Source organism: Dendrobates tinctorius, unplaced genomic scaffold, assembly GCF_039654945.1.
Source record: "Dendrobates tinctorius isolate UK_male_01 unplaced genomic scaffold, ASM3965494v1 ptg000071l, whole genome shotgun sequence".
NCBI lineage: Eukaryota > Metazoa > Chordata > Amphibia > Anura > Dendrobatidae > Dendrobates > Dendrobates tinctorius.
The window spans coordinates 25,939,271-26,011,359 of NW_027361739.1; the positions used below are offsets into that span (position 1 = coordinate 25,939,271).

The 72,089-nt window shown below is 43.1% G+C and overlaps 1 protein-coding gene across 1 annotated transcript; it reads right to left on the minus strand.

Moving 5' to 3' along the window:
* Nucleotides 1-11,738: 11,738 nt before the first annotated feature.
* On the minus strand, nucleotides 11,739-47,131 carry HRH3 (histamine receptor H3). Its single transcript, XM_073582510.1, has 3 exons — nucleotides 46,455-47,131; nucleotides 46,034-46,200; nucleotides 11,739-14,344 (listed from the first exon to the last, which is right to left on the minus strand). The coding sequence occupies exons 1-3, from the start codon at nucleotides 46,708-46,710 to the stop codon at nucleotides 13,445-13,447; spliced, it is 1,323 nt and encodes a 440-aa protein (XP_073438611.1). The 5' UTR covers nucleotides 46,711-47,131; the 3' UTR covers nucleotides 11,739-13,444.
* Between the last annotated feature and the right edge of the window lie 24,958 nt (nucleotides 47,132-72,089).

A 72,089-nucleotide genomic window follows, 5' to 3' on the forward strand; every position in this document is an offset into this window, starting at 1 on the left:
TTGCATGAGCAGACGCATAAGTGGGATGCTCATGCTTAGGATGGCGTCGTCTGCGCTTACCAGCCGTGTGCATTCCTCAAAACACTGAAGGACTTTACAAAGGTCTTTCAGCTTCGACCACTGCACGCCTGTCAACTCCATGTCTGCTCTCAAAGTGCCTGGCCGTGTATCCTCCCACAAATGCATTATGGCCTGCCTCTGCTCGCACAGCCGCTCCACCATGTGCAGGGTGGAGTTCCACCTTGTTGCAATGTCGATAATGAGGCGGTGGTTGGGAAGGTGGAGCAATCGCTGCAGCTTCTGCATACGAACGGAGTGTACAGGCGACCAGCGGATGTGCGCGCACAGTCTTCGCACCTTCTGGAGCAGGGCTGTTAACTCCGGATAATTTTTGAGGAAGCACTGCACCACCAGGTTCAAGGTGTGAGCCAAGCAAGGTATGTGGCTGAGTTTTGAAAGGGCTATGGCTGCCACAAAATTACGCCCGTTATCACTAACTACCTTGCCTGCCTCAAGATGTACACTGCCCAGCCATGACTCAGTTTGTCGCTTCAAGTACTCGGCCAGCACCTCGGCGGTGTGTCTGTCGCCCAAACACATCATCTGCAACACAGCCTGCTGACGCTTTCCACTAGCTGCTCGATAGGGGGACACATCGTGTGCAACAGTGGCAGCTGCAGATGGAGTGCTCGTACGACTGCGCTCTGTGGACGAGCTTTCGCTTCTGGAGGAGGAGGAGGAGGGTCGAACGCCTACAGCCAACTGTTTCCTATACCGTGGGCTAGGCAGCACTGTCCCACCACCGCTGTCCCCTGTGGACCCTGCATCCACCACATTAACCCAGTGCGCAGTGATGGACACGTAACGGCCCTGGCCATGCCGACTGGACCATGCATCAGTTGTGAGGTGCACCTTTCCGCTCACTGACTGCTTGAGTGCATGGACAATGCGGTCTTTCACATGATGGTGGAGGGCTGGGATGGCTTTGCGAGAGAAGAAGTGGCGACTGGGTAGGTCATAGCGTGGTACTGCATAGGCCATGAGTTCGCGGAAAGCTGTGCTTTCCACCAACCGAAAGGGCATCATCTCAAACGAGATTAGTTTGGCAATGTGGGCGTTCAAACCCAGTGTACGCGGATGAGAGACTGAGTACTTTCTTGACCTACTCATAGTGTCTGGGAGGGTGAGCTGGACTTGAGAGCTGCATATGGTGGAAGTAGCGGTGGACAGGGCGGACTGAGAGAGGGTTGATGATGGTGATGGAGTTGGTGTTCTTTCTGATGGCCTAGAATCAGTCTTTCGTTGATATAACAGTGGGATTCCCTGACTGCTGTGGCCTTGCAACGACACCTCAACATTTGCTGCTGTGCTAACCGGTGGGCTTACAGTGGGGGAAACAATGTAGCGTTGCTGACTACCTTCGTTGTGATTAGTTGCACATGTGGCACTTGAGGTTTGGTGTTGTGTCCACGCTTGCAAGTGCATGCTGGTTAAATGTCTAAGCATGCAACTGGTATTCAAATTTTTCAGATTTTTCCCTCGGCTAAAGGTCTTTGCGCACTTCTTACAGATAACCTTGGCCTGATCATGAGGATTTTGTTCAAAAAAGCGCCACACTGCACTCTTCCTACTTTGGCAGACATTTTGCGGCCTAGCACGCTGTGATCTTTTGACCCTCTGGACAAGCTGTCCAGCAACTTTTGATTTTTGGAACCTGTCTTTGGAGTGCTCCGGGCCTGCCAGATAACAGCTGTTGCGATGTCGATGTCTGCTGTGGATGCTCCTCATCTGAGCTATTGGAAGCAGCACCCACTTCCCCCAATGGATGCCAATCTGGGTCAACAACTGGGTCATCCATCACCTCCTCTTCTATGTCATGTGCACCTTTCTCTGTGTCACCGTGTATGGTGGTATAGTGTGCGGGAAGGGGCACCTGAGTCTCATCAGGGTCAAAATCTGGCTCTGTACACTGCGAGGACAATGTAGTGCTCTGAGTGAATGTACCAGCAGAATCATCCATCAGCGGCTGTGCATCAGTGCACTCCATGTCAGATTCATCTTGGCCTGGGTAATTCACCATTTGACTTGATAATCCAGGCATGGTATGTGAAAACAGCTCCATGGAGTAATCAGTAGTATGGCCTGCGTCATCCTTCAATCTTGGTTGGGGTGAAGGACACAAGGAAAGGTGTGGTTCATGAACATGAGCCTCCAATGACGACTCAGTGCTTTTACTTTTTACAACTCAAGAAGAGGAGGCGATAATGCTGGAGGCTGAGTCAGCAATGTAAGACAAAATTTTTTCCTGATGCTCTGTCTTTAAAAGCGGTTTGCCAACTCCTAGAAAACTAAGCGTTCGAGGCCTTATGTAGACAGACGATGACGCAGGGTCAGCACCTCCTGCATTCGGTCCTATTTTGCTCTTGCCACTACCATCAGATCCACCACCAACACCATCATTACCAGCTGCCAATTCCACGGCCTCTTCCACCAGCCTTCCTCATTTTTGGTAGAAATGTAGACAAAATCCAACAAACTATATAGTAATGTAAAACAAGGTACAAGGTGTCTATAGGACAGGGGAGATTTAGAATTTCTGCACACACTTGTGGACAGTGGACACTTTTGGATTGTGTGAGGCCCACTGATATCTGAGCGCTATGTGACACGCTCGATGGCACAGCTGCCTGTGACCAAAGTGACAAGAGGATAATGGAGATTTTGAATCTCTGCGCACACTTTTGGACACTGGACACTTGTGGATTGTGTGAGGCCCACTTATATCTGAGCGCTATGTGACACGCTCGATGGCACAGCTGCCTGTGACCAAAGTGACGAGAGGATAATGGAGATTTTGAATCTCTGCGCACACTTTTGGACACTGGACACTTGTGGATTGTGTGAGGCCCACTGATATCTGAGCGCTATGTGACACGCTCGATGGCACAGCTGCCTGTGACCAAAGTGACGAGAGGATAATGGAGATTTTGAATCTCTGCGCACACTTTTGGACACTGGACACTTGTGGATTGTGTGAGGCCCACTGATATCTGAGCGCTATGTGACACGCTCGATGGCACAGCTGTGACAAAAGTGACTAGAGGATAAGGGAGATTGGATTGCTTTTATAAAAGCAGTTTGCGGAGCAGTGGGTAAACAGCAATGCCAGCGTGTCAGGAAGCCTTAAAAGGCAGCCCAACAACCAACACCACTGATACACCACTATATAGCCTCCCCTTGCACTGCACACACAGTGACTTGTGTGTTGTGCAGGCCAAATCGCTAGCAGCAGAAGCAGTTTTTTTGTCTTCTTCCCTGCCTAACGCTCTCCCTACAGAATCAGCAGCAACCTCTCCCTATACTAAGATCGGCAGAAGTAAGATGGCGGTCGGCGTGCACGCCCTTTTATACCCCCTGTGACGCCCACCAAAGCAAGCCAATCACTTGCATGCCCTTCTGAAAGATGGTGGTGACCCGTGCCTAGGTCATCACGTTGCCCACAGTGTCCGTGGATCCTGATTGGCTGAAAAAGAGCGCAAAACAAACTTTTGAAACGCGACTTTGGCGCGTAAGTCGCCGTCATCGTGGCCGACCTCATCCTAGGGTCGGGTTTCGTTTCATGAAACCCGACTTTGCCAAAAATCGGCGACTTTTGAATTTTTTCGACCCGTTTCGCTCAACTCTATATATAACCTTTACTGTTACCGTGTAGAAAAGAGTTTATTTTGGAATCTAAGCATCTCTCATTCAACTCTGAAACACATGGTCCTGGCCTGTATGGACATAAGGCCCTCACAGTGGAAGTCCACACAGCTAGTCATGACCCACACCTTTATGTAGCGTGCCAGGGCATAAAAGGAGACGAGTTCCTTGCCCTTGGCTACCTCCCTGCATCTCGCTACAAGTACTGCGGCAGCATGTTTATCTCTACAAGGAGAGTGACTTGTCTGAATATCGATAGGTGAGAATCCTAGAAGTGGAATTTGCTTTTCACAGCCAGCAGCTGTCAGGGCATGATGTGAATTATAGTTTTGTAATGGCTGGATAGTAATAGGTTGGGTCAGGCGATTCAACCTCACACAAAAACATAGGAACTGGGGTGCAGATAAACATCAGCAGGATCTCTGTACTGAGGAATCGCAATGTGAAATATTTGGCTGTAGCAGAAGGCAGGTTGTGAACTAAGGGATTGGAGAGTGGTACAATAATGAATGTTTGCAGGCAACAGTGCAAGCTTGGTGGAGGGTCTTTACAAGTTTGGGCCAGTATTTTAGCAAATGGAGTGGAGGATTTGGTCAGGGAGGCATCTGATTGGCTCCAAATTTATTTTGCAGCAGGTCACTGATTGACAAGACATGGTGGGACAATGACGGATAGGAAATGGTGGGACAATGATTGACTGGTCATAGTGGGGCATCCTTGCAAATTTGGGGTTCTATTTTAGCAAATGGAGTTGATGATTTGGTCAGGGAGGCGTCTGATTTACTCCAAATTTATTCTGCAGTAGGTCAATGATGGACATGCACAGAACATGGGAGAGCAATGATGGCCATGATTGGACAATAATGGATATGGTGGCACAATGGCGGACCGGACATGGTTGGGCGTCTTTGCAAGTTTGAGCTCTATTATAGCAAATGGAGTTGAGGATTTGGTTAGGAATTGTTCAGAATTTGGTTAGAGAGGCGTCTGATTGGCTCCAAATTTATCCTGCAGCAGAACATTGACCCCAAACCAACAGCCAATGTCATTGAGAACTATCTTCAGCTTAAAGAAGAACAAGCAGTCCTGGAAGTGATGAAATATATCAAGCCTATCTGAAATTACATGAAGAGATGGAAGGATTTGCACAAGCGACATCCACAGAAGATCTGTGGTTAGTTCTCCAAGATGTTTGGAATAACTTCCCTACCAAAATCCCTTAAAAACTGTGATCAAGTGTACCGAGAAGAATTGGTCCTGTTTTGAAGACAAAGAGTGGTAACACCAAATATTGATGTGATTGAGATTTTCCCTTTTGGTCATTCACTTTGCATTTTGTTAATTACTAATAATCTATTAACACTTCTAATTGGAAGCATTCGTACTTTGCAGCATTACCACAAGTTTTCTGGCATTTCATGAAAAAAATATAAATGGGCATGTCCTCTTTACACCAGTTTATGGAATGCAATTTGGAAATTATGTTCCTTCATTGAACATCTATAACATTTTTTACACAGAGTATTTGCTGGTTTGCAATATAAATGATAATGAGAACATGTGGAAAGTGATTATTACATTCAGTTAAAGCTGCAAAAAAGGACATTAGTTGTCTTTAAAAAAAATTGCTTATTATTTATAGCGTAAAAGTTGAATTAAATTATGACATCTCCAGACATTTGTGAAATGGATGCTATTTAACCCTTTAGACAGGTTCAGAAGCATGAACTTACTTTAATTTCAGTGTATGATGTATATTCTGTTTCCTACAGATCAGGGGACAAATATGCAAAATGAGTTACGTCTTAAAGGTTATTTCAACTTTTTGTTCCCCTTTTAATGTTTAACCCCTTCACTACCAAGGATGGTTTGCACTTTAACTCCCGGGCCAATTTTTACAATACTGACCACTGTCCCTTTATGAGGTAATAACTCTGAAACGCTTCCATGGATCTCGGTGATTCTGACATTGTTTTCTCGTGACATATTGTACTTCATATTAGTGGTAAAATTTCATTCAAATAACTTGCGTTTATTTGTGAAAAAAATGGAAATTTGGCAAAAATTTTGAAAATTTCGCAATTTTCCAACTTTGAATTTTTATGCTCTTAAATCACAGAGATACGGCACACAAAAAACTTAATAAGTAACATTTCCCACATATTTACTTTACATCAGCACACTTTTGGAACCAAAATTTGTTTTTGTTAGGAAGTTATAAGGGTTAAAATTTGACCAGCGATTTCTCATTTTTGCAACACCATTTTATTTTTACGGACCACATCACATTTGAAGCCACTTTGAGGGGTCTATATGATAGAAAATACCCAAAAGTGACACCATTCTAAAAACTGCACCCCTTAAGGTGCTCAAAACCACATTCGAGAAGTTTATTAACCCTTCAGGTGTTTCATAGGAATTTTTTGAATATTTAAAAAAAAATGAACATTTAACTTTTTTTCACAAAAAAAATACTTCAGGTTCAATTTTTTTATTTTACCAAGGGTAACAGGAGAAATTGGACTGCAAAAGTTATTATGCAATTTGTCCTGAGTACGCTGATACCTAATATGTGGGGGGGGGGAAACCACTGTTTCGGTGCATGGCAGAGCTCAGAAGGGAAGGAGCGCCGTTTGACTTTTTCACTGCAAAATTGGCTGGAATTCAGATCGGACGCCATGTCACGTTTGGAGAGCCCCTGATGTATTTAAACAGTGGAAACCCCCCACAAGTGACCCCATTTTGGAAACTAGACCCCCCAAGGAACTTATCTAGATATGTGGTGAGAACTTTGAACCCCCAAGGGCCTCACAGAAGTTTAAAACGTACAGCTGTACAATTAAAAAATCATATTTTTTCCACAAAAATTATCTTTTCACCCTCAATTCGTATTTTTCCAAGGGTAACAGGACCCTAAAAGTTATTGTGCAATTTGTCCTGAGTACGCTGATACCCCTTATGTAGGTGTAAACGACTATTTGGATGCATGGCAGAGTTTGGAAGGGAAGCAGCGCCATTTGACGTTTTTGGCTGGAATTGAGATCGGACACCATGTCGCGTTTGGAAAGCCCCTGATGTACCAAAACAGCGGAAACCCCCCACAAATGACACCATTTTGGAAACTAGACCCCCCCAAGGAACTTATCTAGATGTGTGGTGAGCACTTTGAACCCCCCAGTGCTTCACAGAAGTTTATAATGCCTGGGCGTGAAAATAAAAAAATCGTTTTTTTTCCACAAACATGATCATTTAGTCCCCAATTTTTTTATTTTCCCAAGGGTAGCAGGAGAAATTGGACCCCAAAAGTTGTCTAATTTGTCCTGAGTACGCTGATACCTCATATGTGGGAGAAAACTACTGTATGGGCACATGTCGGGGATCGGAAAGGAAGTAGTGACGTTTTGGAATGCAGACTTTGATGGAATGGTCTGCGGGTGTCATGTTGCCTTTGGAGGGCCCCTGATGTACCTAAATAGTGGAAACCCCCCACAAATGACACCATTTTGGAAACTAGACCCCCTAAAGAGCTTATCTAGATGTGTGGTGAGCACTTTGAACCCCCAAGGGCTTCACAGAAGTTTGTAATGCCCGGGCATGAAAATAAAAAAATCGTATTTTTTCCACAAACATGATCATTTAGTCCCCAATTTTTTTATTTTTCCAAGGGTACCAGGAGAAATTGGACCCCAAAAATTGTTGTCCAATTTGTTCTGAGTACACTGATACCTCATTTGTGGGAGAAAACTACTGTATGGGCACACGTCGGGGCTCAGAAGGGAAGGAGTGACGTTTTGGAATGCAGACTTTTATGGAATGTTCTGTGGGTGTCATGTGCGTTTGGAGAGCCCCTGATGTGCCTAAACTATTCAAACTCCCCACAAGTGACCCCATTTTGGAAACTAGACCCCCCCACAGAACTTATCTAGATGTGTGGTGAGCACTTTGAACCTCCAAGTGCTTCACAGAAGTTTATAACGCCCGGGCGTGAAAATAAAAAAAATCATATTTTTTTCCCAAAAATGATATTTTTGCCCCCAATTTTTAATTTTCCTAAGGTCAACAGGAGAAATTGGACCCCAAAAGTTGTTTTGCAATTTGTCCTGAGTAGGCTGATACCCTATATGTGGGGGTAAAACACTGTTTGGGCGCATGGCAGAGCTTGGAAGGGAAGGAGCACCATTTGACTTTTTCAATGCAGAATTGGCTGGAATTGAGATCAGACGCCATGTTGCGTTTGGAGAGCACCTGATGTGCCCAAACAGTGGAAACCCCCAATTCTAACTCCAACCCTAACCCCAACACACCACTAACCCTAATCTCATCCTTAACCCTAGCCCTAACCCTAACCCTAATTGGAAAATGGAAATAAATAATTTTAAATTTTATTATTTTTCCCTAACTAAGGGGGTGATAACGGGGGTTTGATTTACTATTTATGGCGGTTTTTATGTTTGGCAGCTGTCACACGCTAAAAGACGCTTTTTATTGTAAAAATAGTTCTTGCATCACCACATATTGAGAGCTATAATTTTTCCGTATTTTGACCCACCGAGTCATGTGAGGTCTTATTTTTTGCAGGACGAGTTGACGTTTTTATTGGTATAATTTTCGGGCACGTGACATCTTTTGATCGCTTTTTATTCCGATTTTTGTGACGCAGAATGAACAAAAACCAGCGTTTCATGAATTTCTTTTGGGGGGTGCGTTTACACCGTTCTGCGTGCGGTAAAATTGATAAAGCGATTTTATTCTTTGGGTCAGTACGGTTACAGCGATACCTCATTTAGGTCTTTTTTTATGTTTTGGTGCTTTTATGCAACGAAAACAATTATATAAAAAATTATTATTTTTGCATCGCTTTATTCTGCGAGCTATAACTTTTTAATTTTTTTTGCTGATGACGCTGTATGGCAGCTCGTTTTTTGCGGGACAAGATGACGTTTTCAGCGGTACCAAGGTTATTTATATGCGTCTTTTTGATCGCGCGTTGTTGCACTTTTTGTTCGGCAGTATGATAATAAATCATTATTTTTTGCTTCGTTTTTTCTTTTTCTTTTTTAAGGGGTTTGCTAAAGGGGTTAACTAATGGGACAGTTTTTTAGGGCGGGTCGTTACGGACGCGACGATACCAAATATGTGTACTTTTATTGTTTTTTTTTTATTTCCAAAAAATGAATTTATTAGGGATTTTTTTTTTTTTTAATTTATTTAGCGATTTTTTTAAAATTATTTTTACACTTTCTTTTTTTTACTTTATTAGGTTGTCCCAGGGGGGACATCACTGTCCTGTGACAGATCGCTGATCTGTCACATCACAGATCACTGTGACAGATCAGCGATCTGTCACAGGCATAGACGCAGACTTCCTCATGCCTGCGCTTTGCAGGCACTGAGGAAGCCGGCTCCCTGCAGGCCCCCGAAGGTCCCCGTCGCCATCTTGGATCTGTGGACCTGCAGGGAAAGTGCCCCCCGCAGCAGCGCTGCACATTGCGCTTTGTGGGAGGCTCAGGGAAGCACGGAGGGAGCCCCCTCCCTGCCGATGCTTCCCCTTAACCCCCGGTACACCGCGATCGTGTTTGATCGCGGTGTGCAAGGAGTTAACATGTCGGGGGGCGGTCCGTGACCGCCCCTGACACATTGTGCCGGGTGTCAGCTGTGATAATCAGCTGACACCCGGCCTCGATCAGCGGCATTCACCATGTGAGCGCCGCTGATCGCACTAGACGTACTATTCCGTCCTTGGGACTTAGGTCCCAGGTCACATGGACGGAATAGTACGTCCATTGTAGGAAAGGGGTTAACACAGAATCTCTACATAAATAGCTGAGTAACTTTGTAAATACTTTTCTTTACTGTTTTTGAACAGATTTTACTGGTTGCCCATGGAAACTGACAGCGATTTAGGATATGGGTTCCATTGTGATGTTCTTTGCTTTGATGGGAAGAATGAGAAAGAAAACAGCACAATCCTTCCAGTCAAGTCAACAGAGTATTTAAACTGAATATCTGATGCAAAAGTGAACAGAACCCAAAGCAGATTACATGAGTTGCAGCCTGTATTATACTCCGGAGCTGCACTCACTATTCTGCTGGTGGAGTCACTGTGTACATACATTACATTACTTATTCTGTACTGATCCTGAGTTACCTCCTGTATTATACTCCAGAGCTGCACTCACTATTCTGCTGGTGGAGTCACTGTGTACATACATTACATTACTTGTCCTGTACCGATCCTGAGTTACCTCCTGTATTATACTCCAGAGCTGCACTTACTATTCTGCTGGTGGAGTCACTGTGTACATACATTACTTACCCTGTACTGATCCTGAGTTACATCCTGTATTATACTCCAGAGCTGCACTCACTATTCTGCTGGTGGAGTCACTGTGTACATACATTACATTACTGATCGTGTACTGATCCTGAGTTACATCCTGTATTATACCCCAGAGCTGCACTCACTATTCTGCTGGTGGAGTCACTGTGTACATACATTGCATTACTTATCCTGTATGATCCTGAGTTACATCCTGTATTATACTCCAGAGCTGCACTCACTATTCTGCTGGTGCAGTCACTGTGTACATAGATTGTATTACTTATCCTGTGCTGATCCTGAGTTACATCCTATATTATACCCCAGAGCTGCACTCACTATTCTGCTGGTGGAGTCACTGTGCACATACATTACATTACTTATCCTGTACTGATCCTGAGTTACATCCTGTATTATACTCCAGAGCTGCACTCACTATTCTGCTGTGTACTTCTTCCCCTAAGTTCCGCCTACTACCGCATGCGTCCTGCATCATCCTGACATGTTGCGTTCCCGTGCGGTCGGCTGGCATGTTAAAACGACGCACGTGGACTCATCCGCATTTAATGCATGTCCCTGCGTACCCAATGTTAAAGATAGGTGCTCAGGACGCATGCGGAAGTAGGCAGAGCTTAAGGGAAGAAGTACACAGCCATACGTCGACCAACCAGACCAGGATCAGTACAGGATAAGGAATGTAATTTATTTAAACATTGACTCCACCAGCAGAATAGTGAGTGCAGCTCTGGACTATAAATCGGGATCAGTACAAGATAAGCAATGCTATATATTTATTTATGTTACTCCCCTTGATATGTTGGTTATATTTATATGTAAAATGTTTTCTATTTTCCACCTTTGACATTGTGCATTTTATTGGCACTAGTTGGATACATTAATGGTTTGTAGGACTAGTGAACCATTTTTCAGAATACTAAATCCATAAAACTTTGGCATATATAACAGATATGGTAGAGGAGGGAAATATGCATCAAAGTTTTGGCCACCTGACACTGAAGGGTGTTTGTGTCTGTGGTCCAATTTCCTACAGTTTGCTTCCTAACAATGTAGCTTCTCTGGAGAGCGGGCTGCATTGTTTACCCCCCTGAAGTCTGCACAGGTTTCACAGTTAGGCTATGTGCACACGCTACGGATTTGGCCTCTGCGGATCCACAGCAGTTCTGCAGACAGTGTACAGTACCATGTAAGTCTATGGGATTTACAATCCGCAGTGCACACGCTGCGGTTTTTCAACTGCGGAAAAGCTGCGGTTTTAAAGCCGCAGAAAGAATTGACATGTCAATTCTTTCTGCGGATTCCGTTGCGGTTTGCCACCTATTCCATTGTCCAGGTGTCAAACCGCAGGGGAAAACCGCAGGCCAATCCGCAGGTCACTTTATCTGCGGTTGTACCTGCGGATCCGCGGATGAATCCGCAGCGTGTGCACATAGCCTTACAATGCCAAACAGAACACCCTCCCTCCAAGACCCCTATGGCCCAATTTTTTATACACTGCAATTTGGGACATCTGGTCTGACTAATATTCTCATTCACAATAAATGCCTAATGAAAATACTGATGTTTTACTTAATTAGCAGAATCTCGTGAATCCTTGGAATTTGCAGATGTAAAGGTCAGTGGCCTTTTTATATCCAATTTTAAAGCTCTTTGTCTGGGTGGAATATTCCTGTTCCTGGTTGGAAGCTATTAGAATCACTTTTATCATAAGAAAATATGCTTTATTGTTTCAGAGATGTTGAGCACAGAGACACGACACTTCACATCCAGATGCCATTTTTTCACCTGCTTAGGTTGTGTCTCGTCACATGCAGAGAACACGGATATGACATAAACTTCAATACGAAACACAACATTGTTAGTTTTCAAAGCCTGCGGTGAAACTGATGGATACCGGAAACAGCGGGTATTACATAGTAGAATGGGTGCAGTAAGGGGTTCTCCAATATCCTCAGCGAGGCTGACCTGTTTGTGCTCTAGTGTCATAGACATTGATCTACACAGTAGACGATTCAACCAGTTGTTAATGGGGCCCTATAAATGACTCCTAGGTGTACATATATAGGAAAAAGGGCACCCCTTTCTAGTGCTTGCATATTCTATCACCCAACTCCCTCCCCTCACCTTTCCACCTCTTTTGCAAATTCTGTGCTGTGTGCTGATTAATTTTCTAATAGATCTCTATAGTAGTCAGAGCTCAGTTTTTCTCATACAAAGTTCCGAAGTCCCTGCATAGAAATAAACTAAAAACAAAATGCATGCAACCACCACTAGAGGGAGCATAAAAGACAACTGCATACTGTTCATACATTGAACTCAATAGTACCACAGTATGCAGTAAGCTCCCTCTAGTGGCAATTCCAGACATTGAGAATTTTAGCTTTTACACAGTAACTATATGTCCGCAGGTGATCAGGTGCTCTGTACTAGAAAAGCAGCTCATTTTGCAATAACCTACATTAAAGGGGAAAACTCCCTGCTAGAAGCTGTGATAGTCATAAAAAATGAATATAACCTGCCACCTCTCCACTATTCCCTTAGTGCCTGACATCATGTTGACAGATCTGCAGCCAATAAGTGAGCTCAACGGCTTGTGCCACCTACATGGGCATAGCTGCTGAGCTCAGCGATTGACTGCAGTGCTGTCGATGGGACTTCATGGTAGAGAGCTAGTGCTGGACCCAGAGAGGATACGTAATTCTCAGAAAATTTTCTAAAAGGGCCTCCTGTTCTCATTCTGGGCCTTCTCTTCTCGTTCTGGCCTCCCTTTCTCATGGGCACGATACTTCTTTTGCATGCAGCCTGGCTTGGTGGTTTACTTATTGGTTTTATTGCCTTGGGTCAAGGTTGTATAATGAGCCAGGGGTACTATCTGCAGGGAGCTTCTCCCTGTACTCACAGGGGTTTCCTTCATGTACATTGTGTTCCTTCTGAACTGCAGAAACATAATTACTGGCCAATATCTGCATGAGGACAAGGACCAATGTGAGGGCATTTTCTGTACAGCGCTACAGTATATTTTGGCACTATATAAGGAACAAGAATAAAATAATCAATAGATGGAAACACAAGTATTATATCCATGAGGTGGGAAGATACCTCCAACTGTATGATCCTTATACCCAAAGTCAACGACACCACGTGAAGCAGCTATGAAATGAGACGTTCCTCACAAGGAACAGTGTCTGCTATGGTCTTGAATGGCTTCCTCTAGATTATCTCAATGCATTGAATGGATTCAACCACCCGATCCTTGATTGTCCCTGAAATCCTTCCATCTGATTGCTCAGCTTATACATCTAAATTCCTTTGTGAACTGTGTGCCGCTTTATTTTTTCCTCTTTCACTCATACTTACATCTTTCCCCATCATATGGAAACCAATCTACCTTAACCATGAGTTCCCTCACTGCCAGCATTGGGGGAGTTTGCTATTCTGTTTGATTTTCAATTTTTGGGGGCACAAAATCTTCCTAAATGCCCTTCTAAAGCTGTAATGGCACAAGGGATACAACATGGGGTTCACTGCTGAGTTTACCCATAGCAGCCAAAAAGAGGCTTCATACCAATACTCTGGAATACAGTGCCCCCTGCAGGCTGCCCTTATTATCATCAGTAGGGTGTAAGGAGCCCAGCACAGCCCAAATACACACACAATAACAGCTAATGACTTTGCTATCTTTTTGTCTCTCGATAACCGAAAACGTTGGGCTATTCCTTGAGAAACGATCCTCATACGTTTCTCTAGAGATGGAGTAGAACTGGACTCCGCAAAACTTCTCCTAGTGCTTCTAGTTTTTCCAAGGACAGTCAATGAAGTCCCATTTAGAGAGGTTCTTTTGACACTTTTGACCCTTTCCAAGATCTCAGCCTCAGTTGCCTTCAAATTGGCCTTGTCGGCATCTTTAGCTTTCGGCCCTTTATGGACTGGCTTCCAATATTTTAGAGAGTTGGACATGATGGGCTCAGCCATAACCCTTGGATTGTCAGTGGTGGTTTGGCTGTGAGCTTCTTGCATCAGCTCCAGCCTGGCTTTTGTCCTCTTCTGAATATTTAGGTAGATACTAACATTGAAGAAAGTCACACTTATGAAAGGTGTGAAAAACTCTATGGTGGAAGCAGTGATTAGGAAGTACCAGTTGTAGAAGAATTCAGCAAAGCATTCTCCTTCAGGAATGATAGTCTTGCCTGCAATGTATTCCCACGTGATAATGGCTGGTCCATACAGTAAGAAGGCCAGGAGCCAGACCATGGACATCTTCAACACTGCATGCTTGCTGTTACTCTGATGAGCCCTATAGCTAACCTAAGCAGAAAAGACAAAGAATTATCCAGGGTCCAAAAATAAACATTATGTAACGCAGTATCATTATATTACATGCATATTGTATCGCACGTGTCCAGAAACACCCTTAGCCCACAAAAATTACCTTCTGCTGTAAAAAAGAAATTGGGAAAGGGGATGAGGAAGAGTTATTGAGAAGTAGCATCACAAAAATGGGGAAGGGGACCAGCAGAGAGGAAATGTCTGATTGGCTCAACAACTACTGTAGCAACTCTTACAGCCATATTGGCAGATACTCCGCTTTCCTACCAGATACAGTTGATAAAACGGCTCAATAGAATTCAGCAGAGGATGACAACACAAGGACTCAATTTTGCAAAACCCTATTCATAAAATGAGCTTCCCTGCTCGGACTTTGACAACATGATGGATGAGTGACTGCTCACTTCACGTACTGACATCTATCATGTCAGCGATTATTAAGTTTAAACTTATGCAACAAAGTTTAAATATATTAATGTAAATAGGAGCCGGCAATTGTGGAACGGTGACGTCTACATAACTCAAGACTAATAACAGGAAAGCATATGAAAACCTATTCAGCACTATTTATGGGATGATGTTCATCCCCTACTGTAAAGCATAAGACTATTAGACATCAGTTTAGAAACCTCATTCTCATATACCCTATCACCATGTTAATGGCGGGGTCCTCTCTGCAGGATCCTAATCTTTTGGCTAAAGCAGAGAGCAATTATGAAAAGTGTCTTTTGCTTTGGAGGACCCATCCTGTTCCTCATTACATAGCCATCCTATTGAATTGAATCGGTGCTGTGTAATGCTTATTTTTTCTTATGGTAGAGCTGCGGGGAGATTAAACAATAACTGCCAGGTTTCCCTACAGAATAGAGTTGATATTTGGGGAGCCCAACAGGGGGAGATTTTGTAATGAACCCTTTAGATAAGTGTGGATCAAGGAGGCTGCAGACAAAGTACTTGATAAAACTGCCAGGACCTTGAATATTCTTCATCATTTATAGTAGGAACACAGCATTACTTATAAAACACTGCTGCAGCTGTCACAGAACCTATTTTTTAGTTTAAACAGGAAAAAAACATCTGTTTCAGCTAAGGGTGCTCTTATGATGCTCTAGAGCATCCAACTCAAGACCGGCTCCAGGTTTTTGTGGACCCCGGGCGAAAGAGTCTTAGTGGGCCCACTGAACACATACCACGATTCAGGATGCACAGATAAGAAATATAGGTATAGTACATGCCAAAGATTTCACTTACTTCTTACATTACATGAGTGATCTCTACTGTAAATTCTACAATAGCTCAGAAACCGGTGAATCCTCTCAACACACAGTGCAAGCCCTGGGGGGATTTAAAAGTTTTCATGAAGGACAGTATAGACCTCCATACAGTATTATGGGCACCACAGTGCTCCAAACAGAATAATGAGCCCCATATATTGTTCCATACAGTATTATGAGCACCACATAGTGCTCCAAACGGAATAATGAACCCCATATATTGCTCCATACAGAATGTTGAGCCCCATATATTGCTCTATACAGTATTATGGGCACCACATAATCCTCCATACAGTATAATAGACCCCACATATTGCTCCATTTAGTATAATGAGCCCCATTCATTGCTCCATACAGAATAATGGACCCCTTCTAATGCCCCATACAGAATGGACCCCATATATTGCCCCATACAGAATAACTGTCCCCTTATAATGCTCCTTACATAATAATGGACTCCATATATTGCTTCATAAAGAATAATGTACCCCTTCTAATGCTCCATACAAAATAATGGACTCCTTATAATGCTCCATACAGAATAATGGACTCCATATATTGCCCGATAAAGAATAATGGACCTCTTATAATGCGGCATACAGAATAATGGACACCTTATAATGCTCCTAGCAGAGTTATAGACCCCTTATATTGTTCCATAAAGAATAATGTGCCCCATATAATGCTCCATACAGAATAGGCCACATATAATGCTCTATACAGAATGAGCTCCATATAATGCTCCATACAAATGAATAATCAAATACTCACCTCTCTTTCTTCCCCGCTGACCGCAAGTCTTGGCTCTAAAACCTATTCTGACTCTCTGCAGTGTTTAGCACAGAGGGCGCGCTATAGTGACGCCATTGTGCCTTCTGCCCTGAGAGGTCACAGAGTCAGGATGTGCATAAGAGACCGGTCCTGCAGCCAGTGGGGAACGAGGAGAGGTGAGTACTTCAAACAGTTTAAAGCACGGGGAGAGGGGGGCCGGTGCCAGTGCTCCCCCGACTCACAGACCCCATAATGAGCCTGTGTACCTGATGGCGAGTGGGCCCCCTGCTTTCTCAGGAACCCGGTACTTGCCCGAGTGCGCTGGGTGGTGACGCCGGCCTCATCCAACTTGTGTATTGTGAGGTTCTGCAGCAGCTGATATGTATGTTATGATAATCTCAAGCAGCTGTGGTATGCATAATGTTCTGCAGCTGCTGAGGTTTGGTATATGAGGTTCTGTAGCTGTAGAGTGTTGTATTTTATTGTCGTACAGCATTTGAGGTGTATATTATGATGTTCTGAAGCAGATGTATAAACACAACCACATCTGCCTCCAGGTTTTTGCTACCTCATCGGAGAGCAGCATAACGTAGGAAAAGAGACCCTGATTCCAGTAATGTATCACTTAGTTTACTGGGTGTAGCAGTTGTGACACAATTTTTAGATGTAGCATCTAGCAGAGCTAAGAAAGATAACCCTGCCTACACTAGGCTCTCTGTGTACATTGTCTATTGACTTTGTGCTTCTTATGAGAGGAGGTGTGGTTGGACCAGGGCTCATGTGTCAAGCATGTAGTCCAGGCAGTGAAAATCTCCTGCTGATAAAACACTCACTGTATGAAAGCAACAGCACACAGCCTAATACAATAGTGTTCAAAATAATAGCAGTTTGTTCAAAAACATAAGTTAATCACAAAATCTTTATATCTAGTTTCTATTTCCAGCATTGGGAACATTGCACACTGTTTTCTAACTCAAAACATGAAGAGGTATGCATATAATTTTTAACTACTTTACAGAAAATAACAAAAACTGAACATTGGTCTGTTCTTAGCAGTGTCTGCATTCGTCTTTACAAACTCACAATATGTACTATTTTTTGTGGATTTAGCATTCTTGTGAATCACTAACCTAATATTTACTTGTATACCAACAGTTTTTTAGAACTGCTTCACATCTATGTTGCATAAAGACAACCAACTTCTGGCACCTGTCACCTGTTATTCCAGCCCAGGATGCTGGAACTACATCACACAAATTTTGGCAGTTGTTGGTTTTGCCTCATAAACGGCATTTTTAATGTCACCCCACAAGTGTTGTATCGATTAAGGTCCTGGTATTGGGCCAGCCACTCCATAACCTCAATTTTGTTGGACTGGAACCAAGATTTTGCTTGTTTACTGGTGTGTTTTGGGTCATTGTCTTGTTGAAACACCCATTTCAAGGGCATATCCTCTTCAGCATAAGGCAACATGACCTCTTCAAGTATTTTAACATCTTTCCAACATCGGGCGTAATAGTTCGCCGATATCGAACTCCCTCCTTTGATGTGAGCTCCAGAGGTGAGCCCACATTTTTGCCGGCACATGTCAGCTGTTTTGAACAGCTGACATGTGCCTCTAACAGCCACGGGTGGAATCGTGATCCACCCTTGGCTGTTAACCTATTAAATGCTGTTGTCAAACTCTGACAGCGGCATTTAACTCGCGCTTTCGGTAAGCACGCTGGAAATCCCGCCCATCAGTGAACCCCGTCACATGATTGCGGGTCACCAATGAGTTGGCTTGACAACCAGAGGTCTCCAGCAGACATCTATGGTTGTCACTACCGGATTGCTATGAGCGCTGCCCAGTGGTCGGCGCTCATAGCAAGTGAGGAATTCTGCTACATACAGGCGATCTGATGCCAAAAGTAAAAAAAAAAAAAAAAAAATGTTTTTAAAAATATACAAAAAAATATAAAAGTTCAAATCACCCCCCTTTGCCCCATTCAAAATAAAACAATAAAAATAGTCAAACATACCCATATTAGGTATCGACGCATTCAGAATCGCCAGAGTTATCAGTTTTTTCAGTATAATAAAAGAATTAACAGGATCAATAAATGGCGTAACAAGAAAAAAGTCAAAATGCAAGAATTACATTTTTTTTGGTCGCCACAACATTGCATTAAAATAAAAAAAAATAAGCCCTCGCCCAACCCGAGATCAAGAAAAATGGAGACGCGGATCAGTTTTAACATTGGGTGAACATGGAAAAAATAAAAAAAACCCGCAACTGTGGGATTGCACTTTTTTTGCAATTTCACCGAACTTGGAATTTTTTTCCCGTTTTCCAGTACACGACATGGTAAAACCAATGGTGTCGTTCAAAAGTACAACTTGTCCCGCCCTACCTCATGTTGTCCTTTCATTACATAACAAAAACCTGCTAACTGATTCCCATTAAACTAGAAGCAGTACTACTTGTCTATCAGCAGTTGGCACGGGTGAAAGAACATCCTATAATGGTGATCTGTGTAAAACCTATTCTTCAGGAAGAGATAATTTGCACCGGTGTACCGCTCCTTATCTCTGTATAATTGTCAAGTTGTGACATCAGAATGTGATGATTATATCAATATTATATACAGGCTTATGAAACGGGAATCTTTTTTATTCCACATCTACAGTATATTCTATTGGCAAATAGTGACTGGGTTACGCGAGGTCCTGACCTTGTGTAATGGGTTTTTCTGTGTCTTGTGAACTTTTATCTGACAGCCAGAGAAGGACAATTTTAAATTAAAGAGTTTTCTGTCGTGTCTGCTGGTGTAATTATTCCTGTTTGCTTGCCTTGCCAAGCATTTTATTTGATGTGCAGAAATCCATTAAGAATTCCCCAGAGTCTAAGGCTTACCTGCCTCAGCACAGCCCTGAATACGCTCTACCGGACAGTGTCCATTTCCCAGGAGGATATATAACCAGGCCGTATCATCCCTGACCCATGAGACACAAGCAGAGATCTGGGACCAGAAAGAAAGAAAAATCTATTGCTGTGTGTATAGAGAGGTTCTCTAGTAGTATACAGCAAAAACATTTCAAGGAATTTTCTAGTTTTATGGAAAGAAAGCTTAAAGGGGTTTTCCCAAGAGAACAAAGTTAATTTTAAAGTTCATTTTAATCAATAGATCTTGGAATAATAATAACTTCCACAATTGGATGTGTTTAAAAGAAAATGTTCCTGTGCTGAGATAATCTTATAAATGTGCCCCTGCTGTGTACTGTGTAATGGTTGTGTCTGACCGTGCAGGAACATGGTCTGATCATACCGCAGCTCCTGGGCAGGGGAGGAAGTAAAAAGGTATAAAGACATTACAGCTCGGGATTGCAAATATTTCTTTGAGGTAAAGCATTTTCTAAAAACAGGCAGGGAAAACCTTTACCTCACAAAAAGAATCAGCTGCAATCCTCTGCTGTGCTATCTGTATACTCTCTTTTGCTTCCTCCTTATCTCAGCACAGCAACAGCTTTTTTAAACACATCCAATTGTGGAACTTATTATTGTTCCAAGATCTATTAATTACCGTAAATTGAACTTTATTCGTGGGACAACCCTTTTAAAAGGAATGTTTATCTCTAATTGTTCTACTGATGCTAACTGTTCTTGTACCGTTTGGAATTTACAGCTGTTGTGTATCCGTGGTAACAGACTACAAATAAACTCAGTGTTGTCAGATCTTGTTTCCTATTTGCACTCTACCTCTTGATAACCTTCTGATTGTATTAAAATAGATGAAGGAATAAATAACAGGTGACAGATGGAGTGTGGACTGCCTCATCAGGCTACACAGGGCTTGGTTATAGTCTGTTACCTTGGAGATTCATAGGTCTGCATAAGAGCTGTAGAGGGAAAAAAGAATTATTCCTAAATTCTAAATTAGGATTCTCAAAATCACATTTTTCATTTTAGATCCATTGCCTGATAAGGTGGACCTTCCCTTTAATCAGATTCTGCAACTTTCCAATGTACATCTCTGGCAAAAATTAAGAGACCACCACATCAAAACCCTGTCATGGGCAGCCCATTCTCCAGACCTGAACCCCATTGAAAACCTTTGGAATGAAATCAAGAGGATGATGGAAGTCATAAGCCATCAAACAAACTGCTTAAATTTTTGTGCCAGAAGCAGTGTGAGAGACTGGGGGAAATTATGCCAAGACGCATGAAAGCTGTTTTTAAAAATCATGGTTATTCCACAAAATATTGATTTCAGGACTCTTCCTGAGTTAAAACATTAGTATTGTTGTTCCTAAATGATTATGAACTTGTTTTCTTTGCATTATTTGAGGTCTGAAAGCACTGTTTTTTTAATTTTTTTATTTTGACCATTTCTCCTTTTCAGAAAATAAATACAAAATTTAGTGCTTGGAAATTCGGGGACATGTTGGCAGAAGTTTATAGAATAAAAGAACAATTTACATTTTACTCAAAAATATACCTATAGAGAGAAAAATCAGGCAAATTGAACATTTGGAAGTGGTCTCTTAATTTTTGCCAGAGCTGTATTTTGGGTCAAATTTGTTAATAGTTCTAAATTTCGACACCATAGAATGAGATTTATCACAGTGGCTCATGATGGATGATAAATTTGATATAGCTTTAACGCCTTTCTGCTGCAGGCAATTTTATTTTTCCCTGTCTTTCATGAGCCATATATTTTATTTTTTTCAAATGATGGCACAATGTGAGGGTTTGTTTTTGCGGAACATGCTGTAGTTTTTATTGGTCGTATGGGTACTTAAATCTTTTTGATAGATTTTTAATTCAATTTTTTTGTATTGGGGCCTATACAATCGCGCGACACCAGTCTTGATGAAATAGAAGGTGACGAATTCTTTAAGATGCACACACCACATAATGAATTCAGTGTCTTTTCTAAAGGCCCCGTTACATTTAGCGATGCACCAGCGATCCCGACCACGATACGACCGGTCAGGATCGCTGGTGCATCGCTAAATGGTCACTGGTGAGCTGCCACACAGGCAGATTTCACAGCGATGCAGCAGCGATACAGCGGTCGTTACTTACCTTTCAGACGCGGTGATCCTGACGTCCTCCCGTCCGCGTCCACGTGTCGCTCGTCGGCGCCAGCAGGAAGCGCCCGACGAGAAATGGAGCTGCGCGATCAGCGACAGACAGCGGGGGAGCCAGTCGGAGGTAAGTATCACACATAGCGATATCGCTAGCAATATTGCGGCTGCGTCACAAAATCGGTGATGCTTTAGCGATATTGCTAGCGATATCGCTATGTGTAAGACCCCCTTTAGTGGTATAAGCCTCTGTGTGCTGCACCAGAAATGCTGATTTAATTAGGGACTAGAATGGCATTTATGGAGTACAAAGCATCAATACTTTTGATGAACCTACCCGGGGGTGAGGCCATGTCCCATTCTGGCTCCAACCACTTTTGCAGAGTTGAGTCAAGCTGTTGGGAAAAAAAAAAAAAAAAAATCGCCAAAAGATGCAACATTCTTGAGCAAATTGCCATAGTTCAAAAATGTTGTGACTTTTCTGGCAAAAAAGTTTTTATGAATCTGCCCCACAATATTGAAAATTTTATTGGACTTTTATGGATGTAGTGAAACTTTCCCTATTTATCCCCTCCCTTATGTGTCTAACCAGTTAGATGCTGCAGTCACAATTGACACCATCATCTAAGAGATTAAAGGGAATATGTCAATAAGATCAACCATACTAAAAGCCATCTATATGGCCATATACAGTCATGGCCGAAAGCGTTGGCGTCCTTAAAATTGTTCCAGAAAATAAAGAATTTCTCCTAGAAATTATTGTTTACATGTTCTGCTATGCACATATTCATTCCCTTTTTGTGTATTGAAGCAACACAAAAACAGAGAAAAAATGGCAAATTGGACATAATTTCACCACCCCCAAAATGGGCTGGACAAAATTGTTGGCACCTTCCAAAAATTGTGAGTAAACAACATTGTTTCAAGCATGTGATGCTCGTTCAAACTAACCCGTAGCAAGTAACAGATGTTGGCAATATGAAAATCATACCTGAAACCAGATAAAAAGGGTAGAAGCTGACCCAATCTTTGTATTATGTGTCTGTGGGTGTGCCACACTAAACATGAAGAACAGAAAGAGAAGAGAACTTTCTGAGGACTTGAGAACTAAATTTGTTGAAAAATATCAATAATCTCAAGGTTGCAAGTCCATCTCCAGAGATCTTGATGTTCCTTTGTCCACAGTGCGCAACATAATCAAGAAGTTTACAACCCATGGCACTATAGCTAATCTCCCTGGACATGAATGACAGAGAAAAATTGATGAAAGTTTGCAATGCAGGACAGTCCGGATTGTAGATTAGAAGCCCCAATCAAGTTCTGAAAAAAATTCAAGATGTCCTGCACACTCAGGGTGCATCAGTGTCAGCGCGAAATATCAGTCAACATTTGAATGAACCCCACTGCTGACACAGAGGCATAAAAAAGCTAAACTGCAGTTTGCCAAAATGTTTGGGAGTAAGCCATAATCCTTCTGGGAAAGCGTCTGGTGGACAGATGAGACTAAGATAAAGCTTTTTTGGTAAAGCACATCATTCTGCTTTTTGCCAAAAAGGGAATGAGGCCTACAAAGAAAATAAACACAGAACCTACAGTCAAACATGGTGGAAATTCAAAGATGGGGATGTTTTGCTGACTCTGGCACTGGATGCCTTGACTGTCTGTAAGGCATCATGAAATCCGAAGTTTACCAATGGATTTTGGGTCGAAATGTAGTGCTCAGTGTCAGAAAACTGGGTTTGCATCCTAGGTCATGTGTTGTGAATTCGCTTTCTGGCCTACCTCTGGTTACTAGTGAAAGTAGTGGGGCTGGTTTTATTGACAGCTGGATCACGAATTCTCTTTCCGGGCTCCCTCTGGTGGTTACTGGAGGTAATAGAGCTGATCTAATTGATAGGGGTCTGCTCTGGGGCAGTTTAGATTTCCCCTTTCTTACTTTAGGCTTATTTAGTTCTCCGGCTGTGTCGAGGCGTCTAGGATCATCGTAGGTACGCTCCACGGCTACTACTAGTTGTGTGGATAGGATCAGGGGTCTGCAATCCGCTTAGTTACCAACCTCTCTGGTTTTCTGTGGCTTAGCTTGGTCTTGCTTTCCTCCTCGGTGACCCAATCATAACAGAACCACCAGCTGGGATAGAGGGAGTCAGCTGTCTTAAATCCAGTCAGAAACTCCAGATCTCCAGTCATCCTCCTCATTATCAGGTGGCAGGCCTCTGTTAATTAGATCAGCTCCATTACCTCCAGTAACCACCAGAGGGAGCCCGGAAAAAGAACTAGTGACCCCTCTGTCAATAAAACCAGCTCCACTACCTTCACTAGTAACCAGAGGTAGGCCAGAAAGCGAATTCACAACAGTCATGGGTCTTTCAGTAGGACAATGACTTCTAACATACTTCAAGAAGCACCCAGGAATGGATGGAAACAAAGCACTAGAGAGTTCTGAAGTGGCCAGCAGCGAGTCTGGATCCAATCCCATTGAACACCCGTGGAAAGATCTTAAATTTGCTGTTGGGAGAAGGCACCCTTCAAATATGAGACACCTCGAGCAGATTGCAAAAGAAGAGTGGTCCAAAATTCCAGTTGAGAGGTGAAAGAAGCTTGTTTATGGTTATAGGAAGCAACTGATTGCAGTTATTTATTCCAACAGGTGTACAACCAAATATTATGTTGAGGGTGCCAACAATTTTGTCCGACATTATGTCCAATTTGCCTTTTAATATTTATAGATAAAACTGGGATAACAATAAGTACAACAGGGTCTTATCCGAATTACAAGGGAATGAGTAAAAAGGGATTTGCTCACCTGGAGAGCTTGTGACAGTCACAACCACTTTGGTCACTTGAATGAAAACAGCTGCTGCAGATCCACCAAAAAGATAGGGTACAAACTTGGAGATGAAAGTGGATGTAAACCTGGACTGCCGAGGATCCAATATACGATAGGAGGCCAGATGCAGTATGGATGCAGCTTTTTTTGTCAATGCATTTCCAGATAATCATACCTCTTCATCAGGACAGGATCGTTGTGGTTTGTCGTGATGAAGAGGTATGAATACCTCAAAACGTGTTGACAAATAAAACTGCATCCATACTGCATTTGGTCTCCTACCATTTATTGGATCCTCAACAACGCGGGTTTACATCCACTTTCATCTTTAAATTTGCATCCAATTTGTCTTTTTTTTTCTCTGATTTTTTGTGTTGTTCAAATACACACAAAGGAAATAAATATGTGTATAAAAAACATGTAATTGCAAAATTTTCTGGGAGAAATGCTTCATGTTCTAGAATAATTTCAAGGGTGCCAACACTTTCGTCTATGAATGTAGTGTAAGTCAAAGGAAGATGATTGATATCTGTGATTCGATGTCTTATTACACAGAAATCCGCAAGGTTTCTTTTTAATATGTAAATGAGCTGTTAAGATCTATCGGCTGAACACAGATCTACTCAAAAATTTGCCTCCAGCGTTTATTTTAAATGAAAGGTGGCGTTATCAGTGTGATACATATAGATCAGATTGTCAGTCATTACATTAATCGCACTCGTAATGCACCCCTTCCATGTAAAATAAGCTCATGTATCATGTGCTTTTTCATGCGCTTTTCCCCATTCTTTCAAATGTGTGACTAACGCTGCTAAAACACTGATCATATTGACACACTGAAGATTTAAAAAAAAAGTTTTGATGGTTCAAGTTGGCATAGAAAAATTAAGCAGTGTGCATAAGATTTCAGAAATGTAATTAGCTTTGCATGTACTGTAAATTACTGCGTTCTTCTGAAGCAAAAATGCGTGTAAAAAAGTATAGCAAAAATTAAGTGTGTGAACAAGCCCTAAGGATTTACAGTACACAAAAATATTCCAATTTACTTCCTGGGAGCAGACATAATGCAAATAGTGAGGACCTGAGACTATAAAACTGGATTTATATAAAACCGGAACCCAACTTTAATATACAACAATCCAGGTCTACATCTGCAACATTGGTAGATTGCTTTCTCCTATAGATCTCTGGCACTGCTGTGCTTATGCTCGGTATATCATGCTGTTACAATGCCCGATCAGTACATGTGACCATTAGCACTGTAAAACCTTATTTTTCCGTACAATAAACATACCCATGTGTTGTACTCCATACTGTGCAGGGAAGTCCCATATTTAGATTGTGAGCCCCATTGGGGACAGTGATGATAATGTCTGCAAACTGTAAAGCACTGCAGAATATGTTAGTGCTATATAAAAATAAAGATTATTATTATCATCATCAGCAGGACACAAGCACATATTGTCTGTAAAAGTAATGGTTTACCATGCTGCCGCATGTGCCCAGCAATCTCCCAATATTGGACATGCAAAATCAGTTGTCAGTCACATGGTCTGAATTGTGCACTGGGTGTCAGAGCTGCTCACCAGTGTAAACTATGGAGGTAATAGCAGTGACCAGCGCAGAATGCAATATAAACTATGGAGGTAACAGCAGTGACCCATGCAGAATGCAGTGTAAACTATGAAGGTAACAGCAGTGACCAGCGCAGAATGCAATATAAACTATGGAGGTAAAAGCAGTAACCCACGCATAATGCAGTGTAAACTATGGAGGTAATAGCCGTGACCAGCGCAGAATGCAATATAAACTATGGAGGTAACAGCAGTGGCCCACGCAGAATGCAGTGTAAACTATGGAGGTAACAGTAGTGACCCATGCAGAATGCAGTGTAAACTATGAAGGTAACAGCAGTGACCAGCGCAAAATGCAATATAAACTATGGAGGTAAAAGCAGTAACTCACGCATAATGCAGCGTAAACTATGGAGGTAACAGCAGTGGCCCAGAATGCAGTGTAAACTATGGAGGTAACAGCAGTCACCCACGCAAAATGCAGTGAAAACTATTAGGGCAACAGCAGTGACCCACGCAGAATGCAATGTAAACTATTCGGGCAGCAGCAGTAACACACGCAGAATGCAGTGTAAACTATGGAGGTAACAGCAGTGACCTACACATAATGCAAAGTAAACTATGGAGGTAACAGCAGTGGCCCACGCAGAATGCAGTGTAAACTATGGGGGTAACAGCAGTGACTCACTCAGAATGCAGTATAAACTATAGGGGTAACAGCAGTGACCCACGCAGAATGCAGTGCAAACTATGGGGGTAACAGCAGTGACTCACGCAGAATGCAATGTAAACTGTTGTAGTAACAGCAGTAACCCATGCAGAATGCAGTGTAAACTATGGGGAAAACAGTAGTGACCCACGCAGAATGCAGTGTAAACTATGGGTAAAATAACAGTGACCAGCGCAGAATGCAGTGTAAACTATGGCAAAAACAGCAGTGACCAGTGCAGAATGCATTATACACTATGGAGGTAACAGCAGTGACCCACGCAGAATGCAGAGTAAACTATGGCGGTAACAGCAGTGACTCACTCAGAATGCAGTGTAAACTATGGGGGCAACAGCAGTGACCCACGCAGAATGCAGTGTAAACTATGGGGGCAACAGCAGTGACCCACGCAGAATGCAGTGTAAACTATGGGGAAAACAGCAGTGACCCATGCAGAATGCAATGTAAACTATGGGTGTATCAGCAGTGACCAGCGCAGAATGCAGTGTAAACTATGGGTAAAACAGCAGTGACCCACGCAGAATGCAGTGTAAACTATGGAGGTAACAGCAGTGGCCCAGAATGCAGTGTAAACTATGGAGGTAACAGCAGTGACCCACGCAGAATGCAGTGAAAACTATTAGGGCAATAGCAGTGACCCACGCAGAATGCAGTGTAAACTATGGAGGTAACAGCAGTGGCCCAGAATGCAGTGTAAACTATGGAGGTAACAGCAGTGACCCACGCAGAATGCAGTGAAAACTATTAGTGCAACAGCAGTGACTCATGCAGACTGCAATGTAAACTGTTGTAGTAATAGCAGTGACCCATGCAGAATACAGTGTAAACTATGGGGAAAACAGCAGTGACCCATGCAGAATGCAATGCAAAGTATGGAGGTAGCAGCAGTGACCCACACAGAATGCAGTGTAAACTATGGATAAAACAGCAGTGACCAGCGCATAATGCAGTGTAAAGTATGGGTAAAACAGTGACCAGCGCAGAATGCAGTGTAAACTATGGCAAAAACTGCAGTGACCAGTGCAAAATGCAGTGTAATCTATGGGGGTAACAGCAGTGACCAGTGCAGAATGCAGTGTAATCTATGGGGGTAACAACAGTGACCAGCGCAGAATGCAGTGTAAACTATTAGTGAAACAGCAGTGACCAGCGCAGAATGCAATGTAAACTGTTGTAGTAACAGCAGTGACCCATGCAGAATGCAGTGTAAACTATGGGGGAAAAGGCAGTGACCCACGCAGAATGCAATGTAAACTATGGTGGTAACAGCAGTGACCAGCGCAGAATGCAGTGTAAACTATGGCAAAAACAGCAGTGACTAGTGCAGAATGCAGTGTAAACTATGGGGGTAACAGTAGTGACCCATGCAGAATGCAGTGTAAACTATGAAGGTAACAGCAGTGACCAGCGCAGAATGCAATATAAACTATGGAGGTAAAAGCAGTAACTCATGCATAATGCAGTGTAAACTATGGAGGTAACAGCAGTGGCCCAGAATGCAGTGTAAACTATGGATGTAACAGCAGTGACCCACACATAATGCAATGTAAACTATGGAGTAAACAGCAGTGGCCCACGCAGAATGCAGTGTAAACTATGGAGGTAACAGAAGTGACCCACGCAGAATGCAGTGAAAATTATTAGGGCAATAGCAGTGACCCACGCAGAATGCAATGTAAACTATTTGGGCAGCAGCAGTAACACACGCAGAATGCAGTGTAAACTATGGAGGTAACAGCAGTGACCCATGTAGAATGCAGTGTAAACTATGGGGGTAACAGCAGTGACTCACTCAGAATGCAGTGTAAACTATAGGGGTAACAGCAGTGACCCACGCAGAATGCAGTGCAAACTATGGGGGTAACAGCAGTGACTCACGCAGAATGCAATGAAAACTGTGACCAGCGCAGAATGCAGTGTAAACTATGGCAAAAACTGCAGTGACCAGTGCAGAATGCAGTGTAATCTATGGGGGTAACAGCAGTGACCAGTGCAGAATGCAGTGTAATCTATGGGGGTAACAGCAGTGACCCATGCAGAATGCAGTGTAAACTATTAGTGAAACAGCAGTGACTAGTGCAGAATGCAGTGTAAACTATGGGGGTAACATCAGTGACCAACGTAAAATGCAATGCAAACTATGGAGGTAGCAGCAGTGACCAGCGCAGAATGCAGTGTAAACTATGGCAAAAAACAGCAGTGACCCACTCATAATGCAATGTAAACTATGGGAGTAACAGCAATGACCAACCCAGAATGCAATGCAAACTATGGAGGTAGCAGCAGTGACCAGCGCAGAATGCAGTGTAACCTATGGCAAAAACAGCAGTGACTAGCGCAGAATGCAGTGTAAACTATGGGGGTAACAGTGACCAGCGCACAATGCAGTGTAAACTATGGGTAAAACAGCAGTGACCAGCTCAGAATGCAGTGTAAACTATGTGAATAACAGCAGTCACCCACACAGAATGCAGTTTAAACTGTGGGGTGTAACAGCATTGACCTACGCAGAATGCAGTGTAAACTATGGGGAAACAGCAGTGACCAGTGCAAAATACAGTGTAAACTATGTGAATAACAGCAGTGACCCACACAGAATGCAGTGTAAACTATGGGGAAAACAGCAGTGACCAGCGCAGAATACAGTGTAAGCTATGTGAATAACAGCAGTGACCCACGCAGAATGCAGTGTAAACTATGGGGGGTAACAGCAGTGAACTAAATAGAATGCAGTGTAAACTATTTGGGTAACAGCAGTGACTTGCACAGAATATATATTATATTATTGAAGAAGAGAATCAATTATGATATCAATGCTGTTATATTTGTATAAGTCAGTGCCTAATTTTTCCCAGGGCAGAAATGTTAAAGAGGATCTAAGCATAATATATATATATATATATATCTAAAAAAAAATAAAGGGAACAAATTACCTGCTGATCCAACTTTTAGTTTTCCCTTTATTTTTTTGAGCAGTATATATTGTAAGGTTGTTGTCGGACATCTAGTGGTTGGAAATAAACTTGAAGTAATGCTTTAGTAAATATGGGAAAATGCTCCAGTATACTAATAGCTGAGTGGGGTTAATCGGCAATGACAGATTGATTGTAAGATGCTAATGAGTTTGGGAGAGACTGCTGCTCACAATATATCTCCACCCCTGGGTGTGGTTCACTTTGTAAATTGAGAGCTGTGTTGTCTCACACAGGCCTGTGTGTGAGGAGGTTGCAGATCTCCTGTTTTGAATATCTTTGCTAAAAGGACTGAGAAGCTGGTCTCTAAGCCAGATGGGATAACCAGCTCTATTGTAGGGATTTGTTACTTTATCTTTTACCCTGTGATGGACAAAGGCTGCATTTAAGTTTTCTGGGGACGTGGAGAAGCTGAGTGAGTCAACCTACCACATTTGGTGGAGAATGTGAGCAACATTCCCAGGGAACACATGTGACTGCTACAGAAGTACTGCATGTCTTAGGTGAAGGCGGCTATAAGCTAGGGAGCAGTGTCAGACAGTATGGAGAACCTGATTATACTCCTGGTGCAAGCCCAGCAGCAGCAGCAACATCTGGCACAACAGGAGACAAGTAAGCTGCTTATGCAACAGCTCCAGCAGCAGCACCAACAACTGCACTGACAGCAGCAGATTGATTTACTCACATAGGCAGTTCATGCCTTGGCGGCAGCTCTATCTCCAGGGTCAAATGATGATTTTTCTATCCGGAAAGCGGTGAGGAGAACCTTGCAGAAAATAATCCCAGGGGATGATATACAGGCCTTTTTAACAGTTTCTGAAAGGGTCGCTGATAGAAACTCCCACCAGAGCAGTGGGCATAAGTCCTGGCGCCATACTTAAAGCTGGAGCCACAAAAAACCTGCTAGGATTTAGCCTTACAGAGCACCAAAGAGTATGCAAAATAGAAATTTTGTCACGCTTGGGGGTGGCAATATCTGTCAGAGCACAACGAGTCCACTGCTGGGCATATCACTGTGACAAGCCCCCTCAAACATGTTGGATTGTCAATGCAACCCTCTTCTCCCACTCTTGACACACTGATAGCAACATTGCAGAAGAAATGCTAGTCTAAAGGGGTAAAATTCCTTGGAGGAATGCTTGAACCTGACACCTAAAATGTGGTGGTGCACCATCTTGCTGGAAAAACTCAGGGAACGTGCCATCTGCAGTGCATATAAAGGGCAGCACATCATCATGTAGCAATTTCAGATATCCAGTGGCATTGAGGTTTCCATTGATAAAGAATGGCCCCATTATCTTTGTACCCCATATGCCACACCATACCATCAATTATGGGTGTCAGCAAATTGACACAATGATTTGGTCGGACCATGCCCCAGTCTTACTATCCTTGACGGTTCCAGAACTCACATCGAACGAATGGACTTGGTCCTTACACCCGGGGCTTCTCAAAAATCCCTCTTGTCAGGATGGCAATCACAGATTTTTTCAATATTCACAAAGATGACCCCATAGCTTTGTCATATCAGTGGGAGGCCTTAAAAGGAGTTATAAGGGGAGTATTCATCCAACAGGGGGCACGATTAAAGAGAGAAAGGGCTTCTGCCATTCCTAATTTGTTGACGCACATCCAAGCTTTAGAGTTGAAACACAAAAGGTCACAAAATCCACAAGTCATGACTGACCTGTTAAAAGCTAGAACCAACTTAAGCTTATTGCTAGATACAGTAACAGCAAGACAGAGAGACCGCTTCCGCAGATACCTATACGAATACTCTGACAAGCCTGGTAGGGAATTAGCACGATTTTTACACCCACGAATTCCTACTACTTATATACCTACCATTAAGTCTGGGTCAGGTAAATCCCTCCACTCCCCCTTGGAGATTGCAGACTCATTTAGGGGTTATTACAACTCCCTTTACAACCTTAGAGGACCTTTGGCTGACATGGCTGTGTCCGACTTCCAGGAAAGAGTGGATAACTATGTAAATAGCACTCCGATTCCTCCTCTTCCATCTGAGAACGTAATGGCCCTTGAGACCCCGTTCTCGGAACAGGAGATACTGGATACAGTCAGGTCTCTGGCAAATGCCCCGGTCCGGATGGATTCCCGGCTAACTTTTATAAGATATTTGCATCAAATTTAATTCCATTTGTGACGAAACTCTTCAACTCTATCTCTGAGAATTGCCCTTTTGCCCCCCAAACTTTAGTTGCCACGATTGTCGTTATTCCCAAGCCAGGAAAGGACCCTTTATTATACGCTAATTATCGGCCTATCTCCCTAATTAATGTTGATGTAAAAGTATTCGCCAAAGCAATTGCAAAAAGTCTAAGCCCCCTACTCCCTTCACATGGATCAGGCTGGTTTTGTACAACGCAGGGAGGCTAGAGATAGTACTGTGAAAACATTGCTCCTTGCCTCTCATATGCGTAAACATAATTCCAGCATGTCTATTGTCCATAGATGCGGAAAAGGCGTTTGATCGTCTAGGATGGACCTTTATGAGATCTGCCTTGACACAGCTTGGCTTGGGACCTGACATGCAGGGTAGGATTTTGGCACTATATCAAGGCCCCACAGCCCGACTTAGAGTTAATGGTACTTTGTCATCCCCCTTACAAATAGCTAATGGCACACGTCAGGGGTGCCCTCTTTCGCCCTTACTTTATATTATTGCAATGGAGCATCTTGCAATCGCACTGAGGAATGCTCCTGATATCAAGGGCCTTCAGGTTGGTCGGAATCATGTTAAATTGTGTATCTATGCAGATGACCTATTGATCTATATCACTAACCCGAACATTGCCTTCCCAGTGCTGATGAGAGAGTTCCAATGGTTTGGAGAAGTATCTAACTTTAAAGTTAATTATTCAATGACAGAGGCCCTTAATATATCTCTCCCTGATGACCTGGTCCACAGACTCCTGGCTTCATTCCCTTTTAAATGGAAAGATAAAGCTATAAAATACTTGGGAGTTTGGATCCCCAGAAACGAAGTGGATCTTTTTTCCCCTAAACTATGTCCCACTTTTACACAAAACTCTATTGGATCTTAAAAAATACAATAGATCTCAGCTCTCATGGTTTGGTCGTATAAACGTCATCAAAATGGGCATTCGCCCCCGCTTTCTTTGTCTTTTTCAAACAGTCCCAATTGCAATTCCTGACTACTTCTTCAATCGGTTACAATCTGCTATTAATAGTTTTGTCTGGGGAGCTCGTAGACCCCGAATTAGGCTCTCGGTTTTGACCAGACCCAAGACACGGGGGTACATGTCTTCCTAGCTTCAAAAGATATTATCATGCCATTCTCCTGACTAGAATAGTTGACTGGAGATACATCGACTTACATAAACAGTGGGTGATTTTAGAAAAACTCCTCTCTCCTTGCTCTCTATACTGGATACCATGGTGTGGTGCCAATTTTAGGCCCCCGATCTCGGACTTTCCACCTCTTATGCAGATAGTGTTGAGATTTTGGGATAGAAATCGGGGGAGACTGAGACTTTGTAACATTCCGAGTAGACTGGGCCCCCTCTTTGACAACATTGCTTTCCCTCCAGCAGTGGACAGGACTGTGTTTCTATGCTGGAGATCTGTCGATCGGGTGAGACTGGGCCAGGTGGCGGACAGACTCTCTGGGCTCTCCACTGTGGGGGGGTTGCGGGACACCTGCCATAGCAAATCGCTATCTTGGCTTGAATTCGCTCAGTTGAAGGACTTTCTTTCGGGTATTTCCTTTAACACATCGACCCGATTTGAGTCCTTTATGCTGGCCGCGGAGGGTCCTACCCACACAGTCTCTTTGCTTTACAGTTTGATCCTGGAAACGTTATCTATTGACACCCCCAGCTTTATTACAGCTTGGGAGAGAGATCTGCGGATCACCCTCTCTGAGGCAGACCGTCTGAAGATCTTTACCCTTACCCACAGGACCTCTATATCTTGCAGATCACAAGAGAAAAATTATAAAATATTAACGCGTTGGTATAGGTGTCCTGTGCTCCTCCATAAAATAAATCCTGCAATTTCAAACTTATGCTGGAGATGTGACAATGAGGAGGGGTCTATGCTTCATATATGATGGTCTTGCAGTCTTCTACGTCCATTTTGGGAAGCTGTTTTTGGAGTCTTTCACTTGATGACGGGCGTTTCCTGTGAGCCATCCCCTCAAATAGCTCTCCTTTCATTGATTCCTGGGTCTATAACAACCATAAAGAAAGGAATTATAAGGTTCTGCTTAATAGCGGCCAGAACAATTATTCCCCGATACTGGAGAGCGACAAGGGTTCCATCTGCGGTGGAGTGGGTGTCCGAGATGGATAGAGTGAACCGAATGGAGTCGCTGATGGCTCAAGATGATGAATCTGTGACCGAGCGGGGACAAATGTGGTTCCTCTGGGAGACATTCAAGGAGAGTTCGGAGTTTCCGGGCTGGTTAACTGAGTTTCCATAGTTTTCGTAGGGTAGCTGGGACCGAGGTTGGTTTATTTCCCCCTCCCCTTCTCCCATTTCTTACCCACTTTCTCTATTCTCTTTCCCTCTTCTTGACTTTATTTCTCTATATCTGCCTTTTTCCTACACAATCTCAGAATGATTAGTCCAAAGGTTACTAAAATGTGAATGGACATGACGTGTCTGATTTGAGATATCTAGGATTACAAGCTTGTTTTGTCCCTCACAATGTTGTATCTTACCTGTCTGTATATTCTGATGTATTCATATGTATATCATCTTTCTGGATTGTTGTACCTTATTTTGAAAAGTTTAATAAACACATTTATGGAAAAAAAAATTATGGGTGTCAGGTCCGAGCATTCCTACATGAACAGTTTTCTGGAAAGTGGATTGGTCATCGTGGGCCAGTTGAATGGCCACCAAGGTCTCCCGATTTGACCCCCTTAGACTTATCTTTGGGGTCATCTGAAGGCAATTATCTATGCTGTGAAGATACGAGATGTTCAGCATCTGAACCAACGGATACTGGAAGCCTGTGCTAGCATTTCTTCTGCGGTGTTGCTATCAGTGTGTCAAGAGTGGGAGAAGAGGGTTGCATTAACAATCCAACACAATGGGCAGCACTTTGAACACATTTTATAAGTGGTCATAAACTTGTAAATAACTCATGAAAGAATAAAGTTCTGTTAAAAACAAGCACACCATTGTTTTTCCTGTCAATTTCTCTATAAGTTTGATGTCACATGACCCTCTTCCCATTGGAAAAAATAAAGTTGAATCCAAAATGGCTGACTTCAAAATGGCCGCCATGGTCACCACCCATCTTGAAAAGTAGTTTCCCCCCTCCCATATACTAATGTGCCACAAACAAGTAGTTGATTTCACCAACCATTCCCATTTTATTTAGGTGTATCCATATAAATGGCCCACCGTGTGTGTGTGTGTGTGTGTGATTATATATATATATATATATATATATATATATATACACACACACACACACACACTAGCTGAAGAGCCTGGCGCTGCCTGGACATAGTAACTAACTGTGGATAGTTAAAGCAAATTATAATTATCCTCCATCCCATAGTCCCGTGCCCATATACCCATCATACATATCCACGATCCCATAGGCCCGTGCCCATATACCCATCGTACATATCCTCCATCCCATGGTCGAGTGCCGATATACCCATCACACATCCTCCATCCCATAGTCCCATGCCCAAATACCCATTACGCATCCTCCATCCCATAGTCCCATGCCCGTATACCCATCATACATATCCTCCATCCCATAGTCGAGTGCCCATATACCCATCACACATCCTTCATCTCATAGTCCCATGCCCATATACCCATCATACATATCCTCCATCCCATAGTCCCGTGCCCATATACCCATCATACATATCTGCCATCTCATAGTCCAGTGCCCATATACCCATCACACATCCTCCATCCCATAGTCAACCATTATGACATCATAATGAGCAGGGGGCTTGCAACCTATGATGACATCAGCGTCGCCATGACAACCATTATGACATCATAATGAGGGGCGGGGCTTGATACACACACACTTTTTCCCCATTATGTAGATAGGGGCAAAATTGATGAATTGGAATGCATGGGGTTAAAATTTCGCCTCACAACATAGCCTAGGACACTCTCGGGGTCCAGACGTGTGACTGTGCCAAATTTTGTGGCTGTAGCTGCGACGGTGCGGATGCCAATCCCGGACATACACACATACATACATACACACACACACACGTGAGCTTTTTTATTAGATATACCACATTTTCCGGCGTATAAGACGACTTTTTAACCCCCTAAAATCCGTCAAAAAGTCGGGGGTCGTCCTATACGCCAGTATCGCCTTATACAGCAGTTGTGGAGCAGTCTGCGGTTGACGGTCGCCTCATACGGCGGTTGTGGAGGGGTGGCGTCGCCTTATACGGCGGTTGTGGAGGGGTCAGCGCATATGGTGGGGGGGAGCAGCGAGGGGGCACCTTACCGGGGAAACGAGCTGCTGGCGTCCTGGGTATGGAGAGAGCAGCGCTGTGCCCTGAAGACACGCCTCTTTCATCTATCTGTCCCGCCCTTGTATCTTCTCTGCCACTTGGATCGTTCACATGTGCGCCTGCACCGCTTCAATCCTCAGGAGCGAGTGTGGCAGAGAAACAAGGGCGGGCCAGATGGATTAAAGAGGCGTGGTTTTCTGGGCACAGCGCTGGACGTACAAGGGATGCACTCTGTCTTGGGGACGGGGAGGGGGCTGGACAGGATGGAGCGCAGACGGGTGTTTTTCTGGACACAGCGCTCTCTGGAGGTACCAGGGAGTGTCTTGGGCACTGAGGGGCTGGACAGGCAGGGAGAGCTGACCAATCCAAGCAGGATTTATACAACAGACGGCCAATCACTGGTAAGGTACATTGGCTGGCTGTTTTATGCTGGATACCAGTACATCACCAGTATCTGTACCTGTTCACCAGTACATACAGTACAATACAAATGTCCAGCAGTCTAAACCCCATCATGGCTCCACCAGCAAGAAGAAAGAAATATGAAGCCAGTTTTAAACTTAAAGTTGTAAACTTTGCCATGGAACATAATAACTGCGCTGCTGCAAGACAATATGGAGTAACAGAAAAGATGGTTCGGGACTGGAAAGCAAATGAAAAAGCATTAAAGAGTATGCCGAGGGGTAAGTGTGCATTAAGAAGAGGCACCCCACATTGGCCAGAACTTGAAAAACACGTAGCAGACATGGTGAATGAGCATCGCCAAAACGGTTATGTAGTGACACGAAATCAAATCCATTTGTTTGCACTTCAGTGTGCCAAATCTAACCCAGATCACAGCAACAGCTTTAAGGCCACTGTATCCTGGTGTACTAGGTTCATGGCAAGGTATAATATGGTACTGAGGCAAAAGACAAAAATTGCCAAAAAATTACCTGCAGATCTTGATAGTAAGCTAAATAGTTTCCATCGATACGTAATAAAACAGCGCAATAAACATGGCTATCCGTTAAGTAATATTGGAAATATGGATGAGACTCCAATGAATTTTGATATGATTGGAAATAACACGGTCCATCAAAAAGGTGAAAAAACAATTTTAATTAAAACAATGGGGCATGAGAAGTCCAGTTTTACAGTGGTGTTAGGATGCACAGCTGATGGCGCCAAACTGAGACCAATGATTATTTTTAAAAGAAAAACTCAAGTTCCCTGTTGGTTGTTTTGTACATGTGAATGAAAAAGGCTGGATGGATGAGGAAGGGGTAAAGCTATGGCTTGATAATGTATGGAGCAGGCGACCAGGTGGACTTATTCAAAACTGTAGTCTACTGGTGTGGGATATGTTCAGGGCTCATTTAACTCCCAGCACCAAACGAAGGCTTGCAAAACTAAATACACATGCGGCAGTGATTCCTGCAGGATTGACATCATTGCTACAGCCACTGGATGTGTGCCTAAACAAGCCATTTAAAGATCGCATTCGAGAACAGTGGAATGAATGGATGGTTAGCGGCGAAAAGTCATTTACAAAAGGAGGAAACATGCGTGCTCCACAGTTGGATGGTTTGTGCAAGTTTGTCATAAAAGCCTGGAAGGATATTGATGCAGAAACAGTAATCAAGTCTTTCAAGAAGTGTGGCACTCAAATTCATTAGATGGTATGGAGGATGACTACTTGTGGCAAGATGAAGAGGAAGCCGAAGCTGAGCCCACACCATCTGATACAGAATTCAATCCATACGATGACTGCCTTACAGATGTATCACAAGATGTCATTGATGTACTTATGATATCAGATGATGAACAGGAGGATTTTGAAGGCTTTTAAATGGAAACTGTCACGCCAGCAAAACTTGTAAAAATACGGTACCGTAGCTTGTAGTTAGGATGGCCGTTGCTAACTCGACTTGCCTGATCTCTATTGTTTGTTATCTTCCTCCTATCAATATCAGTTCCAGTTTGGTTGACAGCTTAAAAAGCAAACAGCATGGCAGCTCCCTTGGGTTTATTGTCTTATCCTTCCTTTCAGCTTTAGAGTTAATTAGGAAAAGTTTAATCCACTTGCACTGTTATATTATACATGTTTGATGATAAACAGCCTTATAAGTTACATTTTTCCAGCTAAGTACCGTACCTGAATGTCATAAGCATTTGAATTAAAATTACCATATTGAAAAAAAATCCGATTTTTTTTTTATTTTTTCCATATGTGCATTGGAAGAGGGGTAGTCTTATACGGTGAGTATATCCCAAACTTTATATTTTAACTAGAAAAGTTGGGGGTCGTCTTATACGCCGGAAAATACGGTATATATCTATATACACACACTATATGGTTCCAGAGAACTCGGCTATGTTCCTTACTGCTTTTTAGCAAAGAGGTATGACTCGCATTAATAATGCCTAGCACAATAGAAGGACGCAATACAAACTTGCAGATTCAGAAGTTTGCAAAAAAAATAATTTTGTTCGATTGGTACTTTTGGCAGTGTAGACAGGTGCCAAGTCCTGCTGGAGAATGAAATTTCCATCTCCAAAAAGCTTGATGGCAGAGGGAAGCATGCAGTGATCTAAGATTTCCTGGTAGACGGCTGCGCTGACTTTGGTCTTGATAAAACACAGTGGACCTACACCAGCAGATGACATGGCTCCCCAAACCATCACTGATTGTGGAAACTACACACTACACCTCCAGCAGCTTGGATTGTGGCCTCTCCACTCTTCCTCCAGACTCTGGGAAATTGATTTCCAATTGAAATGCAAAATTTACTTTCATCTGAAAACAACCCCTTGGACCACTGAGCAACAGTCCAGTTCTTTTTCTCCTTGGCCCAGGTAAGACACTTCTGGTGTTGTCTATTGATCATAAGTGGCTTGACACAAGGAATGTGACACTTGTAGCCCATGTCCTAGATACGTCTGTGTGTGGTTGTTCCTGAAGTAATGACTCCAGCAGCAGTCCACTCCTTGTGAATCTCTACAAATTTTTGAATGGCCTTTTCTTAACAATCCTTCCAAGACTGCGGTTATCCCGGTTACTTGTGCACCTTTTTCTACCACACTTGTTCCTTCCACTCAACTTTCCATTAATATGCTTGGATACAGCACTCTGAACAGCCAGCTTCTTTACCAATGACCTTTTGTGGCTTACCCTCCTTGTGGAGTGTGTCATTGACTGCCTTCTGGACATCTCTCAAGTCAGCAGTCTTCCCCAAGATTGTGGTGCCTACTGAAACAGACTAAGGGACCATTTTAAACATTTAGGAAGCCTTTGCAGGTGTTTTTTGTTAATTATTGAGAAGATGAGTTTTGGGATTTCATTGGCTGTAAGCCATAATCATCAACATTAACAGAAATAAACACTTGGAATAGATCACTCTGTAATGACTATATATACGAGTTTCACTTTTTGTACTGAATAACTGAAATAAATTAACTTTTTGATGATATTCTAATTTTGTGAGAAGCATCTGTATGTGAGAGCTCGTTTTTTGCTTGGTGAGCTGACATTTTTATGGATAACAATTTGGGGAACATATGATATTTTGATGCCATTTTTTATGTAAGCATGGCAACAAAAAAATGCAGTTCTGGCGTTTGTAATTTTTCTTCTCACTTTGGCATTTCCTGTGCGGGTTAATTCTATATATTTTAATAATTGTGATAGAATAGATGCAGTGATACCAAATGTCTAATGTTTTTTTATTTGATTTTATTTATTGGGGGGAAAAAGTGGGGTAATTTTAGTTATGTTTATACAAACTTTTTGTTTAACTTATTCTTTTTAGTCGCCGTAAATTACTTGAACCTGAAATCGTCTGATTGCTTTTACTATACTGCAATATCACAATATTGCAGTATAAAAGGATAAATCATGGGTGTACGTAGTTTAGTCAGTGGCTCTGGAGAACCAAAATTGCAGTGACAGTAGTCTTTGGCTGCTATCGTAAATCATTGATAGCTTGTGATCGTGTCACCAGTGACTGCTCCTTTTACTGTAAGTGCCGCTATCAAAAGTTGATAGCGGCATGTAAATGGTTGACAGCAGTGAACGGAACTTAGCTCTTGCCACTGCTAAAGAAGACAAATGGCGGCTGTGTAACAAAAGCAGGCATTTACTATTCATGCAAAGAGCTGAGCTCCTGGGCCCCTGCTCCACACCCCTCAGTTTTAGGCATCTTCCCGCCACCTGAGGTGCAATGCTCCTTAGCAGAAGTGGCCAAGGATATACAGTTGTGGCCAAAAGTATTGACACCCCTGCAATTCTGTCAGATAATACTCAGTTTCTTCCTGAAAATGATTGCAAACACAAATTCTTTGGTATTATTATCTTCATTTAATTTGTCTTAAATGAAAAAACACAAAAAGACTTGTCCTAAAGCCAAATTGGATATAATTCCACACCAAACATAAAAAGAGGGTGGACGAAAGTATTGGCACTGTTCGAAAAATCATGTGATGCTTCTCTAATTTGTGTAATTAACAGCACCTGTAACTCACCTGTGGCACCTAACAGGTGTTGGCAATAGCTAAATCACACTTGCAGCCAGTTGACATGGATTAAAGTTGACTCAACATCTGTCCTGTGTCCTTGTGTGTACCACATTGAGCATGGAGAAAAGAAAGAAGACCAAAGAACTGTCTGAGGACTTGAGAAACCAAATTGTGAGGAAGCATGAGCAACGTGTAAGGAGAGCTTTAAACTAGAACAACGTGGGAAGGGAAGCAAAAGACCAGAAAAAGCCATACACCTGACAAATGCTATTGAGAACTCTGCGATTAGAAGTGGAAAGGAAGAACAAAGACAAAAGAATCTAATTAATAAAAATATTGGAGAAAGAGAAAACAATCACAAACTAAAATGTTTCTATACTAATGCACAAAGCATGGGCAACAAACAAGGAGAACTGGAACTACTAACACAGGAAAAGAAATATGTCATTGGAATCACTGAAACTTGGTGGGGCGATACACATGATTGGAATACAAGACTAGAAGGATACAACTTATTTGCAAGAAACAGACTTGATAAACGAGGAGGAGGTGTCGCATTGTATGTTAAAAACGCGTATATCTGCACAGAGATTGAAGCTTCAGAGACTGGGAGTTCTGTGGAAACTGTTTGGGTAAGAATACAAGGACAGAACAATGGAAAGGACACCATTGTAGGCATTTACTACAGGCCGCATGTGCAAGCTGAAGATATGGATGAACTCTTTATGCATCAAATGGCCAAGTTCCTCAAAAAATATGACATACAGTAGTTGTCATGGGAGATTTCAACTACCCAGACATTTGTTGGGAATCTCTCTCAGGCAAAACTAACAGGTCAAGGAAATTCTTATCCTCTCTTGCTGACAACTTTATCTTCCAAAAGGTAGGGGAGAAAACAAGGGGAACTGCTACCTTGGATCTAATCCTTATAAACAGGGAGGAAATGGTTGAGGAGGTAAAAGTGGCTGAAACCCTAGGAGGTAGCGACCATGCTATTTTAGAATTTTGGATAACTAGAGGAGGAAGACCTGTTTAGACTCAGACTTCAAGGTTAGATTTCAGAAAGGCAGATTTTGAGGGATTCAGAAAGAGAATTGGAGGGATCCAATGGCTGGATATCCTTAAAGACAAAAATGTCCAGGAAGGATGGGAAATCTTGAAAAATGAAATTCTCAAAGCACAATTGTTAACAATTCCGAAAAGAGGGAAGAATAGGAAGCATTTAAGGAAACCAGGATGGATGAACACAGAACTTAAGCACATGCTAAAAAGGAAGAAAGAAATGTTTATAAAATGGAAAGAGGGAGGCATATCTAAAGAAGAATATAATGATGTCTGCAGAACCTGCAGGGCACAAATCATATTATCTAAAGCTGACAATGAATTGAGGCTTGCAAGAGATGTCAAAAGCAATAATGAAGGATTTTGGGGATATGTCAAAAGTAAAAGAAAAGTCAAAGATGCTATAGGATTTTTACAGGATGAAAATGATGAAATGGTAAGACAGGATGTTGAGAAGGCCGAACTTTTAAATTCCTATTTTGCACCTGTTTTCTCTCAGAAAGGAAATGTAACATCAACTGTTCTTCACTGTCCTATTAAGGGAATAGAAGAATCCAGGATATCTATAAACAGAAAGATAGTGAGGAAACACTTAGCTAACCTAAATGAATTCAAGTCTTCAGGTCCAGATGAATTACACCCCAGAGTACTGAAGGAGATAGCAGAAGAAATTTTTGAACCCCTCTCCATAATCTTTGAAAATTCTTGGAGAACAGGAGACGTCCCAGAAGACTGGAGAAGAGCAAATGTTGTTCCTATCTTCAAAAAAGGGAAGATGGTGGACCCAGGCAAGTATAGGCCAGTGAGTCTGACTTCTATGCCAGGAAAGATCTTTGAACAAATTATTAAACAACATGTATGTCAGTACCTGGATAAGAATGAAGTGATCAAACAGAGTCAGCATGGGTTTGTAACTAATAAGTCATGTCAGACTAACTTAATTTCCTTCTATGACGGAATCACTGATTGGGTGGATCAAGGAAATGCTGTAGATATAGTATATCTTGACTTCAGCAAAGCATTTGACAAAGTATCTCATACAATCCTTATTGAAAAAATGGCTAAGTATGGAATGGACAAGGCAACTGTTAGGTGGATTCATAACTGGCTTAGTGATTGGACCCAAAGAGTGGTCGTAAATGGCTGCACATCCAGTTGGAAGAATGTCTCAAGTGGGGTACCACAGGGCTCTGTCCTGGGCCCTGTATTGTTCAACATCTTTATCAACGATTTAGATGAAGGAATTGAGGGTAAACTGATTAAATTTGCTGATGACACAAAGCTAGGAGGGATAGCTAATACTATAGAAGAGAGAGAGGATTCAAAAAGATATAAATAAACTGGAGCAGTGGGCAGCAACTAACAGAATGGTTTTTAACAGGGAAAAATACAAAGTACTACATCTGGGCAATAAAAATGAAAAAAGCATATACAGAATGGGAGGAATAGGGCTAAGCAACAGCACATGTGAAAAAGACTTGGGTATACTAATAGATCACAGACTGAATATGAGTCAACAGTGTGATGCAGCAGCAAAAAAGGCAAATGCAATTCTAGGATGTATTAACAGAAGCATATAGTCTAGATCACGTGAAGTCATTATTGCCCTCCACTCCTCTTTGGTCAGACCTCATCTGGAATATTGTGTCCAGTTTTGGGCACCACATTTTAAAAAAGACATCAACAAACTGGAGCAAGTTCAGAAAAGAGCGACCAGAATGGTGACCAGTCTGCAAACCCTGTCTTACGAGGAAAGGTTGCAGGATTTGGGAATGTTTAGTTTGCAAAAGAGAAGACTGAGAGGAGACTTAATAGCTGTCTGCAAATATCTAAAGGGCTGTCACATTGTAGAAGGATCATCTTTATTCTCATTTGCACAAGGAAAGACTAGAAGCAATGGGATGAAACTGAATGGGAGGAGACACAGATTAGATATTAGAAAAAACTTTTTGACAGTGTGATCAATGAGTGGAACAGGCTGCCACGAGAAGTGGTGAGTTCTCCTTCAATGGAAGTCTTCAAACAGAGGCTGGACAGACATCTGACTGGGATGATTTAACGAATCCTGCTTTGAGCAGGGGGTTGGACCAGATGGCCCAGGAGGTCCCTTCCAACTCTACGATTCTATCTCAAGGCTACAAGTCCATCTCCAAAGACCTGAATGTTCCTGTGTCTACCGTGCACAGTGTCATCACGAAGATAAAGCCCATGGCACTGCGGCTAACCTCCCTAGATGTGGACGGAAAAGAAAAATTGACAAGAGATTTCAATGCAAGATTGTGTGGATGTTGGATAAAGAACCTTGACTAACATCCAAACAAGTTCAAGCTGCCCTGCAGACCGAGGGTACAACAGTGTCAACCCGTACTATCCGTCGGTGTCTGAATGAAAAGGGACTGTATGGTAGGAGACCCAGGAAGACCCCACTTCTTACCCCGAGACATAAAAAAGCCAGGCTGGAGTTTGCCAAAACTTACCTAAAAAAGCCTAAAACATTTTGGAAGAATGTTCTCTGGTCAGATGAGACAAAAGTAGAGCTTTTTGTGCAAAGGCATCAACATAGAGTTTACAGGAGAAAAAAAAAGAGGCATTCAAAGAAAAGAACACGTCCCTACAGTCAAACATGGCGGAGGTTCCCTGATGTTTTGGGTTTGCTTTGCTGCCTCTGGCACTGGACTACTTGACCGTATGCATGGCATTATGAAGTCAGAAGACTACCAACAAATTTTGCAGCATAATGTAGGGCCCAGTGTGAGAAAGCTGGGTCTCCCTCAGAGGTCATGGGTCTTCCAGCAGGACAATGACCCAAAGCACACTTCAGAAAGCACTAGAAAATGGTTTGAGAGAAAGCACTGGAGACTTCTAAGGTGGCCAGCAGTGAGTCCAGACCTGAATCCCATAGAACACCTGTGGAGAGATCTAAAATGGCAGTTTGGAGAAGGCACACTTCTAATATCAGGGACCTGGAGCAGTTTGCCAAAGAAGAATGGTCTAAAATTCCAGCAGAGCATTGTAAGAAACTCATTGATGGTTACCGGAAGTGGTTGGTCGCAGTTATTTTGGCTAAAGGTTGTGCAACCAAGTATTAGGCTGAGGGTGCCAATACTTTTGTCTGGCCCATTTTTGGCGTTTTGTGTGAAATGATCAATGTTTTGCTTTTTGCGTCATTCTCTTTTGTGTTTTTTCATTTAAGACAAATTAAATGAAGATAATAATACCAAAGAATTTGTGATTGCAATCATTTTCAGGAAGAAACTGAGTATTATCTGACAGAATTGCAGGGGTGTCAATACTTTTGGCCACAACTCTAATAGGCTTCCAACAGGAACCTAGGAACAACAAGGTCAGACAATTTTTGATTATGATTTGTGTTTTTTTTTCCATGGGGGGGGGGTTAATGATATCAATAAAAGCATGATATCCTGTCTCTTTTCCAGAAACAGCACCCGTATTGCCTGCGAACAGTCTCTAGTGTTGTAGCTTGGCTCATTAGAGAAAAATCGGGCTGAGTTGCGATACCAGACACAGCCACATGTACTGTAGAGCGCTATTTTTAAAAAAATAAGTATATACTGTAAAGGGCTGTAGAATATATTTGCGTTATTTAACTGTTTGTTTAACTGTCTGTTTTCACAAAACAATTTTGATCTAATTACATGGATGGTTTAAAGGTAAAGTATAAGCAATTTTTTTTCTCCAGAAACAGCGCCACACTTATTCCTAGGCTGTGTCTCGTATTGCAGCTAGGAAAATGTGTATGAGTTGCAATATTTGTCACAGCCTGTGGAAAATAGTGTTGCTGTTTCTGGAAAAAGATGCAATACCTTTTTTTTTTTCTTCTAATGTTTGACTACCACAACACGCTGACTAATTCTAGAAATGAATGTTCTTTTCACGTTGTCTCGCCTGACGGATGCACTTTCCGAACCATCACCCTGCTACCGCTGTCAGCTGCCAATGTGAAGTTTTTCTTCGGGAAGCTTTTTGCTTAATGCTAGTCATACGTAGTAATTGCATATGCCCCTGTACAGATTGGTGTGAAATTCATGCTCAAGTCATTCAATCATCTCTATGGGAATATCATCTCGTCTATAACCTGAGCTGAATAGTTCCTACAGATTTCCTATAATTGACATAATATTGCAGAGGCTCAGCCGGATGCCCAAAAAAAATGAACGGATCTCTATTTTTCTCTCCTTTTATAGTGGCTGCGTTCTGGTAGCAGAGGAGTTAATTGCAGGCGATGTCGGACACTAGGGACACATGTATTTGCCCGTTGCCTGTAAAATGATGGATTGCACATTATTGTCCCCTTCTCGTCATTTGCATCCAGAGCAGCGGATGCATATAATATTAACCCGTTCAGCACCGGCTGTGGGGAGGGCGGGTTTACTTACAGCTCTGGTCACCGAAATGAACCTGTCGTAGCTGATGAGGACGATATTGAATACTGACGAGGTGCACAGTAAGTAGTCGAGTACCAGCCACAGTTTGCAGACACTTCTGCCGAAGCTCCATCTCCCAGTCAGCACGTAGGGCACATAGAGAGGGATGCACAAAGCCCCTGTAAAAAGCAACAGATAAATCCTATTACTGCCTGATGCAATGAGATCAGCAACTTTCATGTATATTTAATGCTGAATTCTGGATCCTCCGCTCCTTGCAAAACTCTTGCATCTCCCCAATGACATATCCATTGCATGGACTTGGGTCAAATGTTGCACTGCTGGGAGTTCGAATCTCATTACCCCACAGCCTATGTCAGCCTTACCCACATGAAGAGAGCAGACGAAGAAGATGGAGAGTTGGATACTTTACCTACTAGAAAGTCAGAGATAGCCAGGTTGAGTAGGAAGTAGTTGTTCTGCGTCCTAAGACTGGAGTCCACCACAAATGCCAACATGACCAACGCATTGCCCAAAACAGTGGTCACTATCAAAATTCCCATGAGTACAGCCAAAACAACCATCCAGACGAAGGCAAAGTTGCCTGGTAAGGCTTCAGTACCTCCATTGCTCGTCCAGGAGTCATTCAGATGCCAGGTCTGCTGGGTGCTGGCCATTTCAGCACCCATGGCTGTCTCTAGGCTGGCAGCATAATATCCAATGGTACAGTCAGTAGATTGAACATCTTTCTATAAAAAAGGGCGACCAATCTAATTCGATATCCAGAGGCATCCGTTTACCCCATAGTCCATGCAAGTCAACTTTACAATATGCAGAAACTGCATCGCTCTCCCCCAGTGCCTGGGTCTGCGCACCTAGTTATTATCTGTCTGAACCCATCTGCTTCCTTCGCCACCTGAATCGCTACCCCACTTCAGTAATAAAGAAACACCACCTCCCAATATCTCTAGTGCTGGACTGCACCTCCTCCATGCCTCCCCCCATCCAGCCCCAGTCAAAGCGCCTCGCACACAATTCACACACTCTACAGCCTCCCTGGCAGAGAGAGAGGAGCTCGGATATAAATATCAGACACAATCAGCTGGAAATCAGCTTTGGAAGAAAAAAAAAATCTGTTGAACCCTATCGTCTCTGGCGCCAGGGGTAGAGGGTCAGAGAAAAAGGGGGCAATTCTTAAACAGGAGCCTGTCCTTCCTAATAAACAAAATGATACAATTTTATTTATAGTTTCATGTAATATATTCAATATTGTGATATCAGCTAAATCAATATCAACATCCAAGTGCAAATATACAATATGACGTAAACAATCCATACAATATGATTTATTGCTCTAATATATTGTTTCAGTTCAATAGTAAATCATGTTCTTGCATTAGACTCCATAAAGCAAGGTCTAATACCACAAACCCCCTAAGCCATCTCCTGGAAACTCATTAACATAACAATTACCCTTTGATTTTGTAGATCATATTTGATTTGTTTTAATGAGGCAGCAGACAGCCGGGCTCTTGTAGAAGGTCCAATCCATTCCTTGGCAGATATACATCAGCCTGCTGTTCATTAAGTCTGGTATTAGCTCTCTTGCTGTTCCTTCAAGGAATAGCGATATTGGCCAGGGTTATGGACAGACATTCATGAGTTAATAGGGACACAGTGGCCGCTGCTGGGATATATGAACATCTTGTATTATTTATTTATTGCATTGGCTTTACATTACCAAGGACTGCGAATGTGGAGGCATATAAGGATGTATACAACATAGAGGCAGCCAAGGTTGCGGCTATGAGAGCTATGAGAAGGGGGCTTTCATGATTAGGACAAACCTGTTGCAGATTTCATCTGTCAGCAGAATCATTCAGCACTCAGACATCATGTCCATGTGTGCAGAATCTCACCTGTTCATTCACTGTGTTGAGAAGATAGCGATTGCGGAACGTTCCAAATAAAACAGCTCATTCTCTCATAATGTATGAGGGCTGATGATTCTGCTGAAAGCTGAAATCTGCAACGGGCTCAGACCCACAAAGAGATTATTGTCATCATCTCCATCATCTTCTCCAACATCATCATCACCATCATCATCTCCATCATCATCATCATAATCATCATCTCCATCATTATCATATCCATTATCCATCATCATCATCTCCCATCATCTGTCATCTCCAACATCATCTCCCTCATCATCATAATCTCCATCATCATCATCATCATATCCATCAATCATCATCTCCATCATTATTATCTCTATTACCCATCATCATCTCCATCATCCATCATCATCCATCATCATTATATCCATCAACATCACCTCCATCATCATCATCATCCCAGGTACAAATAAACTCAATGGGTCAGATTAATCATTTTGCAAGTTATTGAAGTCACTTTTCTTTTTTTGTGTTTTCGCATTTTCTGACACTTTTTGCATCAAATACCTTAAACTGGCGCATTCGGTTCACAAATTTGATGTAAAATCAAAGATGCTTTCATTTTTGTCTTTAATCAATTTTTTTGCGACTTAAGCACCAACTCCTTCAAAAAGTCGTAAAATTGCGCCAAATTGAAAACTCCTTCAGAAACCTTACTCTAGGCCAGAACTGGAGAGAGATCTGCCCCCCAAAATTTGACATTGGTTAAAAGTCGCACTTCATGAATTTGTTTAAAACCTTTGGATAAGCAAAGTTGTTAAAGAAAAATCAAAATAAGACTTAAAAATGAAAGACAACTTGAAAAGTGGTACGAAGGTATAGAGAACAAGGCTCAATTGGTATGGCCACCAAAAGAAGAGAGCAAATTACTCCAGAAAAGTGGGGAAACAGCAATGAGGAATTAGGGCAATGTCTTATACACGTGTTGAATGATTCTGCTGAAAGCTGAAATCTGCAATAAACTCTACACCAGACTCCCTCTACATAGTGACCCTTCCACATTAGCATATAAGGGAAGGAGAAAATACTGCCAGGCTCACTGCCACGAGGTTGCCCACATTCCTTCTAGCTGTAGGGAATGTGGTTACATTTCATCATATCACCTTGAATGTTCGCACTCTGCACCCCACCTCCCAAGATATCCATTTTTATATCCTTGTCTATTGTTCCATCTAGTAATACTGCTTAGCCATATTGCAATACCTGACATAGTCTATGCACAAGGATGGTGCTGTTTCTTGAAGACAACATTTTTTTAAAATGCTGTACAGCATTTGTATCTTACAATTACTCCTACCTGTGCACCTAAGGCCACTTTCACACATTCAGTATTTGGTCAGTATTTTACATCAGTATTTGTAAGACAAATCCAGGAGTGGGTGATAAATCCAGAAGTGATGACGTGTTTCTATTATACTTTTCCTCTGATTGTTCCTCTCCTGGTTTTTGGCTTACAAATACTGAGGTAAAATACTGCTCAATTACTGAGCGTGTGAACATGGCCTTAGGTTACATCCACGCTCTGTGTAATTTGTGCAGAATGATCTGCTACATATCCGTATCAATATTCCCGAAAATGACACCCGGATTTGTACATCATTACTTAATACTTATAAGGTCACTTTACTCATTTTGCGAGTTGCGTCCATGTCTGCCTGGAATCGATGGGAAATAGCAGGAGCTGTTTGTCGTTGATCGCCTATTAGTTCCAGGCAGCTGCTTACCATGGTTTTCTCTGCAGGGGGAGCGGCTGCACGTCTGGAGAGTGCAATGTTCTCAAGACATACTGCCCTCTTCTGAAAGTAAAGGGTTTCATTTCATTTATTTCTTTTTTTAAAAAAACCTTCTGATCATGGGGACAGACTCGTGTAAGGGATGAACAGATAGCAATTTCAGCTGGCGCTCAACACCTCATTATTCTTGTCTCTCTAGTCAAAATACACAGATCATATGATCTCAAGTTGTGATGGTTCCGTGTATAGACGTGGTATTGACACCAGAGCAATGCGGATAATCAGGCAAATGTGGGTCCATTTTTATTTTTCTAATGGCCTTTGAATCAATCTCGAACCATGGCGACTTGATGGATAAATGCCCTGTAGGAAGATGGATCTTCTGAAAGCCTAGTTAGGTCCACCAGGGTCTTCTCTGTCGTTATCTTGAGAGCATCAGCCATAGGGTGCTGAGCTTCCTCTTCACCTTGTTCTTTCTATTCTTCCGACCATGATGTCCTTCTCCAATGACTGCTCTCTTCGTATGATGTGACCAAAGTAGGCAATTTGTAGCTTGGTGATCTTTGCTTTGAGTGACATGTCTGGATTGATTTGTTCCAAAATTGATTTATTTGTTTTTCTTGCCATCCACCACAAATAAGGTCATATAATTAATATCATCTGTATTCTTGCAGCACACCCAGAGTCATTAGGAGCAGCCTAGTCCATAGGTGTCCAAGGAATCTGTATGGTGCAAATCACCATAATATACAGTAAAGACAACGTTCTTCCAGGAGGTTCCAAAGAAAAAAAAAAAAAAAATCGGTATTGCTCCATACAAGTAAATAATGGCACTGTTTCAATATATATGGTCTTTATCTAGCTTGTTAAATCCCAGAAAGGGTGAAAACCTTGATATTGACTACTTGTATGGAGCAATAATGACTGTTTTGTACTTTTGGAATCTCCTAGAAGGAATCTAGAAAGCCCATTGTAGTATTATGTCCATTGTGGTGATGTACCTAAAATGAAAAATAGAAAATGAAGCAATTTTGGCAATAATGTTCAAACTTTTCTACTGATTGTGTCTACAGCTCTTATGTCAACTAATGCATCTCCATGGTTACCGACCACAGTGTGCAATCATTCTCCTTAGATGCCACTTTTGTGAAAACAATAAACTGTGGGTTTAGTCCAGAATTTCAATTTGCTGGGTTCTTCAGGCCCACTCACTCTAAGGCTGGAGTCACACTAACCTGCGCAAAATACGGTCCGTAGTTTACTTGCGTAATACGGATGAATGACCACTAAATAGTGCTCCGTAGGTCATCCGTAAGCAAGGTGAGGTCGCGTATTTTGCGCATGTGTGCATCCGTATGTAATCCGTGTGGCATCCGTATGCAATCCGTATGGCGAGATTTTCTCGCAGCCTTGCAAAATGGACATTTAACGGTTTTGAGGCCTGCAAACAATTTAAATCATTAGCCTGCACCCTATTTAGACACTCAGAAACAGGTGGCTGCCTACATTCTTTACATTTCTCACCTTGCTTTCACGAGGTGTGTTGGTGTTCTTTGTGCAGCATGGCAGAGGGTCTGCGATTCAATACAACCGAGCAGGTTCTCTTTACCTGGCTTTTGTCACGGCGCTTTGGGCAACCATATCCTGTGATAGTGGATCCGCGGAGGAGGAGACGCATGTGGGTCCATCCACTTTTGAGGCAACGACTCACAAGAGGGCATTTTCACCGCCTCTATTCGTCTCTGCAGGAGCATCCGGACAAATTTTACCAGTACTGTCGAATGAGCATTTCCACATTTGATCGCCTCTTGGAGACAGTGCGCCCTGGGATCACCTTTCAGGACACTAGGATGCGCAAAGCCATATCTGCAGAGGAGCGACTTCTACTCACAATACGGTATGTACTACACAACCACATTCTCTATGTTCATAATGTGTGTGTTAATTTATGTTTTTTGGCCTTCTTGGACAATGTTTAATACCCTCATCTTACTCAAAATATGTTTCACCTGACACAGCAGAATGTTACATCTAATATGTCCTGCATATCACTTAGTCATTGTGCCACCACATATGTGTGTGTTGTTATCTCTCATTTCCTACCAAGTTTGGTCGGCATGTAACTGATTTTTTTTTACTTTAGCCATTCTAACATGTACTATTTCTGTTGTTCTACAGCTTCCTGTCCACTGGCCTGTCCTGAGTTTCTCATTGGAAAGTCCACCATTTCAGGCATAGTGAGGTCTACATGTGCAGAAATCTGGACAAGACTCCATCAGGTGGTCCTACCCGAGCCCAGGATGGAAGACTGGTTAAGGATTTCAAGGGACTTTGAGGAGGACTGCCAGTTTCCAAATTGTATTGGGGCCCTGGATGGCAAACATATCAGGGTGCGTAAGCCGCCGAACTCAGGCTCCCAATTCTTCAATTATAAACAATACTTTTTTGTTGTATTGTTGGCTCTGGTAGACCCTCAATACAAGTTTATAATTGTTGACATTGGGGCATATGGAAGGACGGGAGACTCTAGAGTCTTCAATACTTCCATAATGGCTCGGCGGCTACGCACCAACCAGTTGGATCTACCACCACCTCGCCAGCTACCAAGCTCCCCCGAACAATCAGTCCCTTATGTCCTTGTGGCAGATGAGGCCTTTCAGTTATCGCGCAATGTCATGAGGCCATATCCCCGGCGCAACCTTGACCACAGGCGCAGAATTTTTAACTTGCGCCTATCACGTGCTAGGCGACTGGTGGAGTGTTCCTTTGGGATTCTTTGTGCCAAATGGCGAGTACTCCAGTCTGCCATTCAGTTGAGTGAGCAAAATGTGAATGAAGTTGTGAAAGCCTGTGTTGTTCTGCATAACTTCACCAGGATACATGATTGCTCCTCCTCTGATGGTGTTGTGCGTAGGCCGGACAATGTGCGCAGGGTGAGACCACCTATGAACCCTCAACGTAGACCGCTCTCTGGCCTCAAAGTGCGTGATATTTTCACTAATTACTTTATCTCACCTGAGGGGGCAACTTCTTGGCAAGAGCATGCTGTGTCTATGTTATAATTTGTTTCTTTAAGTGTGTCTAAATATATATAACTCAAGCCTTTATGATTCTATGAGTGTTTCAGTGCATTGGTTGGTGTCTGTTAGTATGTTGTGAGGGATTGTGAAAAATCACACAGAGACGTTAAGTAGAGTAGACAAATATTTAGTTTTGCCTTTTTTTTTTTTTTCGCTTAAAGGCAAACATAATTTTGCCATAAGACAAATTTGGCAATGGCCAAAATGACCCTTTGTGCCTTCTTTAACTTGTTGTAAAATGAACATTACATAACAAAACAGCCACAAACATTAGGCAAAAACAACATTGCTGCATCACTAGATTAACCTAGATTTGCCAACAAAAGGTGAGCTCCATCACCAAAATAAAGGCAACGAGATAACACTCACATTTCCTCATAATGTTAGCCAAACATAGAAAGATTCCACCATGACAGGCAAGGCTACCTCACAGCTTTCACACAGATATTACCTGTCTGTAGAACAGACAATATTTAAGCATGCTATACTGGAAAGGATGAAAATACAAAACTCACTTGTTAAGACATAGAGAGAGCGGGTTATTCTGAATGCTTGTCGCCTAGAAATTTTGTACTAGAGATTGCTAACAAAAAAGGTGACTACTTAACTAAGGCGAGCACGCCTTTCCTAGGCGTTAGCAAGTGAGTAGTGTATTTTCATCCTTTCATGTTACAGCATAGCTCATTTAAAGATTCTCTTTTCTACACACATGTAATATCTGTCTGAAAGGCGTGAGGTAGCGTTGCCTGTCATGATGGATTGTTTCATATGTTTGGCAAACATTGTTTAAAAATGTGAATGTTAAATTATGTTCTAAATGTTGATGAAGGAGAACACCTGTTTTTTCATTTAGATTAGGAGCACCAGTTACATCTCACTGGACATCTCCAACCATCAGAATCATAAATCCTCATATGTTGGGGAAGGGGAACGTGGAAGAACAGCCTGTGGGTGCTGCTGGACATTGTGGCCAACATCACCCTGTGTGGGGCCATACTGTTGCCCATGATGCTGGAATTGTCCAGCCTCCTGGGACTGTTGGGGATACTGGCCATAGTAATGATGATGGTGAGGGGCTTCATGTTGGCTCGGGTAGGCCCGTGGCTCATACCCACCAAGATAGTCAGATCGTCCCCAACCAGGTTGGGACCAGCCTCCAACACTGGGTGGGTACAAGTGGCCATATTGGTGGGGTTGGCTTGAGGAAGACATTTGGGGCTGCGGTATAGACGGGTAGGGGGAGGAAGGGGTTGAGGTGTTGGCCCACGTATTAGGGGCTGTTCAGACCCTGCTTGAGCAAGCATCTGTGTAGATGGTCTCGTGCGCATTAAATTTCGTGGTGAGAGCTGCCACCTCTCCAGAAATTCAAAAACCTCATATGGGGTATTGGGGGGGTGCTTGCATCAAGCAAGATCTGAATACATCCCCTAATACGAAGCCTGACCTCACGGGTAATGGCACGGAGATAAAGGGTGAGGCTACGTGCATAGGCCTCCTCACCATCATCTGTAGTTTCTCTGAACAAATAATTGAGCACCCCTGTGTCCACATTGGTCCTACTCTCTTGAAGAGTGACCTGGCGCCTTCTTGTTCGCCGTGATGCTAGAGCAGCCTGTGGGGAGGACCTGATCTGGGCAGTTGGGCTGCTGCTCAAGTTGCCCGGCTCTTCCAGGATGGGTGAGGTGGCAGCAGCAGACCGTCCTGGTGGTGTGGTGTGTAGGGCAGCCATTGTGTGGTCTTGTGATGCCTCATCTTCAGCCATCCTTCATGTAGGGGGAGAAGATGGGCCAGCCACCTCTTCCCCTACAGGATCTATAATGGGCTCTGCCTCTGAGGCCGTTCCTCGATCCGTAAGGTTGGATTGAGTTCTGTTATGAAATAGAACAGAGGCAAAAATACATCAAGATTTTTGTCCCTGTAAAGTATTTGTGTAATGTATTTGTGTAATGTGGTGTGAGGTATGTACTTACGGTCTCAGATCCAGAATTGGGGCGAGGAAGTTCAGCCGGTCATAGTATATATATTTTCTTTTGACATGCCCAGCATCCCCACTCCTGGACCGCTGCTGGCGTTCCCGGCGGAACTGGTCCCGGATGCTTCGCCAGCGTTTCATCACATCTTCCACTGCAATGTGACAGGAAAGATTGTCAAAATCACATATTTGAGAAGTCACATTTTCTACCAGTAGTCTAGGCATGGGGCCTTCTGGGGTGTGCTTTCTACCCATGGTGGCATATGTAATTGGGCCGATACACAGGGTCTCATTAGCTACACTGAAACTAATTTTATTGGCTAGGAGGATGAGGAGCTTGTGGCCTAACCCCTAATTATGGCTGTGTGAAGCCACGTGTCACATCCAAATGTAACGGCCTCATGAGGCTAATAAAATTACATGCCCAGGAAGGGGGGTGCTGATTGTAGAATCATTTTTCAGCGCACGCTAAGGTTAATGGTTGCACTTACGAATTTTCTGCTGCTCATCACGTGGTCTGTCACCAAAGTCATGGTACATCTGGCGACAGATGCGCCTCCATGACGCCTCCTTTCTTGTCCGGTTCGCATAATTTGCATCGCATGGGTCCCATATTTCGGGACGCTCCTGCACCAGCACAATGAGCATCTCAACATTAATATATGTGGACGCCATGCTGCTGCTGTACTCCGTGGAGGCGTACTTCCTGGATGTCTGGAGCGCTTTTTGAGCTCATTTGCATGTCTAGGCTTCCTGATGATGGATTGGCCCATTTCCTGTCACCAGCCAAAAGACCTGCGTATTGCTCGCAGGTCACACGTGTGTTCCGTGTGTAATGCGTATTTTTTGCGCACCCATTGACTTGCATTGGCGTACTACGGGCGTAGTACGCTGACAATCGCAGCATGCTGCGATTGTTACGGAGCGTAGGATACGGATGAGAAATATACGCCTGGTGCGAGTGACCCCATTGAAAATCATTTGTCCGTGTCTAATGCGTGCTTTTTGCGCCTCTCACGCGCCCGTATTCCTCGCCAGTGTGACTCCGGCCTTATACCCATACCTTGATGCCCATAATGAGATAGGAGTTTATATAGAATTCCATATATGATGTAGCTGTGATCCTGGTGTGATTGCCAGCCATTATAGCAGTTGTCCACAAGGTGAGGCTCTCCAGCTGCTATGTAGCTACAACTCTCAGCATTCCCTGAACGCCTGCTACAGCCAGGGTATGCTGAGGATTGTAGTTACACAACAGCTGGAGAGCACCAGGTTATAGCCCACCATACTGTTTCTCCAGTCATTCAGTAAATCCTTGGAGAAGGAGCACAGGTCACCATCGCTGACTCTTCAGAGATGCCAGGCTTTCCGAAAGCTGGGTCTTCTTTTGTGCAATGTTTACATATCACATGGATGACAGTCTGAAGTGCTGTCTCGCTGACAAGGTAATTTATCAGCCTTCAATATAACCTTTTATTGTCGGGTCATGTCTACTTTCATCTCTTCCCTCAGACGGGAAAATTAATTTTTTTTTCAATAACCAAGACAAGGAAATGGTCACTTACATAAAGAACACGGCAAACACACAAGATGTAAGCGACCTCAGTTCAGGGTTAGATTACATCTATTCTCAAGCAGGGTGCAAATGATGAATTAACCAGTCACCAATAAAGCTTTACCACAGCTTTAATCTCCTCCATTGTTTTACTCCTACACTGTCGCTCGAAAGGCTTAGTCCCTGCAGTTCACACACAAAAAAAAAATATATAGTGTCTATGGAAAACCAAGGCGAATTAAAGAAAGTTTACACTTGCAGTGTATTAAAGAACCCCTTTAAAAAAAAACATAACCTGGACTACCCCTTTAATGCTCTAGTCCTAATGTGGCGCCCCCAGGAGTATGGTCGCCACAGTGGCGTTACCTTCCTCCTAGGGAGTGGGATGTCATGCTTGGAAGCAATGAAGGGTCTCTCTATCAGGTAAATCAACACACAGCACGGTTCCCACTCCTGGCCAACAGAGGGAGCTCGGAACCAAAACTGGGGGAAGAGCTGCTCTCTGGGGGCTAGGAAGGGGAAGTTTAGTTAGTTCGTGTGGGGAGGGAAACGTGTGTGGACGTGAGGAGATGAGCTGGAAGATTGAGCAGAGTTCAGGCTCACTTCTAGCTGTAGAGCATGATCTGGAGTCCAGTCTCCAAGGTTGTACGGATACTGAAGTTCCTGCAGCAGAAACCGGAGGAATAGGAAGCAGTAAATGCTCTGTTCCCACATAAGACTCGGAGGCACAACAGCAACGTGTGAGCCAGAAGAAGAAGGCTACAGCTGCCTTCCATACGAGGGAGTTCTAAAAGAGAACAAGCAAGTGGAACTTCAGTGTAACACAGTACTGCAAGTACCTCAGATAAGTGCTAGAAAGGAGACTACACAACCAATCTGCATAGAGAGATTCCTAAGTTGCTTCCAGGCTGGCCAGCCCCTGTTCCATCTGTAATCTGGACCCTGGACTGCACTTACAAAGCACAGTAAAGGTAACGGAAACTGCACCCTGTTGTGTCATTGCATTCTTCCTGCAAACCTTCCAGCACTGCTACATCACTGTGCCAGACACTACACCCTCTTCCTCAACACCTATTATCACTGCCCTGGGACCACAGCTCCACCTGTGGGGAGCTATTACATCTTGCTGCCTTATACCATCTGTCCCAGAGGATCTGTCTGCAACGTCGGCTTAACCCCTTTATTGCCGATCACCACAGGTGGCGTCACGTATCATCCACTTATAAACTTTAATCAGTCATGCTTAACCCCTTTTACATGGATGCCCAGGGCCACGGACCGGGTCACTGCTACTGTGACACTTCCCTCTGAGATACCGGCTTGGTACCGAGTACCCCACTGCCCTGGCGGGCGACCCACTAACATAAATAAAAATATGAGAATTAGCATCACAAATAACTTTTACATCCAGGTACCTGATAGATGGCGTTGGCTCTGGATTTGTACTCTTTTTTCTTCTTCACCTTGTCCAGACCCCATGATGAGTTTTCTCATCCACAGCCGTCTCTGCAGACTTCCATCTTCTCTGGTATTCTGCATCACATCCCCACATGATACCCTTAAAGATAGCAGTGTCATTATAATGCTCCTGAATAAAAATATCTGCTCAACACTGAGCCCCTGAATAATTGCCCCTCACTATATTCTCTACACAAAATATGATCCCCACACTGTCCCTCTTATGGTACATGCCCTCCACTCTGCCCTCTCCTTTCCAAACTAGGTCCCCCCTGTAGGGCCCAGTCTATATTCTATACTCCCTCACCACACTCCCCTTCCTTGGTATGCTGTGCCTTACAATGTCCCCCATGCTAACCCCCATACTACTCAGTCTCTATTCTGTGCTCCTCACACATTTCTTCCCCCACACTGTCTCCTTACACTATTCCCCTCAATAGTATCCTTGCATGTTTCCCCCTCCCTCCTCATGCATTTACCCTCTCACTTTCCATACTGCCTCCTCAAACATCCCTCTGACTCCTCATACTGTGTCTGCACACATCTCATCACCCTCGCTCCCAATACTGTGTCCGCATATATTTTCCCCTCGCTCCTTGTGTAGACTTTACTGTGTCCACATGCATACCCCACTCCTCATACTGTGTCTGCACCCATCCCCCATACTTGCCTCCATCTCACCCCTTCCTCATATTGTGTCTTCAAATTTCTCCCGCTCCCCAAATTATGTATGCCCCTGTCCTTTCCTTTGTCCCCAAAACTTTGTCCTCAAAACATCCCCGTTACACTAAATCTCCGCCATCCCCATTACACTAAATACCCCAATCACACTAAATCTCCCCCATGCCTGTTACAGTAAATCTCCCACACACTGTCATGATCCAGGTCAGGGTTTGCTTCTTGCTTTTCTTTCCCCGGCCAGGTTATGGTGAGGTTAACTTTCCTGCCTCTCTTTGGTCCGTGGGTAACTATTTATTGGTGCCATTCCTGGTAGCATTTGTCAGTGATAGTTCTAGTCTCTGGCTTGAGCAGCTGACCCATATACCCTAGTGATCCTTCTGCCTCTGACTTGCCATATTTGTACCTGACCCGTTCCCTATAACTGACTTAGTGTGTGTTTGGTGGTTTCCTCACTGTGTATGACTCGGCTTGAATTCTGAACCCCGCCTCCTGCTTTCTGTCTCTGTTATTACATTTCCTGACTGGCTTTGACTCACTGGCTTGTACCCCAACTATGACTTCTGTCTCACGTTTCGGATACCGCGTTCCCGTCTGGTTCTGATTTTTGGCTTGTCTATGACCACATGCATTGCTGTGACCTCTGGTACTTCGTTTTCCTGTTTATTGCTGCCCGGCCTGTCTGACTACTCTGCCGCCTCCTAGTGGCGCCCCGCGCTGCTGCACTGTGGTGCTACACGGTGAGTGCTACCTTTTCCCCTTACCTGCGCCCCCTGGTGGAGGTTGTGTGCAACTGCCTTGCAGTTGCATTACACATACACAGCAAATACCCCCACACACAATAAATACCCCCAGACACCGAGAAAATACACTCGCACACACAGTAATACCCCCACACACAGTAAATACCCCGCACACAGAGTAAATACCCATCACAATAAATCTTCCCCAGGCCTGTTACAGTAAATCTTCACCACTCACAGTAAATAGTAGCTATAGCAAAATGGGGATTTTTATAGAAAAACGTATAATATAACTTTGAATTTTTACAAGTTAATATTACAGACACACAAACATTCATATGATCCAAATATAGGATCATGTAGCTAGAATGCCCAGAACAATTTCTCTTCATCTAATTTAACCCCAAAAGCTGTTCTGGCACTGAAAAGTCTCTCTCTCTCTCCATCTCATCCTGTCCCTTTAAAATTCCACCAAATGCTGCTTTGACGAATCCATAAAAAAAATGAATCCGGTACATCAGTTTTTTTACAATCTGCACAGGATCCATTTTTTCAACACTTTGATGGATTGTGACTGATTCTAAAAGACTGAAGTGTAAAACAGGCCTTAGACCACCTCCTGACGCATTTCTTCCTGCTCAGGGATTCATCAGGGGATAGAGTAATCCTCTGACCTCCTGTAATGAAGCCTAAATGCCAGGATCCTTTTTAAATTACCGCACGATGCCCGGTGTCCAGATTCTGAGAACATCAATTATGTGCGTTACTGCGCATGTCCAAGGCAGTGACTGCCTGCGGTTTGCGTTCCAAGCCTCTTTCTGAAGTGGTATAAGCTCATAATTACTTCCTGTCACCGGTACGCAACACAGTACTTCCGGTTTACACCTCGTTCCTGGATATCCATACACCGCTTCATATCCTCTAATTGGAACGCAGGTCAGGTATCTCTGACCTACGTTCCAAGGAGAGGATAAGAAGCGGTGTACGGATATCCGGGAACGAGGAGTAAGCAGGAAGTACTGTGTTGCGTACCGGTGACAGGAAGTAATTATGAGCTTATACCACTTCAGAAAGAGGCTTGGAACGCAAACCGCCGGCAGTCGCTGCATTGGACATGAGCAGTGACGCACGGAAGTGATGTCAGTATCTGGACGCCGGGCATCGCGCGGTAATTTAAAAACGATCTCCATGTCCTGATGGGCTTAAATACAAGGTGTTTTCAGGAGTTGGACGTCAAATGACTTATGGGTGAGAGCGTTCCATTTGTTTACATAGCCACTCACCCTGATTATGACCATAACTCCATACCACATGTTGACGGTCTATAATTAAACACACAGGCCTGCCTGCACTTTATACACTTTATTGATAAATAAGCGTGCAATAGTAAAGAGCCCCTTTGTCGCCTTGTGTGACCTCTGTGTTTATTGAGAGCTACCACAAGGTGTAAATTTCTGTTCACCTAAAGTTATATTTTATAAAATTTTCTATAAAATCCCCATTTTGCTATAGCTACTGTTTCTATCTGGGGCTCCGGTTGGTTGTTCCATTTTTTTTTTGTCCTTTGATTAAAGTGACCAATTGCTATATTATTATACACACAGTAAATATCGCCCCCACACACACACAGTAAATACCCCTCCCCCACACACACAGTAAATACCTACCTACACACAGTAAATATCCCTCCACACACAATTGATCACTGGGAGCCAGCGCACTGCAGCTTCTCTGAGCTTGCTGTCAGCTGGCTCAGAACTGCCGACTCCCAGGCCGGGGGAGACACTTTGGACTGCAACATTAGGTGGCCTGAATGCACCCTTCTGCCGGGGTGCATGCCTCAGCTGCCCTCCCTAGAAATGCCTCTGTGCAGGGGTACGGGCTTCATCCATGTCTTAGTGCCTGTTGGGCTCCTGTTCTACAAAAGGAAGACACCAGGAAACTTTGTAGATAGAAGTCGGACCCCAGAGCTTAAGGGAGCCAGCAAACGAGCATATAAATTGGACATGTCCTATGTGATTTTTAAATCAGAAAGCACATTGACCCAAGTTATTCAATAGCGCTGTTCATATGAACGATTTTTTTCTCTGTCCGACTGCCCATGAGAAAAAAAAAAAATTCACCATGAGGCACACTCATTCAAGTCTATGGGTGCATGAAAAAGCGGATTCCCCACGCACCATCAGAGTCGTACCCGATTTATACTGATATATTTCTACTATAAGCCTCAGAAACTGTATGTGATCATGTATATGTTTTAATGTAGTATGATAACAGTTAACGCATGAATGTCACACAGACTAAAAGACGGATACACGGATGGATAATAATCTAATGAAAATTGGAAAAAAGAATACTGGATGAAACTTGGAAGACTTTTCATACGCTCATCTGTAGATGCCATACATCTGTACTCAAGTCTTATTAATTAAAGAGTTACACAAGGATAGAAAGCATGGCTGCTTTCTTCTAGGTAAAGCACTGCCTATTGAACTTGGCTCCATTGATGGGACTTGGAAAGAGCTGCAAAACCAGACTCAACCTGTAGTTAGGAGCGGGGCTGTTTTTGGAAGAAATTAGTCCTTCTTCTTTACATTCTGGACAAGTCAGCGGATCCTCCACACAATGATTTAACCCGAAATTCTGTCTGGGTGCCGGACAAAAAAAAAAAAAATTCTCTCTCTCCCTCTCCCAGTGGCTCCTTTAAAATTCTTCATTCTGCGGATCCGTCATAAAACGGATCCTATTGCATCCATTCACATCAGTTACAGACGGATCCGCTTTTCCGCCCTTTTGGCGGATTTTGACTGATGCAAATAACTGAAGTGTGAAAGAGGCCTTAGAGAGAAATACGGACGAGTGAGAGGCGTTAAAAAAACGCATTGCGCACGGACTAATGATTCTCTATGGGGTTTGCTCCCATCATCAGCCGTATATTTCTCATCTGTATTCTATGGTCCGTGCCAGTCGCAGCATGCTGTGATTGTCAGCGTACTACGCCCGTAGTACGCCAATGCAAGTCTATGGGTGCGCAAAAATACGGATTACACACGGACCACACATGTGACTTGCGAGAAATACGCACCCGGTGTCCTTTAGAAAAGCCGGCAATTCAGTGCGCTATACAGTAAACTCACACTGAAACGAAAGAATATGCATTCTATGTGTCTATATCTATTCTTTCGTTTGTGTTTGAAAATCTGTCATTGGCTCCATTATATGTCCATTTTGCAAGCCTGTGAGCAATTCTCGGCATACGGATTACATACGGATGCTGACATGGGAACAATACGCGGCCACACCCTGACAACGGATGACATACGGAGCACTATTTAGGGACCATTTATGCGTATTACGGCCATACAATACGGTGTGTATTTTTCTACGTTGTGTGTGACGCCGGCCTTACAGTTCCAGGAAAGTGGATGGGATTTGCTGTGCTTCTTTTTTACGGTGCGAGTTTCAAATCCGCAACATGACAATTTCTCTGTTGGCCCGCTGAGTTTTATGTGCAGATATTCCCTATAGAGTTGCATTAGATGCAGAAAATCTGCAGGAAAAAATGCATGAAATCAGCATCTAAGTATGTTAGTAAAGTTTTGTCAAAGTTAAATACTGGGAAATATCAAAACAAAGCATCTTCATTTGAAGCATGACAACACAAGAAGAGACGAAAAACGCAGCATCAAAAACGTGAAAGAAAAAACACATGATAAAAAAATACACAAAAAATGTAATGAAAAATAAAACAAGTAATCTAATTTAAATAATAAATGCAGAAATTCTGTGGCATCAGAAACTCACCAAATACTTATCGTGGGAACATAATCTTATAGATAATTTAGTCAGGCATACTATTGTTCCATTTAGTACAACTCATTAATAAGACTGGCTATAAAGCAATAAGTCTTGGGACTGCATGAAATCTCTGCTGTACATGCGAACACTTCTGATTTTATATAGTTCAAAAGAAAGAAAATGGTCCAATCGATTTTCAGCTACTGCAAAAAAATAATAATTTTTTCATTTTTGCAATTGGTATATTTCTATTCTATAATATCACATTTGATCACATACTTAACACCTGAAGCCTGTTTTCACTTTCATGACCAGGTCAATTTTTTTCAATTCTGACCACTGTCACTTTATGAGGTTATAACTGTGGAAAGCTTCAACGGATCTCAGTGATTCTGAGAATGGTTTTTTTCGTGACACTTTGTATTTCACAATAGTGATACATTTTGCTCGATGTGATTTGCATTTATTTATGAAAATATAAAAAAATGTAACTTTTTTTAAAATTACAATTTTCAAAATGTTAATTTTTATTCCCTAAAAAAATAATTATAGCACACAAAACAGTTAATAAATAACATTTAATTCACATCAGCATCATTTTTGAAACATAGCTTTTTTTTAGTTAGGAAATTAGATGGTGTGGTAGATCGGCTCACTCGGCTTGCTCATAGAGCTAGATGCAGGAACACTGTCTCTTTAATTCTTACACTGGTTTATTTCAATCCTCATAAACCACATCACCAGAAAATCTAAATGCAGCCTTTGTCCAGCAGAAGGTAAAACATAAAGTAACAATTCCATACAATAGTGTTGGCTAGCCCACCGGGCTTAGATTCCAGCTTCCATGCCCTTTAGCAAAGGACATTCAGTCCACGAGACCTGCGATCTCCATACATCCAGCTTTCTTAACACAAAATCACATCTCCAGAGCTTGCACCTCCAGACACACCCACTCTCAAATACTCTAGAAAGCTGGGTAGTTATCCTCTGGACTCCTCCCACTCTACAGCTGTCCAATTATCCCTGCACTAAACATGGCTGATTAACCCCTCTCATCACTTAGTTTGCTGGATGATTTTCCTAGGTTTATCTTACTGAAGCTATCAAACTCAATGCTACATATCTCCTCAGTGGCTTTGTCACAAACGATTGAAAGTTGATCTGCAATTTCGCATTTTTCCATCAAAACTTACAAATTTCATTTTTCTAGGGACCACATCCCATTTGTAGTAAATTTGAGGTGCTCAAGTGACAGTAAATACCCCAAAGTGACACTATTTTAAAAGCTGCAACCCAAAAAGTCCTCAAAACCACATTCAAGAAGTTTATTAGCCCTTTTTGAGGCTTCACCAGTAATGCGGAAGGAAAAAATGAAAATTTTTCTTTTCCCACCAAAATATTTCTTTAGCCCTAAATTTAGTATTTTCACAAGGGTAACAGGAGAAAATTGATAATACAGTTTGTTGTGCAATTTCTCCTGAGTATAATGATATCCCATATATGGAAAACCATTGCTTGTGTGCACAATAGGGATTGGAAGGAAAAGAGCACCATTTGACTTTTGGACGGCAAAATTGGATGGAATAGGTAACTGACGCCATTTCGCATTTGCAGAGCCCCTGATATGCCTAAACAGTGGAAACCCCCCCTCCACAAGTAACCCCATTTTGAAAAAACACCCCTTAAGGAACTTATCAAGAGGTCAGATGAGCAGCTGGAACCCGTAGGTGCCTAACAGAATTTTATAACATTTAGCAGTGAAAATAAGAAAACAAATTTAAACTTCTTGAGAAATTCATCTAGGGTCACAGTGCAATGCTCAGAAGATGCACCATATTGGATTTTAGATTTTATTGTTATGGTTTGTGGGTGCCAAGTGTAGGAGAGAGAATCCCCGCTGTGTAGCCGGACGGGAACCAAGGGGACTGTCACTAAGGTTCCCAGAGAGACTGTTTCCAGGGACATATTGAGAGGGCAGACCAGAGACAGTTCCAGAAAGAGTGGGTGGGGAGCCAATATAAAAGGGGCTGAGGATGCCAGCAGAGGGCACTCGACAGAGCAGGAGAGAAGGAGCAGGAGGTCTAGGCGGCGCCAGAGAGCCAGAGCCCGAGGAAGTGAGCAACAGCCAGAGAGGACGGAGGGAGAGCCACAACTGCGAGGAGGGAGCCGGCCCGGGCGTTCCAGGAGGGGGACGCCAACCAAACGACCGCGCACCTGCTCCCGTCACTCCAGTCCACGGCTGCGGCCTACCCGCTGCCGTCCGCGGCCGCCGCCGGCCCACTCTAGCCCAGGGCTGCAGCCCGTCCACTGCAGCCCACGGCCACTGCCAGCCAGCTACAGCCCGCGGCAGGGCCTATACACTCCGGGCCCCGGCCATCACCACATCGCCATCGCCGGGAGGCGCCACGCAGAGGAACTCTACAGGGGCCTGTTGCACCCTCGCTCCAACTGGGAGTAGCAACGCCAGAAGTCTGCGACAGCTCCTTGTCGGCTGGGCCCAGCGGCTGAGACGTCGAATAGACATCGGTCACCACTCTGCCGGACGTCAGAGGAGGATAAGTGACACGCCGTAGTTGTATAATCATAGTTCCTGGACCCATAATTGGCCACGCCGCGGCCATATAGGTACCGGTTCTAACCGGGCAGTTATTAGTGTGTTACCTGTGTATTGTTCTGATCCCTGCGAGGATAACGTTTGTTAGTTTGCTGGCTACTCAAGATAGTCCTATAGGGAAATACATATATATCTATATAAAGGTTACAGTTAAAGATTACTCTAGCTCCCGTCTCGTCACTGCATCCCGCGTGCCTGCAATTGCTACGCATGTCACATTGGCAAATCACCTGAGATGCCAGAATAGCAGAACCCCCCATAAGAGACCCCATTTTACAAACTACACGTCTCAATTAATTCATCTAGGAGTGCAGTGATCATATTGACAAGACAGGTGCATGAAGAAAAAAACAATTACATTTTTACCACAAATATTTAGTTTAAGCCCCCGATTTTACATCTTCACAAGGAGAAATGGGTAAAAATGACACCAAAATTTGGCACACAATTTCTGCTGAAAGTGACAATACCTCATATGTGGCTGTACAGTACTGTTTGGCCACTCAGCGAGACTCAGGAGGGACAGAGCGCTATTTGACTCGTGGAGAACAAATAGCGTAGAATAGTTTGTGGACTCAATATACAGAGCCCCTAAGTGTTAAAGGAGCAGAATCCCCCCTAAAGTGACCCCATCACACTCACTTTTAGGCCGCAAGCCTCTATTGAGAACACTAAGTTCTTTACAACAGGCAAACTTTTACTGGTTAGCCAGGTTGTGACATGTGGGATAGGGCACAGTATTTCATGTTTCTGCCTTCCTCAGTACAACACCTCTTCAGCCCTACCACTTGTTCATCCTGGACTGTCCCTAAGCACACTGACTCCAACAGCCTCAAAAATGTCCTCCTTCGGTCTACACGGCTCCTTTTCCACTCTACACCAGAGGACACAATGTGTCCGGTAGCCCCTTTGCAAGAACTCCAGACACGACAAGGGCATCTGCTTGGAATTCCAGTAGGAACTCCCACTGCTTTGAATGACTGGTATGTTCTGACCCTGGCAGCTCACTACACCTGAACTTGACCTTCTCACTGCACACTCCTAACCACTTCAATAGCAGCAAGTGCCCCCCTTTATTAACACAAGTCCCCTCCCACTGGGCGATTTATAACATTAACTATGTTCTATCCTATAGGCTAAACCTACCGTTGTTATCCTATGTCCTATACCGTTGCTAAACCACTTAACTATATGAACCATACTTATGCTGTTCCAAAATTAATTCTATGCTTACCCTGAAGCTGAAACTCCTAAACCCTTCATCCAATTTTAATGTGGATACCCTCAAATGAAAGCTGAAAGTCTGAACTTCAACTGCATCTGAATTGTATTGTTTAAAATTCATTGTGGTAATGTCTAGAACCAAAATTAGAAAAATGTTGTCTCTGTCCAAATATATATGGACCTAACTGTAGCCAGGGGTGGATACTGACAGCTTGGGGCCCATGTGCAAGAAATGTGTCTGGGCCACCCTCCTTTTATGGATTCAAAGCTACATATATATAAATATTTATACTGCTCAAAAAAATAAAGGGAACACTATTCCATTTGCAACAGGCTGTTTGTGTTCCCTTTATTTTTTTAGCAGTATATATCTAATATATACTTAGCTTGTAATGTCTTCACATCCTCTTTCGTCCAGATGTGTCCGGAACCCAGAATTCCAAGCTGCAGAAGTTCACCGACCACCATATTGGGACACCAAGTGATGGGTGTCTCAATATGGAAACTGCTGGTGGTATCAGCCTCTTGCGTGGTACCACCAGCGGAACACCGTCGCACCACACACACACACTATATAGGCCAGGTCAAAGAAGAGATGACATGAGAGGAGAAGACAGCAGATGGGGGTGAGAGAAAGCGCACAGGGGTGAGAGAGACAGAGCACAGGGGGGGAGACAGCTCAAACGGGACAGCATTGACATGAGGGGAGAACACATCACAGGAAGGAGATAGACAGCAGACAAAGGGGATAGCACATGGGGTAGACAGGTCAAAGAAGAGAGCACAGATGGGAGAAGACAGCACATGGGGAGAGAGTGGAAAGGTGGGTGCACACATGGAGGGGAGAGATTCTCAACGCTGCAAAGCCTGCCCCCATCGTGACATTACCGCCCTCGCATCGGGCCTCCATCTAGTATATATATATTGTGAGGCAGTGACCGGTGTCATATGCGAGGGTCGCTATGTGTCCCCCCTGGATGCGCACAGATGTGTATTGAGGCCACAGGAGTGCATTGCAGTCACCTGCATAGCTGTGATTGCAATGCAAAATAAAAGTAAATGTTGGTCTTGGGCAAGCTAATTGTCCAAGGTAGATTTAAGAAAACCTGCTCTGGGCTTTTAGTTTTGAAACAGACTACAGGTTGGTAGTGGGGCAGTCTGTTTCCTTCCTGGCTGGGTTTTCCATGCGGCCACAGGTTGCTTGTAAAAACCCCTGCAGCAGAGGGTTGGGTGTTGTGAATTCCCTTGCTCGAAGTTCTGAGCCGAAGCTCCATCTGCTCCCTCTGGGGGTTACTGAGACTAGTGGAGCTGGCCAGGTGGATGGAAGTTCTCCACCTGACGACAATAATTGGGGACCTGGGATTACTGGCTGGGAGCATATAATTGAGCTGGCTGCTCTTGGAGGTTGCTGGTGATTTCCTCTTTGTGCATTTGGAGTTCTTTTGTCCTCTGCCTGATCTGCATGGTTCAGCTAAGTGATCCTTTTGCTAATCCTTTGCATCTAATCTGGTTGTGCCTTTTTTTTTGCTTTCTGCTTTGTTGATAGGGTTCAGCGTGCTCCCTGCTGGGGGCAGCGCTGTGCCTTGCTTCATATGTTACAGCTTGTTCAGTTCCCTGTTATGTTAGTATCTTTTTGCTTTGCTTCCAGTTTATACCAGAGTGCTGATCTAGCGGGGGTGAGGTCGTGTGACCTCAGGTTTTTTGTATATCAGAAGTGTTGGACTTTTTCAGGGTTTTGTGCGTGATTGCAGACAGTATCTTTTCTGTCCTGTCCTGTCTAGGCAGCTTGGGCCCCACCATTTGCTCAGTCTGTTCTCTGCCTGTGCTTGTGTCTCATGTTGTCTCACCGACAATATATGTTTGGGGGCTATCTATTCCTTTGGGGATCTACTCCGGGGCAGTTTAGATTTCATCTTTCTGTCTTTAGGCTTAGTTAGGCCTCCGGCCATGACGAAGCGTCTAGGGCATCGTAGAAACGCTCCACGGCTACTGCTAGTTGTGTGGATAGGATCAGGGGTCTGCAATCCGCTTAGTTACCAACCTCTCTGGTCTACTGGTGGCTTAGCCTGTTCCTGCCATCCTCCTCGGTGACCCATTCATAACAGTTGGGTGTGTGAGTTTGGTATTGCAAGCATGCAGAGCAGAAGGCTCTGCAGAGCTCCACCTGTTTGAAGCAAAACAGGGCCAAGTGGAGCCAAAAAGCCTGGAACCCCTCAGTGTAAACGGCAGTGTAGTCGCCCACGTTCCCGGCTGCAATCCGGAGGTGGACTGTCTTGTTCCTGGCTGTGATCCAGAGGTGGACTGTCTTGTTCCCGGCTGCTATCCGGAGGTGGACTGTCTTGTTCCCGGCTGCGATCCGGAGGTGGACTGTCTTGTACCCCGCAGCGATCCGGAGGTGGACTGTCTTGTTCCCGGCTGCGATCCTGAGGCACAGGGTGGATACCGCTGCACTACTATATATACAGTCATATGTAAAAGTTTGGGCACCCCTATTAATGTTAACCTTTTTTCTTTATAACAATTTTGGTTTTTGCAACAGGTATTTCAGTTTCATATATCTAATAACTGATGGACTCAGTTATATTTCTGGATTCAAATGAGGTTTATTGTACTAACAGAAAATGTGCAATCTGCATTTAAACAAAATTTGACCGGTGCAAAAGTATGGGCACCCTTATCATTTTCTTGATTTGAACACTCCTAACTACTTTTTACTGACTTCCTGAAGCACTAAATTGGTTTTGTAACCTCATTGAGCTTTGAACTTCATAGCCAGGTGTATCAAATCATGAGAAAAGGTATTTAAAGTGGCCACTTGCAAGTAGTTCTCCTATTTGATTCTCCTATGAAGAGTGGCATCATGGGCTCCTCAAAACAACTCTCAAATGATCTGAAAACAAAGATTATTCAACATAGCTTTTCAGGGGAAGGATACAAAAAGTTGTCTCAGAGATTTAACCAGTCAGTTTTCACTGTGAGGAACATAGTAAGGAAATGGAAGAACACAGGTACAGTTCTTGTTAAGCCCAGAAGTGGCAGGCCAAGAAAAATATCAGAAAGGCAGAGAAGAAGAATGGTGAGAACAGTCAAGGACAATCCACAGACCACCTCCAAAGACCTGCAGCATCATCTTGCTGCAGATGGTGTCACTGTGCATCGGTCAACAATACAGCGCATGCATAACGCCTTTTTGTATGACCAAACAACTCAATCTTTGTTTCATCAGTTCACAGGACCTTCTTCCAAAATGTAACTGGCTTTTCCCAATGTGCTTTTGCATACCTCAGGCGACTCTGTTTGTGGCGTGCTTGCAGAAACGGCTTCTTTCGCATCACTCTCCCATACAGCTTCTCCTTGTGCAAAGTGTGCTGTATTGTTGACCGATGCACAGTGACACCATCTGCAGCAAGATGATGCTGCCGGTCTTTGGAGGTGGTCTGTGGATTGTCCTTGACTGTTCTCACCATTCTTCTTCTCTGCCTTTCTGATATTTTTCTTGGCCTGCCACTTCTGGGCTTAACAAGAACTGTACCTGTGTTCTTCCATTTCCTTACTATGTTCCTCACAGTGGAAACTGACTGGTTAAATCTCTGAGACAACTTTTTGTATCCTTCCCCTGAAAAGCTATGTTGAATAATCTTTGTTTTCAGATCATTTGAGAGTTGTTTTGAGGATCCCATGATGCCACTCTTCATAGGAGAATCAAATAGGAGAACTAATTGCAAGTGGCCACTTTAAATACCTTTCCTCATGATTTGATACACCTGGCTATGAAGTTCAAAGCTCAATGAGGTTACAAAACCAATTTAGTGCTTCAGGAAGTCAGTAAAAAGTAGTTAGGAGAGTTCAAATCAAGAAAATGATAAGGGTGCCCATACTTTTGCACCGGTCAAATTTTGTTTAAATGCAGATTGCACATTTTCTGTTAGTACAATAAACCTCATTTGAATCCAGAAATATAACTGAGTCCATCAGTTATTAGATATATGAAACTGAAATACCTGTTGCAAAAACCAAAATTGTTATAAAGAAAAAAGGTTAACATTAATAGGGGTGCCCAAACTTTTACATATGACTGTATACTCTATATATAGTAACACACATATGTTACATAGTCTTCTTTATTATGTATATTGTCATCCCTTATTACACAGTGCCCTCTCTTGTTATGTACAACACTGTCCCTTACAAATCGGATTATATAGAGCCCTGTCTTTATTACATACAGTCCTCTCTTGTTAGATGTATAATGCAATGACGGTTGATGGCGCATGGGAAAGATTCTTTTCTCATGGAGGAGCTGATGGACTGGTCATCTGCAGTCATTTTATATCTAACGAGAGGAGATTGTAATAAAAGCGGGTGCTGTAAATATACAAAAATAAAAATACACTATGTAAGAGACAGCACTGTACATAACAGCAGAAGAAGCTATACAATGAGGGATGGCACCATATACAGTATAACTAGAGAGGATGGTATAGTGTTATACATAATAAAAGAGTCAATACAAAAGAGGCTGAAGGAAATAAAAAAGCGCAATAGGGTCTTATCCGGGTAGTAATGAGAATAAGTAATAAGAATTTCACTCACCTTTTCCAGGGGAGATAAAAGCATATAATCAACTGTCAGCTGCTGCACGCCCGAAGGTCTACTCAGTGACCGCCAATGTAAATCCTCATGGATAAAATATTTTCGGACTCACTGTGCGCTGCTTGACATAGGTTCAGTAATAAAGCATGAAGGGTTTTAACAGTTTATTTCCCCGCGTTTCGAAGCTTCTAATGCTTCTTCCTCAGGGGGTGACATCACCCCCTGAGGAAGAAGCATTAAAACCCTTCATGCTTTATTACTGAACCTATGTCAAGCAGCGCACAGTGAGTCCGAAAATATTTTATCCATGAGGATTTACATAATAAAAGAGGAAATTATGTAACTAAGGATGGTGCTATACATAATAAGTGAGTACACTATAGACTAAGGGACTGTGCGATACATAATAAGTGAGTTCACTGTATACTAGGGGACTGTGCTGTACATAATAAATTTGACGCTAGTCACTTCTCGCGGTCAAGCCATAAGTCAGACTGATCAAGGAGTCCAAGGTCAGAAGCCAGGAGGGTACATCATAAACAGAAGGAAGTGACAAAAGTGTAGTAAGGTAACATTCCGAGGTCAGAGCTGAAGGGGTTAAACAGGAGGCTAGTCAGAAGAAAGTCCAAGGTCAGGCAACAGATCAAGCATATAGAACTCAAGGC

What these genes read in the sequence shown, in the direction of transcription:
- HRH3 (XM_073582510.1), bottom strand. Translation starts at nt 46,710, where the DNA reads ATGGGTGCTGAAATGGCCAGCACCCAGCAGACCTGGCATCTGAATGAC. An exon ending in TATCTCTGACTTTCTAGTAG is followed by an intron (nt 46,201 to 46,454) that starts GTAAAGTATCCA and finishes TGCTTTTTACAG; the next exon opens with GGGCTTTGTGCATCCCTCTC. An exon ending in TCATTTCGGTGACCAGAGCT is followed by an intron (nt 14,345 to 46,033) that starts GTAAGTAAACCC and finishes TTTTCTGCTTAG; the next exon opens with GTTAGCTATAGGGCTCATCA.